The sequence below is a fragment of the Equus asinus genome, chromosome 5 (genome assembly GCF_041296235.1).
Source record: "Equus asinus isolate D_3611 breed Donkey chromosome 5, EquAss-T2T_v2, whole genome shotgun sequence".
NCBI classification, from domain to species: Eukaryota; Metazoa; Chordata; class Mammalia; order Perissodactyla; family Equidae; genus Equus; species Equus asinus.
The window spans coordinates 315,610-387,698 of NC_091794.1; the positions used below are offsets into that span (position 1 = coordinate 315,610).

The 72,089-nt window shown below is 46.3% G+C and overlaps 1 long non-coding RNA gene across 1 annotated transcript; it reads left to right on the forward strand.

Annotated features, from left to right (window-relative positions):
• Window positions 1-9,600: 9,600 nt before the first annotated feature.
• Window positions 9,601-42,347, forward strand: LOC123286136 (uncharacterized). Its single transcript, XR_011503107.1, has 3 exons — window positions 9,601-9,989; window positions 18,204-18,428; window positions 29,516-42,347. It is a non-coding gene; the product is annotated as an uncharacterized lncRNA (long non-coding RNA).
• Window positions 42,348-72,089: the final 29,742 nt, after the last annotated feature.

Sequence of the window (72,089 nt, forward strand, 5' to 3'; positions counted from 1 at the left end):
TTACCTTGAAGCCTGTGCTCTCACCCTGGAGAGACATCATCGTTTCCACCGTGTTTCGAAGTCAGGCCCGTGCGTGATTCCGCGAGCGCCACCTGCCCTTCTGCTCTTCTCCTGTGCATCTTGTCTAGCTCCTGGAAGGAGTCCCAAGTTCACCTCAGATCTGGTTAACTGTAGTGAGTGCTTCCCTGGATGGCCGGTGCTGGACTTTCTCTGGTTCTGGCACGCTGTTGGGTAAACAAATGCCCTGGTATAACTTCCAGCCAGCGACAGGCTTCTGCGAAAGAGCTCTTCTCTGGAGCCAACAAAGGAGTGCAGGACCTGATGGAAGGGCTTCTTTCCTGTCTAGATTGCCCCAGATGACCTGCATATTCGGAGACCTCCTAGTTCCTTCTTGACTCCCTGGCTGCCCGCAGTCTTCTCTGATCAGTAGTTGCCTCTCTTGTTGGCAAGGTGTGAGACTGGGAGGAGGGCAAAGTGATCATCTCCTGTCCTGTGTGAGACTGGGAGGAGGGCACAGTGAGAATCTCCTGTCCTGTGTGAGACTGGGAGGAGGGCACAGTGATCATCTCCTGTCCTGTGTGAGTCTGGGAGGAGGGCACAGTGAGAATCTCCTGTCCTGTGTGAGACTGGGAGGAGGGCACAGTGATCATCTCCTGTGCTGTCTGAGTCTGGGAGGAGGGCACAATGAGAATCTCCTGTCCTCATTCACATGTATCTCCCTTTCTTTTCCGGTTCATTTTAACTCACTGGGTAACTCCGCCACAACCACGGCCTGCTCTCTTTCCTTGTCACTGTTTTTCTCTGTTTTGTTTTTTCTTTGGGTGCTAACTGCTTATCAGCCTCTGGTTGGATTTCCTTCCAAGTTATCAATACGGAGTCTGGCTCTACAATAAATTTGAGCCAATATCTTCTTAAGGAAACTTCACAATGAGAGAAAAGTGCATTCAAGTGCAACGCTTTATGATTCGTCATAACTGGGGTTTCACCGTGTGCCAGATGTAGCAGGCTCTCTGTGTTCCGAATGCACCACTCCATTTCCAGCTCAGAGCAGCTAGATGTCAGGATGTATCTCCTTAGGTGTGAAACCTGGCTCACCCCATGAGGCTTATGGCAAAATATGCTGTTGCTGGCTTACTCGCTCCTCAAGAACTCTTCCCCGACAACCTTTTGCAAAATCCCTGAGAAATTAATCATGGGAGAGTTTCAACTTTGAAGGATCCATGCTCTCCACTTTCCTTCAGTATTTCTAAACCAACATGAGAAAATAAGCAAGAACAGAGGAACCTCTTGACGACTATGAAGATATGTTTGTGTGGGAAGGTCTCGTTGGAGTGTTGGACATAAGAGGTGCTGGTGTATCAAACAGACTGGGATTTGTTTCGAACAGGTGTAGACGCAGAAATGACTGTCATGAAGGAAGATGTTTTTATTCTCCAGATCCTTAGAAACATAAAGCATGATGCTGCACGAAGGGCCACCTGGCAGAATGATAGGGCTGGTCAGGAGGCAGAGGGCGCAGACGGCAATGTTGGCCTTTGTTGTGGTTTCGGAGGGAGGCAACGGGCCAGGCAGGTTTAGTATTGGTTAGTTTGAGTAGTTTTGGTGGCCTCTGGGACATGGGGGCTGTCCTTAGTTGTCTGGCGCCTGGCCCTGGGTAGGTGGATATGGCCCTGATCTAAGAGCTGGAAGCAGGAGGTGGTTATGGGGATGGGCTGGGACTGGCGGGTTTGCATATGACAGGCACACTCCCCGGTGAGTTGTTTGCTGTCTCAAGGAATTAGCTAACCTTGGGAGGAGCAGTCCCTTCCAGTGTCAGCAAGGTCCCAGGATGCCAAAGCATAAGAATAAGAAGACATGCTAATACAGCTGGTAAATGTTAAGAAATGGCTCTTGAAAAAACACCACCAACAAAATACAACTCCATCTGTAGCTTCTGCTGAATTCCATAGGCCCTTGAGCAGGGGTGTGTCTTAACATAATCTGTTTTCAAGGACAACTTCTCTGACATGGCCATTCAGGAAGGCTTAAATAAGGGAGAAATTATGGTTCAGATGACATGCAGGGGGTCATGACAGCATCAGCCCAGGCTCACCTGGGTGTGGGGGATGGACTTCAGGCGGGACTAAAGTTTAGTATTTTCCTCCCTTCCTACAATTACTCATTTTTATCCCCTCTGCAAACCACTAAAGCAGTTAAAGTTGCATTTACAGTGACAAAATGTTGCCTACTATGGATTAGAGAATGGAAGCATGGAATTAAAATTTTCCTTAATTTTAGGAAATAAAGAAAAGTTCGTGGAGAATTTTACTTCTACTAGCTATAAACTAAGATAGTAAAACAAATATTCTATTCTGAAATATCCTTAAACTATGATATTTAGAACTTTTAAAAGAAATTTAAAATAATTTTTCCTCTAATAATTGATTTCATGTTTTTAAAGATATTTGTAAGTGGAAATCTCAATATCTTCACAAACTCATGAGTACCTCCCATAGATGTTTTTAAAAAAATTAAAGAAGAAGAAAAATAGAGAGGAAGGTTAATTTTCTGATAAAAATTTACCTAATGTTGAGAGACAATTCTCCATGGGTTTCTCACACTTCTGTACATCTTTTGGGCAGAGGCACTAACTGCCTTTTTTCTGACTATCTTTTCCAGAATATTTGTGCAGAAAACAGACTTGGAAGATAGAGATAGTCTCCCCACTGGAGCAAAGGTTGGCCAGGCTTTTTGTCTACTATAAAAAGTTGGGGTTCCCTGAGCGTAGGGTTCCTCTTCTGCAATGCAGCCCACTGTGTTTGCAGGCATCTGATGGGAATTAAGCCTCGGGAAACAAGTGCAAATGTGACTCTCTGGCCACTACTCTTGTTGTGAGTAATGTGTTGTCCTTGGCCTCTGACCTGGGGGTCTCACGTCTTCCACCAGCATTTGTGAAGCTGCGGCAGGCTGACTTGTGACCTTGTAGGCAGGGCATCGGCTCAGACCTGCCACAGTTCTTGACATCTGGAGAAACTTGTGCACACTTGTACCAGGAGATATATATATATATTTCTTTTTCTCCCCAAAGCCCTCTAGTACATAGTTGTATATTCTAGCTGTAGGTCCTTCTGGTTGTGCTGTACCAGGATATATTATAAGAACATTCAGCTCAGAATTGCTTGTGATATCCCCAAACGGGAAACAAACAAATTTCCATCAACATTAGATAAATACCTTGTGAACATTTATATGATGAAATTGTACACAACATATACACCAGCAAATAAATTACAACTCTCACAGCAGTGTGGATGAGTTATTTAAGCACAATGTTGAGACAAGAAGCAAGGCATAAAGAAGACATCCTGGAGAAAACAGACACAACCACACTGTGGTTGTAGAGACAATTACATCAGTGATAATAGCATAAAGAAACAAGAGATATCATGACAAAAGCCTTGGTGGTGGCTATCCCAAGTGGGGAGACGGTATATTCAGGAATACACCCGTGGGGACATCTCAGGTTGTCTGTACTCTGTGTCCTGACCTGGGTGGTAGACACATGGGTGTTTGCTTTATATTTATTCACCATACTGTGTATTTGTGTTTAATGCACTTTTTGTGAGGATAATATTTCTCAGCAAGAGTTGTTAAATATTACTTTAGAAAGAATTCCTTAATCTGTTATTCTTTGGATGATATAACCCAACATATCTGTTCTCTGTGGAAAATGTCAATAGAGAAAAAAGGAGACTTTATATTAGAGGTTAATTAAGCCTTTCATTAACCTCCCAGGTTTCTAGTGCTTTGTTGAATAAGCTTCCTTGAAAATGCTTTGCTTTTAAACACACCAGACTATTAAGATGGGAATCAAATTCTGCTCTGGCTCGTGTGTTTGCGACAGATTTGCTTTGAGAGTCAGGATTGTGAGTGCGCATGTGAAGAATGCATCTCTCTGAAGTGCTCCCAGAGGAGCTGGGGTGGTATTACCCATTTCCAAGGATGTACCAGCAAGATCACCCATAACTGCCCATTGTTTATCTACAGTTTGAGGGAAAAACGGTCCATTAACAAAGCAGGTATTTGGAATTATTGATGCTATCTCTGTGTTATGCTTTTGAAAGCACATAAAATATACAGTCACAATAAAATGCATGTAGTGGTTAGGAAAAATTTTGTTTTTCAACTCCCTTGTGTTCATTCCTTTGCATTAAATATTAATATTTCTTTGATCTGCCAATGTATGCATCTCTCATGAATTTTCCTTGTTGATCACAGTATTCCTTTCTGTTTATGAAAAAATACAAGAAATGTACTCTCCTCAATCTTAAATATCTTTAAAGAAAAAAGTTTGCCCTGATTCGTCAGGAGTTAGAACAGTAAAGGTAATAACGATGAGGTCGACTTAGCTGTGTAGCATATTGAGTGGCTGAAACATTAGGGTTTTCTTTACATTTTAAACAGCTTGAAATCCTTCATCTTAGAGCTGCTGAAAACTGTATTACAGTTTCTGAGATCAGTTATAGAAAGTGCTTGAGGAGGGCCGGCCCGGTGGTGCAGCCGTTAAAGTGCACACGTTCCACTTCTTGGCAGCCCGGGGTTCGCTGGTTCTGATCCCAGGTGCGGACATGGCACCGCTTGGCACGCCATGCTGTGGTAGTCGTCCCACATATAAAGTAGAGGAAGATGCGCACGATGTTAGCTCAGGGCCAGGCTTCCTCAGCAAAAAGAGGAGGACTGGTTAGCTCAGGGCTAATCTTCCTCAAAAAAAAAAAAAGTACTTGAGGAATGAGGAAATAAATGCCAAGAAAAGAAGGGAGGGGCATGAGGCCCAGAATCAACAGTAGGATCCTCCCCAAGAAGTCCAGATTCAAAACAAGCTCGAAGCTCTTTTCTCAACTACAGCAAACTGGAGCCCTCAGTACTTAGGAAATTCTCCCATGACCCCTGCTGCCTTCCTTCCTCCTCGGGCCCCATGTGTCTCCTCACACTTGTCTGCTGAGGTTGGGTTCACAATCTCTGATTTCAGCCTCGGGCCCTTTCCAGAGCTGGGATGTGTGTGCAGAAGAGAAGGAGGAAAGGATTCCGGAGCCCTGAGGGCTGATGCTTCAGGGGATAAAGAGAAGCAGCCCAAACAGCAGAGGACTCGGCAGAAGTTGGCCGCTAAGATCCCCTCCTGTTCAATACATTCAGAAACGGAATTAATTTTAACTGCCTGTTAGCCATCTTCTAATGCACACGTACCCTCCTTGCAGCTCCTTCCGGGAAGCATAGGTGCTGCCGATGGAGAAAACAGAGTCAGCCTGACCTGACAGGACATGCTCACAGCTCCCCTTCCCAGGGGTGAGCACTCTGGTCTGACTTTTGCTGGCAATTAGTCCTCAGACCTTCAACAACTGTGAGCTCTCCTGGGGTGTGTTCCAGCGAATGGGTCCTTGTGGAGTGGGGAGAGCTCTGGACTCACACAAGGGGTGTGAGGACAAAGAAATCATGTGCTGTCTTCATTTCTGTTTATTCGTTTGTGTAAACAAACAAGCAGATAAGTGAATCGATGATTTCTAAGATAGTGTTAGCTGGCTCTGCACTTCTCAGACACTGTGAATGGTGAACTCCACTATTTCCCACTATTCAAAGGAAAAAGAGAATAACAGTGTTTTTAATTTAATGGTTTAAAGAGTATATTCTTTAATTTCCAAAGTTCAGTTACCTGACATTTTCATCCCACGGCATAATAACAGGTACAATTTATAGAGCCCTTAGCACATTTCAGGGACCACATCAAGTACTTTACAAACACTATCTCATTTAACCTTTCATGATTTAGTTATTAGTGTCATAATTTTACAGATGGTGGAACTCAGGCTCTGAGAGTTTGAGTAACCTGGCCGAGGCCCAGGAGCTGCTCCTGGTTGTAGGACAGGACCTCGCCTCACGTCCGTGCTGCTCCAGAGGCTGTGCTCGTCACCACTGCCCCTGAAGGAAACTCAACAACACAAGTCATCGGGGCATCTCCGGCTCAGGCTCAGGACAGGGGAGCGTAAAACGGTTTTAACCTTTTAAAAAATATTGTTTTATTTCAAAGGTAATTTACAGTTGTATTCTTGATGTGCAAAATTCAAGTAACGCATGAAAAATGTGAAATTTCCTCTTTACCCCCCTTCACTCCCACTGTCCTCTCCAACAGCACAGTTGCTGTCTACACTCTAGTCTGGGAGGTGGTATTAGTGACCAGAGGACACAGGGGCCCTCTGAGGTCATGGCAGTGTTCTGATTCTCAATCTGGGTGCTTGGTTACCCAGATGTGCTCATTCTGTGGAAATATGTCAGGCTGTACATTGTGGTTTGTATACTTTATGTACATAATATTCCAATAAGAAGTGTATCAAAGGAAAGGCCGCGATGCACACGCTGTGCTGTTGGCGGCCCAGGGCCCCCTGGGGACTATGGGAAACGCCCTGCAACAATCGGGTTGCACATACACTGTGTACTCCTTGGGGATTGATGACCCTGCACTGTAGTCTCTGGAAACCACTTGGGTTCTCCCTTTAGTGGAGCTGCCTCAAACATGGCAAGCTCGATACGATGTTTCTCCACGTCAGGTGGCCCACATTCTCAGAAGAACACCTAACTCAAATTGTGTTAAATTGTGCTTAATTTTTAATCCCAAGTGAACTCAAATCTCAAATTTTCACAGTGGGCCTCACCAGGAGGAACACCTCGTCCCCACTCATCTGGTTTCTGCGAGGAAGGATGGAGGCCTCATCCAGCTCCACTGCCTCTGCTCACCGACATCCAGTCTCTTCTCTGGACACAGGAGCGACATCTCCCGGTGAGGCCATTGTGTTAGTTCTGGCCACTGGGCTGGACAGGCAGTGGCGCGATGCACTCCTGGAGTGGAGAGTGTGACCATGAGAGGACGGAGACACTTTCCAGAGCCTGCTCGCATCTTTCCTCCACAGCAGCCAGTGAAGCTCCAGACGGCGCCTGCTCCTTCAGTCAGAGAGGATCGCGAGGTAGAGCAGAACCTCAGCTGACCGGTGACGGACACGTGAAAAGCGCAAGACACATGCCTCGTGGCTTTAAACCACTGTGATTTTGGTCGTGTGGCGCTGCAGCCGGGGTTAAACCTGGTGGTGGAGGCTGTGCCCGCAGGTGTGAGGACAGTGGATTGGTGTACCTGCACCTGCACCTGTGCTTGGTGGCTCGGCCTTCAGAAATCCCCTTCTAAAGGCTGTACTCTCCAACACCAACATGCTACATGACAGAGGCTTTTTCAAAGTCTCCCATTTACCCTGCTCTTTCACCTAAATAGTTGGTTTAGAAGTCGGTGGCCTCAAGGAGCTGAAGAGTCGGTCAGTTTGTCTTTGATCTGAAGCCCGTTAGGAAGCTGCAGAGGTTTTAAGCAGACATGTGACAAGACAGGATTTGCATTTTTCAAAGAGCAGTCTGCCTAGCGTGTAGAACGTGTTCAAGGGACACGAGAACAGGCACGGGGTACAGTCGGGAGGATGTGGCAGGCAGTCCCGACAGAGGATGACGGCCGCGAAGGTTAAGACGATGAGACGCACACCTTTCCTCTCTGGTCTGGCTGGATCTGGGGGTACATTTGAGAACATTTAGAGGAAGGGAGCACGACACAGCCTTCGGGCGATCCTCCCAGAATGGATTCCCTCTCTCCCTCTCTCTCTCCCTCTTTCATACACCTATAGCGTTTGATAAACATTAAATAGAAGGGATTTCGGATTACATTTCCTGATAATAATTTTAAGTGTCCAGATTCCACATGTGCTTCAGCGATCAGTAGATCATCTTTTCTGACACCCATGTTAACGAGGACCACGTCACCTCTGTACTTCCGAGTGTGTCTGCAGCCACCTGTGCCACCTCTGACCCCAGGCCCCTGGTAACGAGACATCTCTGTGCAGAGCACGGCTGGCTCACCCGGCACCCAGCCACAATCTTCCCTGCGTTGCAAGGAGCTCCTGCACCACACAGGTGCTCCTGTCACAGGAAGCCCACGGCCACAGGAAAAGGAAAAACAGTTTTTAGACAAGGAGACCCCTCATCACAGGGGAAATTGTTTTGGTAACTGCTTGCTCAGGCGAGGGCAGGTCTACAGATGCCAGTTCAAAGGCACCAGCAGCTCGTGGAGGGGAGAGCCGCCGGGCGCTCCCTTCTGCTTGCTGTGTGAAGGCTGGCCATGAAGGGAGTGTCTTCTCCACGCAGCACACCCCTCTGATGCGAAGACCACACACCCTCTGATGGACACATGCCTGACGAGACTCTGCACAAGGCCAGGAGTTTCCCAGCAAGACAACTTGAGTTTACGCCAACACTCAGCTGGGCGATCGATGCACGGAAACGCTCCCTCACAGAACACAGGCACAGTGATGTCAGCCAGAAAGATTTCACAGGTACTTTGCCCATCTTCCATTGCAGCAGTTAAAAACAATTCTCAATAAGACATTCCTAAAACATCTGCTTTTGAGCTAGGTAAATTCCTGGAGATTTCTAATATTAAATATACACTGTACACCAGGTAACTAAATTTTATTTTTGTATAGGAAGAGTTAGAAACGATCCCATTTGATATTGGAGGGTCTGAGTCCATAAAGGGTTAGTTTTGTTTTCGGGTAGCTTCTTTTTTTGGTGAGGAAGGTTGCCTGTGAGCTAACATCTGTGCCCATCTTCCTCTATTTTTTATGTGGGACGCCACCACAGCATGGCTTGATGAGCTGTGCCATGCTCGGACGGACCTGAACCGGGAACCTCGGGACCCCCGAAGTGGAGCCTGTGATCTTGACCACTGTGCCACGGCCGGCCCCTTGGGGTAGCTTTCTAAGAGCAACAAGCTGGTGGACACGATTGTGTGTCGAAGCTGCTCCTGTTACAGAAGAGCGAGGAGAGGAGGCCCCAGCGCGTGCACGCCGAGGTGTCCTCTGCGGGAGCGCGCGGGGCCCTAGAGGCGTCGCGGGCCGTCACCTCCCGGGAGAAGAGCGGCCCCTCCTCGCTGCGCCGCCGCCGACCGGCCGGGAGATGGTGCTGCGCCCTCGGCCCCGGCGGGACGGCGGCGCGGATCGCCGAGCGCGGGCCGGACAGAGCGACGGGCCGGCCTGGCCTCCCCGCTTCCCGCGATGCGAGGCCGGAGCCCGCGGCGCCCGTTGTGCCGGGCTCCCCCGCGGCCGCCGAAGCTGAGGACGGCCTCCGCGTCTTCCTCCGCAAAGGGACGGTTTGGGCTCGCACTGCGGGGTGACAGAGCCCTTCGGGCCGCCGGCTCCAGCAGCAGCGATGACGGTCCTCACGTCTACGGGGTGACGGGGGCCCTGCGCTCGCTCTCGGGGGTCGCGCCCGACCATCCCCGCGCCTCGGCTGCATCGCTGCCCCTGCTCCGGGGGGAGCGGTCGCCGGGCCTGCGGGTCAGGCCGCCTGGTCCGTAGGTTCCGCCCCGTCGCCTGGGCCACATCTGCTGGTCGCAGCAGGTCCAAGGCCAGCTCGACCCAACGGGCGGGGTCATAGGCCCCAGCTCTCCGTGGACCGGGATAAATCACACGCCCGCGAGCATGCTGGGAGGCGGACTTCGGGGCCATCCTATTTGATCCGCAAAAACAGGTAGAGAAAGAAGCGACAGCGGGAGGCACGTGCGTGGGTCCTGCAGTCTCCTCACAGGAGCTGCTCGGGAGAAGCCGGGCTGGCGGCTTTAGGAGGAGGCGGTGTGTCCTTAAAACAAGATGTCTGTGGGCTGACCGTGTCGTTTCGGAGGCGAGGAAAGGGTTCTACGGGTTTGGATTCTCCACCTCGTGTGCTGTGTGGACGCTTTCATCACTTGTCTTCTCCGTTCTTGCTGGGTAGTTATTTTATTTAAAAGTTGTCTGACCTTGTGAGAGTCTGTTAACCCCTGGCCAATACTTGCCCACAGGGCAGGAGGGAGATAACGGAGGGAGACGGTGAAGCAGCTGGGCTACACGGACAAGTTCCTCACTCCAGTACATCGGGGAGTTATTCGTGCTCAGGTAACCAACCTTCCCACAACCATGTTTAGCAAGCACAAGCGTATGCTGTAGAAGTCAGATTTTTTTGTCATTGTTTTATTTGTTCAACCCCTGCTGTGGCATCAGGCCTTTTGCGTGTTGATGTTAAGATGCTGTGATAGTCCTGAGAAGTGAGTGTCAGTTCCTGCTCTTCAGATGGGGACGATGGGTGAATCTCCCACAGCCAAATGTTAAGCACAAGACAGATCTCAGACTTCCAGGGACTGACTCCCCCCTCTCTGAGCAATGGAACCCCAGTTTTGCTGGAGATTGCAATGTGCTCAGCCAAACGACATTTCACAGATTCCTTAGCGTGACTGAAGGAACCTACTAGCTGATGAAATGTAGCTGGAGGTCATCTTGTAGGGCTGGGAAAGTGCCTGAGAAAGGGGCCTGACTTGGTTGACGTGCACATTTCTGCCACTGGTCCTTCCTACTGCATGGAACAGGATATGATGCTTGGAACTCCAGCAACCACAACGTATGCATGAGGACATAGCCAGACTGTTAGGATGGTGCAGCACAGACTATACTGGAAGCTTCTGGAAGAAGCTGGACCCCCGGAAGCTGTAGCTGCTTTAGCAGCCTTCATATGAGAGGAAAATAAAACACCCATCTTGCTTAAGCTGGGGCTGTTTCCTTATATAGGCAGCTGTGCTCAATCCTGACAGTTAAAGACACCAAAGTACACCCTCGCTTCTCTCGATGCTTTGTGTCCAGCACTGGAGCCATGAGAGGAAGAGAGTAACGTTGCAGCCGAGGGACGTCTGAGCTCCGGCACCAGCCTCTTCCTCGGCAGGCGATCAGGAAGGACTATGGTGGTCCAGCGATGCCTGGGCTCCCTGGTCTCAGCCCTGGCAAATCTGCACCTTTCAGGCTTGCTTCTCGCCCTCTGATTTCGGCAGCTCAGTGGCTTCTGAAAGAGTGCTGCTGCTTCTCCCTTTGTGATGGGAGCCGGGCCTTGGCTGGTGCTTGTGCCACAGAGGCCCCTGCAATGCTCCACAGGTCAGGTCTGCTCCCTGAATCATCTATTCAACTTTAAGCCACAGGAGAATCTCATGGGATATTTGTAAATAAAAATCAGATCCTCAGACAGCCCTGGAGATGTTGACTCAGCTGCTCTGGGCAGGACCCAGGGATTCACAGGCAATTCCTAGGTGTGTGATTCCCAAGCTGCTAGCCACCCCCGGCCAGTGCTCCTGTGCAGCGTCCGACCCAGACTCGAAGGGTGCAGGGTAGGGGTGCATCGTGGTGTTCTTAGCAGTTAAAGAGTGAGTGAAGATGCACATGCAGGAAGAAAGAACGCCGGTGTAGACAAGATAGGGTTAGATTCTCCTCTCCATGGGCCCTCTGGGTGTGACCATCAGATGACTCCCCATGTTCTGTAAGCTGGGTCAGGGGACTGCAGTTTATTGTCACCAACTATTGACATTTTCTGGTGAGTCTTAAATTCGTACTAATCCATGTGGCTGGTGCACATTGTACCAGATGGATAGGTAAGTCTCCTCAGTTGCCTTCCCTGTTCTTAATTATTAAAGATCATTTTTATTTTGCAGAACATTCACAGAGAATTGACAATACTTGTCCTCAAAGGACATAATTTAAAACTTTAAAAGATCAAAATTTTAATAAAAGTTTGAAAATGTTGCCAGTATTTTTACAGCAGCCGTCAAGTGGTTTCAGTTCAAGGCTGCATATTAAAGGTGATGATTAGGAGGAGGTGGAACCTGGGCTGTGCCTGGAAAGAGCTTACACGTCTGTCTCCAGAGGGGCCACAGGAGCTGTCTTCTGCTCCCTGGGGGATGTGTTTCTGAAACGTGCCCTGAATGGAATGTGGAAAAGGTAAACGACCGACCTGTAGGTTTTAAGACAGAGCTAGGCGTTTTGCAGTGTTCACGGTTCAACTGACTGTTCCCTTACAGGGTACTGGCGTCCCCTCTATGCTCTTGTGTCCTCTGTTTATTCTTTCCCTCAGCCAGTCTAAGTGGACTTCCTATGTGATGCTGCTGCTGCATCTCCAGCTTCCCCAGCTGTTTAAATGTCCTCTTGCCGCAATGTCAGTGTTGCAGGCCGGCTGTCGATTTCATCTCTTGATGACCATCTCCTGCTTCTGTATGGACTGGTTGGTCTCCAGGCTGGTGCACAGTCACTGTCCTGATGTCTCTGTGCTCCATCTTCCTGAAGATTCTCTTTGTTTCTCTTTCATGCTGAATCTGCTTCTCCTTGCTCCCTGGTCTTTCTTTTCTATTCACCCCCATTCTGATGGAGCACACTTTCTAGCAGCATCTTGAAGGGGGCTGCCTGCAGGGAAACTTTTTGAGGCCTTGCCTGTTCGAAATTGTCTTCATGACTTATGTCTTTATCTCTCTGAATTGCTAGTTTGGCGGGACCTGGAAGTGTAGATTGAAAGTTTTGTCCCTTTGAAATTCTGATCACAAGGCTCCACTCCCTTCTAGCTTCCATGTCAGTGTTGGGAAGCCCAGTGCCGTTCCAATTCTTATCATTGTAGGAATCATGATCTTTTGCTCTGAAAGCTTTTGAAATCTTTTGTTGTCCCAGTGTCTGGAACATTGTGTATCTTGGCATAAGTCTGTTTTATCTACGATGTCAGACCTGTGGTGAGATTTTTCAGCCTGACCTATTTCTCAGTCCTGTGAATTTGTCCTGGATTATTCATTTGATTATTCTTTCCTCTCTTCCCCTGTAGTTTTCCTCCTGGAACCCTTGCTATTTCAGTGTTAGGCTCTGTGGATGGACTTCCAATTATTTTTATGTTTCTGTCCTGTTTTCCATCTCTTTGCCTTTTTGCTACACTTTCTGCAGTGTTTCCTCAATTTTATCTCCTAACTCTTACATTGATTATTTAATAATTGCTATTACACCTTTATTTTCCAAGATCTATTTTTTTGTTTTCTGAATGGCCTTTTTCTTTCTCCCTTCCTCCCTTTCTTTCTCTCTCTTTCTTAACAAAAATATTATATGTTTTTCCAGGCCAAAGAGTTAGGAACTAGGTGTGTCTCCTTTGCCATTTCTTTTATCGTGTGTCAGGTGAGTGGATAGAACTCTAAGGACCAAAGGGATGGAGAAGTTACACTTGGAGGGAGCCTGGACCCGAGTAACCATGTGGAGCAGAGTCCTCCTCCCCAGCCGTGACTGACTGGGCTTTACGTGGGTGAGGAATAAATATCCGGCACGTGAGCATTGCGAAGCCAAGGTTTCTACTGTAGCTGTCGGGATTTCCTTAATTAGCGTGTCATTCTTCTTTAGACTGACTGATGCGATATCTCCTTTTATTTCTCTGAGACTATTAATGCTGTTTTTAAAGTTTACTTTTCTTCTTCCGGTATAGTCTTTTTTCCTTCAGGTTGCTTCTACGGGTGTTTGCCCACTGTCTGCATTAGAATCGCCTCAGATGTCTTTACTGACCATTCGTGTTTAAGGACAGGGCTCCAAAAGATCCCATTTAGAAGCTGTGCACATGCGTGAGGTGGACTGTGGTCTTGGGAGTAGAGTGATTTGATGAGCATCTTTCTGGGGAAATCCTTTGTGAGAGCGCTTTAAGGTTTTTCCCTTGGACTTGCACCATTGCGCAGAAGAGGTGCTTTGACCTCCTGCCTGGAGGTGTGGTCCTCACAGCTGGCATTCTGAGAACAGAGAGGGCCGGGCTGGAGGAGGGAACGCTGGTGTCTCAGCATCGGGCGTGGGAGCTTTCACCGATTCCCTGGCTCACTGGGGCCCTCTGCCTGGCGGCCGTCCACCCAGACGACGACAGTTCCCTCTCTACAGTCACCGTCCGGTCCGACAGAGAGGGGGTGGCAGTCCAGCTTCACAGAGTTGGTGAGTGTCCAGGAGGTCTAACTGCTTCTCAGAAATGACTTTCAAACAATCCTGCTGTTTCTGTCACCACTTTTACTCCCAATTGTTCCGGAGGAATTGGCCCACTATGTCTTGAATCTTTGGGGGCCTCTGTCGCATACGTCGGGTTGCTTCTCAGCTTTTCCTCCTGCTGATTAGCAGCTTGTGCGAGATTCGGTCGGCGAGAGAGGACCAGAAACCCGCCGTGCCTCCTCCTGGCGGTCGGATGCGCCATCGGACACTCGGGCTTCAGCTGATGAGAGTTGCAGGGGCTCTGGCGCTGTCCTGTGAGTGGTCACCTCACTGTGGAGGCAGCTCCGGCCCCTGTTGCGTTTCCGTGGTCGCTGCGAACCTGTGACTCTGTGAGGGTCGTTGTACCCAGAGTGCGAGCCCAGATTTCCTCACCTCCGTCCCTCCCGCGTGCCTGACAGTCCAGCCAGCGCCTACCCCGTGTGGTATTTAATTCTGTTTCTGATGGGCAAGATCAGCCGCTACCCTCCACCCTCTCCCCTGGCTGGTTTTGCTCAGGCTGAGTACCCAGTGATGCGCGTGGGGCCGGGTTCGTGGGCTAGAAGTCAGTTCCACTGGACCAGGCGCCCTGCTCCCCAAGGACCTCTGGGGGACATCCTAGGGTCAATCATGAATTATTTGAGCACTGGCTTTGTTCTCCAAAGGGGTCAGGAAATGTGGTTAGAGAAAGGTTAACTTCTCCAAGTAAACGAGAACTTTTATATTTTATCCAGAAATCAGAGTCACACTGGCAGACACTGTAGATGCTGCAGCACCTGGAGCTGTAATTCAGTGGACCCCGGACTGTCTAACTTAAACTCAGTATTGTCTACACTGTCATCCTATGGAAAAGTTAGAAAACATTTTTGGGCCTCTTTTCCCCCAAAGAACCTTGATTATTGGATTTCTCTCTTTGTTATGGAAAAATACTCTTCTACATTAAATATACTAACAAATTTCTTAGTGACTCAGCCAGTGTTTTCAATTCTGCTTATTTCTGTTCCACTGAAAGTGTATATCAAAAACCTCTGAAAGAAGAGAGTACATAATTCTGAGAGTACAGTGTGCGCCGCTTAAGGATGAGGACACGGCTAGAGAAATGCATCATTAGGGGATCTCATCCTTGTGTGAGCATCACAGAGTGGACTCACACAACCCAGATGGGGTAGCCTACTCCACACCTGGGCTCTCCGGTACAGCCTGCTGCTCCCAGGCTGCACACCTGTACAGCATGATGCTGTACTGAACACTGCAGGAAGTCCTAACAGAGTGGTAAGTGTGTTTGCATCTGATCACATCTAAACATAGAGAAGGTACAGTAAAAATATGGCATAAAAGATGAAAATGGTACACCTGCAAAGGGCACTCACCGTGAACAGACTTGCAGGACTGGAAGCTGCTCTGGGTGAGTCAGTGACTGAGCGGAGAGTGAGTGAAGGCCCAGGGCATCACCGTGCACTGCTGCAGCCTTCGTAAACACTGCACACTTAGGCTAAGCTAAGATTATAAACACTGCACACTTAGGCTAAGCTAAGATTATAAACACTGCACACTTAGGCTAAGCTAAGATTATAAACACTGCACACTTAGGCTAAGCTAAGATTATAAACACTGCACACTTAGGCTAAGCTAAGATTATAAACACTGCACACTTAGGCTAAGCTAACATTATAAACACTGCACACTTAGGCTAAGCTAAGATTATAAACACTGCACACTTAGGCTAAGCTAAGATTATAAACACTGCACACTTAGGCTAAGCTAAGATTATAAACACTGCACACTTAGGCTAAGCTAAGATTATAAACACTGCACACTTAGGCTAAGCTAAGATTATAAACACTGCACACTTAGGCTAAGCTAACATTATAAACACTGCACACTTAGGCTAAGCTAAGATTATAAACACTGCACACTTAGGCTAAGCTAAGATTATAAACAAAGACTTTTCTTTCTTCAGTAATAAGTTAACCTTAGCTTACTGTAACTTTTTTATAAACTTTTTATACTTTTTGCCCCTTTTGTAACAACACTTAGGTTAAAACAAAACCACATTGTACAACTGTACTAAAGTATTTTCTTTCTTCATATCCATATATAAGCTGTTTTGTATTTTAAAAATTTTTTGTTTTACTTTACTTCTTAAACTTTTTGTTAAAAACTGAGACATAAACACACACATTAGCCTAGGCCTACACAGGGTCAGGATCATCAATATCACTGTGTTCCACTCCACATCTTGTCCCACTGGGAGGTCTTCACTGGCAATAACATGCATGGAGCTGTCATCTCCTATGATAACAATGCTTTCTTCTGGAACACCTCCTGAAGGACCTGCCTGAGGCTCTTCTTGAGGAGGGGTCACTCTTCAGAAATATGCCCATGGTGGTTTGCTTGGTTTGTTTCTGTTTTCACCACAGATTTGTCTGTAAGCAGATAACGAACCACAAACATTCCTCTCTACTAATGAAAACCTCTCGCTGCTGGGGTCCATGTTTTCAGACTTTTTAAGGAGCTTGTGGAGGTCTCCCAAAGCTTCTGCTAAATCCTTCCCTGTGAATTTTCTTGGGGGTTCTTCCTTTTCTTCTCCTGCAGTTTCCTTTTCTCTTGCCTCTTCTTCAGCTGTGTGTTCCTGTTCCAAGTCCAACAACTCCTCATGAGTCAGTTCCTCAGGAGCCGCCTCTAGGAGCCCCTCAGTGTCATCCTCATCCTCACCCAGGTTAGAGTTGTTTGCCATCTCAACTACAGCCTTGTTGATTTTTGCAACCTCCTCACCCTCAGCAAATCCTCTGAAGTCATGGACGAAACTCTTGAGTGTCTTCTTCCAGATGTCATTCACACACTCCTTGGTGACATCACCCCAAGCCCAAGCAAGGTTCCTGATGCAGTCACAGACATTGTAATCCTTCCAGAATTGCATCAGTGTCTTATTTTCAGCAATAGCCTGGGCAAAGGTCCTCCTCAGGTAGTAGGCCTTAAAAGCTGTTATAACTCTTTGATCCATTGATTGAAACAAAGAGGTGGTGTTTGGAGGGAGAAACACTGCTTTGATATTGAGATGAAGATCACCAATCTTCAGGAGGATGTCTGGGAGCGTTATCAACAATAAGCAAAATCTTGAAAGATATATTATTCTCCAAACAGTACTTCTCCATTTCATTGGCACAGCAATTTAGGAGGGCATCCTGGAGGAGGAGCTGGGTCATCCATAACTTCTTATTGCTCCTGTACACTGGAAGTGTGTTCTTATTGAGATGCTTCAAGTTCCTGGGGCTCTCATGGTGCCAGATCACAAAGGGTTTCAATTTGTAGCCTGCAGCATTGCCACCAAGAAAGATTGCTATCCTGACCTTAAAAGCCTTGAAACCTGGCACTGACTTGGCCTCTTTAAGGATGAAAGTCCTTTTAGGCGTCCATTCCAGAGTAGGCAGTGCAGTTGGTTTGTTTACACCAGCATCACCACAAACCTGTGAGTAATGCGTTGCGCTCTGACATTAAGACGGCTATGATGTCACTAGGTGATAGGAATTTTTCAGCTCCATTATGGGACCACCATCGTGTGAGTGGTCCATCACTGACCAAAATATCATTTTGTAGCTCATGGATGTATAACCTTTCCACATCAGGTTTCTTTAAAATATGTATAAATTTTTAAATTCACAAGATATATTGGAAGATATTCATCAAAGTAGTTTAAAGTATACAGAGTATTATTTATTTCCTATTATTTTTATGAGACCTGTTGGCAGGTTTGTAAAAGGATCCTCTGGGTGACCCAAATATATTCTGATCTCAGATCATGAAAGTCAGAGAGTAAAGGCTCGTGCAAATGCCAGTTGTCATTTGGAACTTGTAACACATTTTCCCATAGAAATACAATTTATTTTTCTTATGTAATATTTGTACCCTACATACTCCAAAAAAAGATTTGAAGAAGCTTATGTAATTAAGTATAATGTAAAATAAGAAAACTTTAAAATTGAAGGGAGCAGAGGAATAAATGTCTCTGGGTACCCAAGATTTTTTTAAAAGGAGGCAGGTCAGTATAAATGAAAGAAAAGAGAAATTAATATCACATAGATCCATGTCCTAATTTTTGTGCTGGAAAAAAACTGGTTGTTTGAACTTGGTCAAGCTTCTGAATCTCAGTGTCCACATCTAATAAGTGGATGTAGAGTGTACTGACCTGGCCAGCGAATGTGTCCCAAGACAGAGACTCCTTCTCCACCATCTCCTTTGCATTTCCTCCAGGGTGCCTGGCTCAGGAGGAATGAGGGCCATTCTGAAAAGTTTTGCCTGCAGTGCAGCAATCTCTCTACTCCGTTTTTCCAGGACCAGCTGGACCAGTTGCTGGTTCTGCCTGTGCTGGTACTGAGCTCCTCTGATGTGCTGACTGCCGTTACCTCGGAGTAATGTCGACCTCCTCTACCTGCGGACTCTTGCTGAACTTCTGTTCCGCCAGCCAGGAATCACCTTCACCTGCTGTTTTCAGCTCGAAGGCTGTTGCCTCCCTATGGTTGCTGGCTTCCTCTCCATACTGCCCTTCTCCTCCTTCTGGTAAGCTCAGTTAAGGGATGACTTCGCTGGAACTACAGGTCCTCTGCAATCCCGCCCTGTGCCATGTGGACCACTCTTAACTCTCAGTGGGTTTTCTCTGGGTTTCCACTGGTGTTCTCCATTCCAACGCAACTTTGGGGAAAGTTCCAGGCCTTCATACAAGATAGATCCCAACTGGAACACAAGTTCAGCTTTTCTCCCACGATCAGTGGATCCCAAACAGATGCAGGAATGCAGCCTTCCATAGATTTCATGGTCTGCTGAGGCCGATCTTCTCAGAGCACAGAGCAGACCACCAGGCCACAGTGTTGCCTAATTTTGCATTCCATCCTAATGCTCGTGGGGATGCAGCCTGAAACCTTTGTTGAACTCAAGTTTAGCTAAACTGAGAAGCCCAATTGAGATAATATAACAGTTGCAATTACTGTTCTTCAATGCCTCTTAAATGCCAAGTATTTTGTATTTATTTAATCTGGTTCTCATGTATCCCAGATCACGTTTGCGGGTTTCACTGCCCAGTGAGACTTAGATGGCACTGCTTCCAACACCATCATTTCCGTGACTCCTCCCCTCAAGTGCTGTTCATTTTTCTGTTAAATGCTTGCGGTTCCTTCTGCCTGTGGCTCATGAAATTGTCCATGCTGCCTCTGTTTGAACAAATCAACTGAGTTTTCTGTAAGTTTCCATGGTACCTGAGTTCCGTTCACACTGAGTCTTTCAGGGATCCACAGGAGGGGTCTTTTCCCCTCCAGATTCTATTTCCGTCTCCTGTCCCCCCACAGAGTCCGTCACACTCCTCCTTTCTCTCTCCTAACAAGACGACGAGTCCTTTGTTGCTGGAGCTTGTCTCTCACCCAAGTTCCTTATTCCCAGACAGTGGGAGAGAGAGAAATCTGAAAGTGAGATCCTGGTGGAATAGTTAGTAAGTGTGAACTCCTTGTCAGTGGAATTTTATAATTTAGGACCTTTGAACATATGCAAACAGGCTCTTATACTAATCAGAATTTCATAGGGCTCTTCTCCAGCAGTTCCATGTGGAGTGGGTTAATTATGAACCAGTGCCTAAAAAAGTTTAGCACACTGAGAAGGTATCAGAAATATCTCAAATGAATATTAATGGTTTGAAATGTCTATGTAATTGAAATCAATTTAAATGTAAAGATAATTTGAAGAATGCTAATGCAATGGTGGCGTCTCCTACAGATAAATATGTCAAAACACATTGGAATTTCTCTGAGGCTGTGGCAGAAGCCTGCATTGCGAGCAGGCTGTGGGGTAGGTAGATTTGACTTAATTTTTGGTCCTTTAAGCCTACTTTTTTTGGTTTTCATATTTGCATCTTTAGTCAGACGATTTTTGCTTTGGCCTTGTTGATTTTTCTTGGAAATGATACTTCTATTTTTATTGCATTTTCATTTAAAGTTGACTGACTCACCTAAATGGTCAGGTTCTGGTTTGGGAGTGATAAAGTAAACTCCAATTTTGAAGTGATTAATAATTTAAAAAATACGTTGGTCAGACAAATACTGCATGATTCCACTTATATGAAGTATGTAAAATAGTCAAATTCATAGATAGAAGCAGAGGGCAGCTTGGTGGTTGCCGGGGTGGGGAAATGGAGAAACGGGGAGTTGGTTGGATATAAAGTTTCAATTTTGCAAGATGAATGAATTCTAGAGATCTGCTGTGCAACATTGTGCTATAGTTAACAACAGAGGATTATGCACTTAAAAATATTTGCTAAGAGGGCAGCTCTCAGGTAAGTGTTCTTACCGCAAAACAAAGTAACAAAAAGGCATGATGCGTATGTTTATCATCTTGATACTGGTGATGATGTGCAGGTGCATACATATGTCCAAGCTCATCCAAACTTGTGTACATTGAATATGTCCAGCCTTTTTGTACATTAGTTATACCTCAATAATCTGCTTTTTTTAAAAAAAGATCTTTTATTTTTCCTTTTTCTCCCCAAAGCCCCTGGTACCTAGTTGTGTATTTTTAGTTGTGGGTCCTTCTAGCTGTGGCATGCGGGACACCGCCCCAGCATGGCTTGATGAGCTGTGCCATGTCCGTGCCCAGGATTCAAACCAGCGAAACCCTGGGCCTCCAGATGTGGAGCACGTGAACTTAACCACTGGGTCACGGGGCCGGCCCCCTCAATAATCTGTTTTTAAAAGGAAATACATATGGTAACAAAATTTACTAAAAATATGTTGTTGAATTTCTTATTAAGCATCTGGAAGTTGTATGTAGAAGACAGAGGAGGCATGAACTTTCCCATTTTGCAGTTGAGGAACCAAGGCTCAGACACATTGAGTGAGTTGACCAGAGCCCTGAAAATCCTTACGGTTGTATTGTGCTTGACCATTTCAGAATGATCTCAGATCCATTATCTCATTTGAGATAGACTCTTACATTCTTTCTATGCAATGAAGTATGAAGTCTTATCCATTCTTCCTCATGCGCTTTTGCACCTGTCAGAATCTTTCATTTCTTAAGAATCAGAGTATATCCAGCTTTTCCTGACTTCTAACCAGAAGGAATCTACCCCATTTCGAACCTCCAATAGCAAGTAATGTTTCAATCTCATGGCCCTTGCTGCATGCTTCTTTCAGTGTGCTATTTTCTGTATCTGATCTATTGACATTTCTTGATGACAAATCTGGGAAATTATTACTCTTTATATACTTTCAAAGCTTACAACAATGTTTTCCTACAGTAGTTGCCCAAGAAACACTTGTCAAAATAAAAGAATAAGATATTTCCCTTTTCTTTCTATTGTCTGTTGTCGGTCTCATCCTTTCTGCCCAAACGTAGCTCCAGCTGCTTGTTGATGTTTTCCCTCTGCCCAGTCACAGCACTGACACTACACACACTCTCTAGTTTAAAACTAGCAAACACGGGAAACCAAAAGAAAACTTCCCATGGCATTGCTTATATTAATCTCTTCTCTTGGGATTCTCTCTGAAGTTTCCTGAGCTGAACTGACCAAACCCATCCCTCCCTTCCTCAGCCTCTCTTGTTTGGAGCTTCACCTGCAGAGATGTATTTCTATTTCTGATTTTTCATGGCACTTAGAGGGCAGGTCAGAAGTGGTATCTGCCTTCCAAGCTGATTCTTGAGATAAACAAGATGACTGCAGAATGCTGCATTGTTTGTTTTGTTTGGAAATATCCCCCAAGTGCCTGGCATGGGACTGGACAAATGCTAGGACCAAACAACGTGTTGAATGGAATTGATTCACGTAATTCATTTCCTGTGAGTCTGGCTTCAAGATTACATCATACTCCACAGGCATCTTCTTTTATGTGTTGCTCCATCTTATAACATTGCCAAGCAGTTTCCACTCGTTGTTTAGAATATTTAACACAACAGTTTATTGACTTTAGTTTTATTTCCTGACCAAATTGGAACCATTTGGACTATAAATTGGGTTGTAAATCTGGTATTATTAGATTTCCTATTACAAAATTACATTATACTCATGTTCTAAATAGGTTGGATATTTCAACCATTTCTAGTTGTCCTCTGAGAGATTGTGACTGTGCATAATCTGAGGAATTTGCTTTGTAATTCCTAACAAAAATCAAGAAAATAGATTTATTTTTCAATGTTTTAATATGGTCTTAGTATGGTAAAGTGTGATATCAAGCTTCCTGATAGGGATGAAATACTGCGGTATTTTCAGACATTTGTAGTGTTTCTGTGGTCAGTGGAAGACATTGACTTTTGTGTAACACCCTGCTCTACTTTTCCTGCTGAGTTAATGTATTCAGTGCCTTCCACTGTCTGACACACAGTGGGTTTTCATTCAGTGCTGGTGGAAGAAGTACAAGGTTATACAGACACAAGCTTTCATGTGCGCACATTTTCTGTTTGTTCTGTTTGATCCTCTGATTTATAAGTTTATGATGAATTTTCAGGGAAAAGAATATCATTCCAACATTCTCCAGTGAGGTTCATAGAACATCAGTTTTATAAGAAATTGATAGTTGTTGCTAAAAAAAGAGAAGTGGAAAGGTCCATGGCCAATAGTATGAGAAATCACAAGTTAAACAAAATTACACAAATTTTTCATAGGAGGATTTCCCATGACTTTAATATGCCAGTCTGCATAAGAGCTCTCTAGTATAGTAAGCAGATTTACCCAAATTTACTTAATCCCCATATTATGAGGGCTCTTGGTTTTAAGTGACAGAAAAACAAATCAAAATAGCTTGACTTAAACATGGAATGGATCCCCTTGTGATCTGAACACCCAGTCTGGAGTGGCTTTAGGAATGCACGGCTGCATGGAGGTACACCAGGGGCCACCAGGAATCAGTTTCCATCTGCTTTTCTTGGGGTGAGATTATTATCAAGTGGAATCTCCCAGTGAGGAGACAAGAATGAGCACCACAACCTGAGCCTTACATTCCACCACATCAGCAACCACAGCTCAAAGACAGCAGCTCCTTCCTGCTATTTCCAGGAAAGTTCCACTTTTATATAAGCTCTTCCAAATCTCTTCTGTGTGGCTTCCAAACATATTTGCAGCTGCTAGAAGAGTTCCTATTTTGTGGTTGGTGCTCAATAAACTGAGTCTCAATTACCTGGCTTGAGCCACGTTCCTGAACCCATTGTGTGAACGGGAGGATGGACTGCTCCAGATACCCAGGCTGGACCATGTTCCCAGTTCTGGAGTTGAGGAGAAAAGGTGTTGGGCCCCCCTGAACCACGTGAACTGGGAGGAGAGGAAGAAGAAGGGAGGGAGGGACTGTCCCATCCAGAAATCTGTGCTGATATGTCAATGGAAACACTTTTCCTTCCTCCCATCACCCGTGGTCTCTGGACGCCCAGACCGGGCTCAGATAGAGCCTCTTAGTGCAGGCCTGGATCTGATTCTGTCCTACGTATGAGCCGTTATGTTATCCTGTGGCTGTTTTGTGGATGCTGGCAGAAGACATGAGAAGCCATTGTCAGAGACAGAAGACTTTATTTCTCACAGTACAGCAACAGCATGAGCATCTGAGCGTCTGCTTCAGTTTCTCGCCCCGAGTCCCATGTTACGTGGGGAGATGGATGCCCCACATGCAGTGGGTGTGCGTCAGACCCGAGCAATGATGATTTGGGATAATTCACTACTTTTATAGAAGAAGTAAGCAAGCCTGTCCTTTGTCTGGGGACAGACATTACCTCATCTCTTAAGGTTGCTCAATGCAAACACAACCCTGATGAAAGGCACTGTGTAAGAGTTATTGTGGCCTTTCTTTCCTGGTGCACCCAGCGAGATGTGCATGAGAAATCCATGAAGGACTGTCTCCCAGTGCCCAGCTTGAAAATATTACTTAACCCCATTTCAGCAGGTGAGAAGTGGACAGAAGGCTTTGGGGCTGCGGGCTTCGTGGTGTTTCTGGTCATTCACACAGGCGGTCGCCCTCTCTGTGGGGCTGTACTCAGACCAGGAGCACAGATTCAAATGCAGGAGGAATGTGCATGTGCTTTAGGACACCGGGCTTTAGGGGAAAAAGGAGATGATATCTTTACCTTTTATGATTGCAGAACATGATTTCTTTGGTATGAAAATGAGTATAAATGTGATTACCTGGGTTTTGAGGGAGAACACTTAGTTATGCTTTCTTTTAATACATTTGACTTCCAATTATTAAACAATTGCTCGGCACGATCTGTGAAGAGTCTTCATAAAAATGAAGAGCCCGAAAGGTCTTCACGAGCTTTGTTCTAAATCTGGCCTCTGTGGTTGTTTGGCAGTTTATCAAAAGCCACATTAATCCTCATACATAGCGCTTGATTGTCAAAAGACAGCCCCCTTGTTTCAGCCTTGCCCAGTGAGCCAAGCTTATTGTTTTTCTTGACTTCTTGTCCACAGGCTGTATGATTACCAAGTGATTGTGTGTAAACAGGAGGCTGTTTTGTGCGATAAATGGATTCCCAGTGTTGCACGAGCCCCTAGGAGCCTGCATTAAAAGCAAGTTGAGATGCAGAACAGAACACAGCATTTATTTTAACAGCAGGTGCTCATCACGGGTGACATTACCTGATACGGCTGATAATCTAAAGCATTATCACTGGGGAGCAAAATTTGGTTCATGAAGACATACAAGGAGATAAGCCATGGCTGCTAATAGAAATTGCGAGCAATGCTTTGAATGGAATAACTTACCTACACTCATCATCCAGCTCGCTCTCTCCTCCCACTGAAACTAGACGAGAATTCACGACTCCTGTTGATGCTAACGGCAGCTTCAAAGGCAAATCCGTCCTCCCCCCACAGCAGAGGACGGCTGCCCCTCCTGTTTCAATATGCTGCAAACCATGCCAGGCTGAGCTACTTGGTGGGAATTTGGAATGCAAGCAATTTGAAATTAATCTTTTAAAATGGTGGCCAATACAGTTGTTGATGACAGCAGCTGCTGGCTGAAGAGCAGCGCCATTTCTCCTCAGAGCCCTGATTCTGGGCTGGTGCTCAGCCTCACTGTTCTTGGGCCAGCTTATCTGCTTGCACCTGTGTCTGCTTCTGGCACCGGCCTGTGAGGCCACACCTGGGTAAACGAGGCAGGAAGGCTGTGCTGAGGCGTGCTGGCGCGCCGTCACTGTTTCGTGATAGAATGCAGCTCTGAGACATGAAAAGTAGATTTAGCCATTTCTCTACTTTGCAAAGTTGGGCAAGTAGATTAAGATCTCAGCATCCCAATTTCATCATGTATAACATTAACTCTCCTGCTATTTCACTCACAATGTTTTTCCTGGCGGTTAAGTGAGATGACGTAGTTACAGCAGTAAGGAGTGACAATACAATGCTTGTGCAGGCTTCTACCTGATTTTACTGAGTAGTGGCTGCCAGGAAGAAGCTGAGGCTCCAGGACCCTGAGGTCTGCTGGTCCAGCTTCCTGAGGAAGAAGAGAATTACTCGGCATAATAAAGAGGAGACAGATTTGATATTCCCATGGCGGAGTCTGAGGGCCAGGGAGAGGAAGGAGAAGTGGAACCCAGGGTAGTGGAGGAATGATAAAAGATGAGGCCCTCAGTCGACAGAGGTTTTGGGGAAGGGAAGGGCTGAAGGAGGTTTGTGCAATGCACAGAGGCCCTGTGACATCTTCAACAAATCTACTCTCTCCATCAAGGCATCTGCAGAAGAGAATTGTCTTGATGCTGAGTCCTGCTCAGGAGGATGCGGGATTCCCATGGTCACAGGATGTTCAAGTTGAAGTTTCAGCTGTGGCTCCCAGAGAGACAGGAGAGAGGAAAGTCCTAGTGTGACACCAGACCAAGTGCAGACTTTCAAAGAAGACGACACCAGGGAGGAAGGCTCGTAACTTGTAGGAAGTAAGTGAAGGGAAGAAGTGGGCTAAGAGGACAAAGATGTTGAAGCTATTCTTCTTGTGGGCAGGCTCTTTTAGGAGAAAGTTGACCTTTGGGCTCTGCCCTATGGCATCGCTCCTCAGGGGCACGGGGATGGAGCTGTCTCTGCACGCCACGGCCTGGTGAGGAAGAGGTTCAACAGACCAATCGGAGAGCCTGATGTGCGTCCTCCACACTGGCGTACACTGTGCACAGGTGCCAGAGGAAGCCGGCGTGGCCCACAGCGGAGCAGAGAGGCTGCACGGTCACGGAGCTGTATTTGAGAAGCTGTAACATCCCCTTGGCACCGGGGCGAAGAGCAGGGGAGTATCTCCAGGGCTTGGGTCTGGAGAAAGGGTGGGCCTGGGGCTGTTTGAAGCTGCCAGGGACCTGTAGGGAGGGTGAGTGGTGCCCACGGCAGGTGTGAGTGAGGGTCTGAGCGAGAGGCTGAGCTGCCGGAGAGCAGGGCTCAGAGCACACCCGCCAGTGAGAGGAGGGCGGCCCCTGCTCGGGGGCTTCTGTCAGACAGGCTGGGGGTGGGGGCTCTGAAGGACCCTTCAGCGGGCCCAGGAAATGGTCAGTTGAGCACGTCTGCCCGACCTGGGGTGGTGAAGCCAGGCTGTCAGCAAAAGGGAGCAGCTGGTGAAGAACTTCCTATCTTATTAATTTTTCCCTCCTCAGTCTCCCTCCCGGCTAGGAGGGTGTGTGCCAGTTTGCAGGTGGGGAGGAGACGCATGGACTGACTGTCCCCTCTTTGGAGGGCAGACAGCCCACTGGTGAGCAGACTTCAGTGGGGAACACTGGAGAGCTCTTACCTGAACCGGCATTAATATCTGGCTTGATGCTTTTCATATCTGCACTGACAATGTATCTTGTGACTTAAACTGACTGTAGGGTTGTGTGTGATCTTAGAACAAGCAGAAAGGTCATGGGCACTGCAGTGGTTTGCCAAGCCTGATTTCGGGACCAGCAGCATCAGTACGACCTGGGAACATACGGGAAATTCATGTTCTCAGGCTCCACCCCAGACCCCACATCAGAAACTGTGGAGTGGGGCCACCAGGTCCTGCAGGTGATGCTGACGAGCACTGAGGTTGGAGAAACTCTGAGCGGGAGGAGGAGGTCAGCTCTGGCCTTATGATTAGAATGGGACATAGGAAAAGGGTAGGGAAATGCACTGTATGCTTCATGATATAACCATTCAGGGTTATACGAGGAAATGAAAAAGATTTCTCATGATGAACCTGGGCTGTCAAACCCTCTGTCTTGCCAGGACATCGGCCTGAACTGCCCGGGTGGGAACATCCAGGCTGAGGCAGTCGGATAACTGTATGAGCCTGACAGGCTGTGGAGCCACGCTGAAACTGCAGCCACAGTCAGAGTCCTCTCCGGACCCACCCCGCCTGTCCATGGGCCTCAGATCCTCCCCGGACCCACCCCACCTGTCCATGGGCCTCAGATCCTCCCCGGACCCACCCCGCCTGTCCATGGGCCTCAGATCCTCCCTGGACCCGCCCTGCCTGTCCATGGGCCCTCGGAGTCCTCCCCAGACTGCTCCGAATGTCCATCACTCAGACTGTCACACGAGGCCTGGCAGGGTGGCCCAGCATATCCTCGTTTGGCACATTCTGTATATTAATATCTCCATATTGAACATGGAGCAGATGTAAAGAAAAAAATGAATTTAAGAATAGAATCTACGGGCCCCGCCCTGTGGCCAAGTGGTTAAGTTTGCACGCTCCCCTTCAGCTGCCCAGGGTTTCCCTTGTTTGGACCCTCGGTGTGGACATGGCATCACTCGTCAGGCCATGCTGAGGTGGCGTCCCACATAGCACAACTGGAGGCACTCACAACTAGAACCTACAACTATGTACTGGCGGGCTCTGGGGAGAAGAAGAAAAAAGAAAGATTGGCAACAGATGTTAGCTCAGGGCCAATCTTTAAAAGAAAAAAAAAAGAATAGAATCTAAATACTTTTCTGAATTAATAAAAAATCAAGACTAGCTGTTAGTAAGTATGTCAATAAAATACAAATAGGCAGTGAACAGATTCAAGCCTGCACGTTGTGCCAACCTGATGTCATTTGTTAAATAAAAATACGTGGTGCCTTCCAGAGGTGTTATCAGGTGATGTGAGTTTTAATGGTTGTAGAATGTGGAAAGCAAAGCCAAATACTCCCAGGCCCTTAAAACATGAGCTCTAGCACAATATTAAAGAATTTAGAATTAAATGTAAATTCAGAGGTAAAGTCACTCAAGACAAAGAAAAATTTATTCAAGAGCACTAGCATTTTTAGGAATACCGTAAATATAAACAACTTGAGACAAATTGTAATAACACGGTTTTATATGGTGTTCATATGTTCTCTTGTAGTATACTACAGTCCAGTCGTAACGTGTTCACAGAACCTCACAGTATACTATAGTGTACTCATAACATGTTAACAGCACCTCACGGCATACCTGGGTACAGTCATAACGTGTTAACAGAACCTCACAGTATACTATTGAGTACTTGTAACATGTTAACAGTACCTCACAGTACACTATGGTGTACTCATAACACGTTAACAGCACTTCACAGTATACTATGGTGCGCTTGTAATGTGTTCACAGAACCTCATGGTACACTATGGTGCACTCGTAACGTGTTAACAACCTCATGGTACACTATGGCATGGTTGTAACATGTTAACAGAACCTCACGGTACACTATGGTGCACTTGTAATGTGCTCACAGAACCTCACAGTACACTATGGCATGCTTGTAACATGTTCACAGAACCTCACAGTATACTATGATGCACTCGTAACATGTTAAGAGAAACTCACAATACACTATGGTGCGCTCATAACATATTCACAGAACCTCAGAGTACAGTACAGTGTGGTCGTAACGTGTTAACAGAACCTCACAGTATACTATGGTGTGCTCAAAACATGTTCACAGAGCCTCACAGTACACTATGGCATGGTTGTAATGTGTGACAGAACCTCACAGTTCACTACGGTGTGCTCGTAACGTGTTTACAGAATCTCACAGTACCCTACGGTGCACTTGTAATGTGTTAACAGAACCTCACAGTAGACTATGGTGCACTCGTGACGTGTTAACAGAAACTCACAGGACACTATGGTACACTTGTGATGTGTTAATGGAAACTCACAGTACACTATGGTGGGCTCCTAACGTGTTAACAGAACCTCACTGTATACTATGGTGTGCTCATAATGTGTTCACAGAGCCTCACAGTACACTATGGCATGGTTGGAACATGTTAACAGAACCTCACAGTTGACTATGGTGTGCTTGTAACGTGTTCACAGAACCTCACAGTATACTATGGTGCACTCGTGACATGTTAACAGAACCTCACAGTATACTATGATGTGCTTCTAACATGTTAACAGAACCTCACAGTATACTATGGTGCACTCGTGACATGTTAACAGAACCTCACAATATACTACAGTATAGTCATAACATATTAACATAATCCCTGGTTATTAATTTGTTTCAATTTTATTTAGAAACCTGAGTTTTAAGAGGTTTATCTTATTCTTAAAATGGACTTTTTTCAGAGGAACAATTTCTGTATTGCCCTATTGGATCCAAATGTGATTTGTGTGTGGGGGGTTGAGGTAAGGATATCGCTAATTCAAATCCACTTTGTACAAAACTTCTCTGTGAAACACAAGTGCTTTGGACGATTCTCTCATTTCTCTTTGTTGTGCTCTTTCTTGCAGGCTGGTGGCAAGCTTCCCCTTGAGCTCGTCACGTTCTTCAGTGCAGCACAACACAGAGTAAAGGTCCATGGGTGTTTATGCGGCGGCTGGAGCAGCCAGAAGAACCCTCTGCTCACCAACACCTTCCTCTGTCTCCCAAGTCCTTCCTGTCGGCTCCTTGCAGACAGACGGCTAAGTTCACCTGGGGTAGGACAGAAACAGCCTCGTGTCCCGATAAGTGTCCCCAGGCGTAGTCAGAGTAAAGGTCGTTGGGAAGTACAGTTGTTATTACTGCCCGCTCCTTGCACGGTAAGGGCTCTTTCCTCAGAGAAATGATTTTGAAAGTTCCTAAAATTCTCATATGAAAAAGAAACTCTCTAAAATAAAATAAACTTCGCATAAGAATAGTATCAAAATCTTATTCTCTGAGCTGCATGATGTCCAATCATCAAACCTGTATCCAGTCACGTGTTGGATTTGAACTCATCCCGCAAGAGGCTGGGCTTCCTGACAGCACACGCCTGCAGACCCAGTTGACTTCTCAAACTGAGTTAGTAGGCTTGGCAGTTTCTGGTTCCTCACCAGGAGAGGAGGGCGGATGACATCTCGGGACCGCGGAGGAGACAGTGCGGGAAGAGTGGGCCGCTCTTTGGCTTCTGCTCAGGGAAGGCCTGTGACCTGCCATGGCTGCTGTTCTCGAGCTTGCGAATCGAGAGGCTGACCTAGCAACAGTCTGAACAGCAGAGCTGGTTTTTCTCAGTGCCCGTACTCCTGAAAAAGCATGTTTTTATTGGCCAGCAGTTGAAAGCACAATTCAACGTTACAGAGACTCGGAACTTTAACCAGACTCTTTCTCCTTTTTAATTTGACAGCACAAACAAGTCAAAGGCTTCCTTATGCTGGTTCCAGACATCCACCACGAATGTGGATGATGAGCCTATGGGGCTGCCGCACTGCAGAGCCAACACGGGGTGAAAATGAATCGAGCACGTCCTGCAGGTGCCTCTGCTGAGGGATCTTTTCACGCTGAGGACACTGAACAGAGAGAATATGCAGCTGGTCACAGAAAGCCGTTCAGCTATTTCAAAGCTTCTACACAAAACAAAACGTTCCATAAAGTTTGCTTGAAAGTTGAATTGTATAAAATATGGTTATCTCCACTCTTTCATTTTTATTCCAATAATTCCAGGCTCTTTTCAAGGCTGAAAATACTATTTTTAGGAATAAGATAAACTCCAACATTTGGAGTTCTGATGAGAGAAAAACTTTCTGTTTGGCATGTAATTTGGAGGTTGTATTCAAGTTAACAAAAACAACAGAAATGTGATGGTTCTTCTATCTTGTCCATAACTGCAGCTTGCAGCTTGATTATTTTGAAATTTTCAAGATCTCTTACAGCCACGCATTCGCCCCAGAGCCTTTCAAACGACACCTGATGGAGCCGTTTGCTGGCCGGCGTTGCTGTCTGACCTGGCAGGGCTGTAGGGAACTCAGCCTTGAGCTGGAGCTCACTGTCTGGTTTTCTCAGTCGAGGTCTGAGATTTGGGAAGAATCTTGCTGAGTCTAAACCGTCTGCTGAAGTACTTCTGACAGCAGAATTTGGAATCGGGAAAAGCATCTTGTGAGTGTTCCCTCTCCCCTCTCCTCAGAAGCCTTGTGTCTGCCAGGCTCCCCCGTGTGGACTCAGCTGGATTCCTCTCCCCTCAGAAATCCCTGGATTCTAAAATTACCTTCTTTCTTTCTAACTCCCTGCTGACACACCAGCGCTTTCAGCACAGCTGACCACAGCAAGAGGAAAGCAGGCAGATGGAGGTAATTCACGCTAACAGGAGAAAGTCTGCCGGCCTCCATGGGAGTGTTTGTTTCATAAAAGAGGCTGCTTGAGAAGCTAAATTTCTCTCTAATTTGCAGAGCCTAGGAGATAAAGTAAAGAATTTCAGCTGTAGAGGAGAGTCTCGATTTCCGTATTTTTTCAGTGTGTAGACCACATTAGATCAGGAAATAGATATTCACAGTCACCTTATGCTGACCAGAAACAAGCAGATTGAACTGTAATTGAATGATTAACACATTTAAGGAAAAAGGCCTCAATCAGAGATTGGTCCCTCTTGAAAGTATTGGAAAGCACAGCCACAGTGGCACACTTTGGCAAGGCCCATCCCAGCAGAGGGCAGAGAAGAGAGCCTCAGGTAACAGAATCTTTAGTCATCTTTCTCTGCTGCAGGAAGACCCTGTACCAAAACAGATCTAATTAGTGTTAGACACTTGATTCATCTAATTAGCTCTCTGTTCTGTTCTAAGCTTTCTGAGCAAACTTCTGGTTATTATTTCTGCCGAGAAGGAACGTGCTGGTCCCCAGGCATGAAGGACTGAGGGCTCACTGGAGTTATGTTTCATGTAAGTCAGGGTAGGGTCAGAGAAACAGAACTGCTAGGATTTTTACAGAGCTTGCACCTTATGCGGTTGTGGGAAACGGTCAGTCTCCCTAAGGCTGTTGTCTTTGCATCTCTTCTGGAACGTAATGTCTGCAGGATAGGTAGATAAGAGGACAGACGTGAAGGGGAGACGAACAGGGGAAATCTGGGCCCAGCGGCACACGTTGGTGGCCCTGAGGACGAGGACGGCTGCACCGGGTCAGGCACTGCCTCCCACTGTGACAGTGTGGGTGATCTGCGAGGGAAGCATGTCCTTTGTCACAGCGTTAAACACATGCCTGGGCCAGAACCCAGGGAACCTGAAGCACAGTGAGGGGAGAGGAAGCAGCTCACGTAAGTCGAGCGTCAGCAAGTGCCACTGAGCCTGGGATGGATCAGTGGCAGGTCCCCTGAGCCACCCCGAGGGTGAAGGCAGGATGGCGGCAGCTTAAGCTGACCTTCCACACTCAAGCCAAAGGCCTCTGTTGGCCAATGAGGGAAGGCGATCGTGAGAACGCAGTTCCAGCTTAGCTAAATGGATGCTCAAATCCATCACAGCCTTAACACACTGGCATTCTGCTTTGTATGGTTCTCCTCACAAACGTGTTAATAAGCATCTGGCCCTGAGAGATGGTCGCCTTTAGACGTCCTGACAAGACAAGGGGCCCGGCCGAGGGCCAGAGCCTGGGGAGAAGTTCACCCCACAAAGAGATGGCGACGCCCTGTGAGGCCTCCTGTCGTCCCCTGGGCAGAGCAGAGGCAGTCTTACCATTTCCCTCTGGTTGCTGGTAACTCCCTTTTTCTTTTTAAATTTCTACATCTGGAAGGTCTCACATTCCTGCCACAGAGATTACCGTGGGCAGTGACTTTTCTTTGGTGTCAGAAGACAGAAAGTCAGAGTAACAGTTTTTCTGTCTCTCCCTCATCCTTCTGCTCTGCTAATTGTCAGAAGAGTTCATTCATTGTCCACCCGTACACTTCTTTTTCTGTCAAACTTCCAGAGTAACCAAAACAGCCAAACGTTACAAAAATAGTTCTGCTTTGCTAGATAGTTGGCGTACGTTATTTGACCAGCTTCTCACAGCATCCTGCAGGCCTATGTGAAGATCCTGGCTCCATCCTCTGAGCATCTTCTCAGGCTGCTGCAGTTAGATCCAGATCCGACCTTGGTGTGGTGGGTGAGGCTGGGTTGTACTTATGGGTGTGTTGCTCCCCAGTCCACGGTTCCAGGCGGGTCATGGGGTCCAGCCGGGAGGGGAGGAGTACTGATGAACCAGTGCGGACCCATCTTCACTCTCAGAAAAAACTCTGTTCTAGGAGCAGATTATCCAGGAAAAATGGAAATAGCCATTTACTGAGATAGAAATTTTCCCACATTCTCCAGCCTTCATCCCTAGTGGTTTCTAGTAAGGGATTAAAGGTTAGTAAAATGCTAGAAAGAAAATACTTGTGAAGCAGCTTGCTTTTGAAAGGATGAGTTGTATCCATACAGGAGTTATTTTTCTCCTCATATACAATTCTTTTGGCTCATAATTGTCCAAAAGTTCAGAAGCTACATTATCTCGTCAAATGCGGTCTATTTCAGCTCACCTGCTGCTTCAGGTGTCAATGACGTCAGATGAAGGACGTCTGCCAGGGAGGAGGAGGAACCTGGAGTCAGAGGAGGTGCTGGTGAGGACCAGGCGTCAGGACCCACCTGAGTGACCAGGGTCGGGAGTGAGCAGGCCAAATACGAGACGCGGAGGCTGGAGAAAGGACCGCAGGGAAGGCCGGGCAGAGCGAGGTGACGGGAGACCCGGAGCGAGCGAGGGATGGTCCTGATCTGAGCTGCCCTTGGCCTTCATCGGAGAAGCTAGAACCTCCATCTGAACACAGGGACTTCTCTAGGTGGGGCTGGTGGGGGATTTCTGGGCGAAATGCAGTGGGGAGCAGCAGGGAAAGGAGGCCAGCTGCCGACAGGCACCTCTCACAGACTCAGGCTTCTGGAAAGAGGTGGGAACCATGCAACCAGATCAGCAGAGGCCCTCGAACTCTTTCCAAATTTTCATGTGGCTCTGACTGTCTCTTTAAGAACCACCCCCTTCAGATTTCTGGGATTTGGCAGCAAGACACTCAAATCACATCGAGTGAGATTCAGGGAGAGGAAATAATTGGAAAGCTTGCTTGCTTATTAGGCAGTAAATTACATCCTGGGACCCATGCCAGGGTGGTTCTGGAAGGGCCACTATATACTGACCTTTCAACAAACGGATTTATGAGGATCAGCCTTCCTACGAAATCTTCAGTAATGAGGGCTCGTCAGGGCGCTGGCGAGGCCGCGGGTTGGGGGGCTCTGCTGACACCTGTCGGGCAGGGACACTGCGGTCTGAAACCGCCTGCTAGTCAGACGCTTGGCCAGGCTGTTCCTTGCTGAGATGGGTCATCCCTGCTGGACTGTGATGCAGGTTAGCGGAGAGCTGCCCCATGTGAAGGCTTGTCCACCTCGTCTGTGTCTCTAAAGCTGAATACGACGTTTTCAATCGAATACCGCGCTGTAATCAGAGTGACCGTTGAATCAAATGGCAAATGTGACTGTCCCTGGTAGAGGAGCAGAGATGGAGATTATTTGCCTGACCTTGTGAATAAGAAAGGTTAAATGATAACTGTAAATATTGGACGGAAGGTTTATTAGTGTCTACGGTCAGATGAGTTAGAAAAACCCAAAGTGGTTAAACAGAGGAAAGACTGGTTACTTTGTCAATAGTAACATATCTGCAGAGCAATTTATAATCTCATTTAACTTTCTCAGCAACAGGGTGACATGGCTAATAGGATCCCCTCAGCTTACAGAGGAGGAAGCAGACCTGTCCCACAAACTGGGGCAACTCGACCCCCAGCGGACACGTGGCAACATCTGGGGACACGTCTAGTTGTCACGATGGGGGAGGGGAGCCGCTGCATCTGGGGGTGGCGGGCAGATGCTGCTAACCTCCGGCACAGGACGCCCACACGGGGGACACGCTGCAGGGTCAGTGCTGCTGGGTGTGAGCTGGTGCGCGGGCCGCCGGAGCAGGTGCAGGAGCCGCCGCGAGCTGATGTGCGCAGGTCGAGGGCCGGTCTTCGCCCCAGTGCGCTCAGTGCGGTGTGCCCGCTCCCTCAGATGCTGGCAGAGCAGGAGAATGGTTTGCTGCGGAAGGTGTTTCCTGTGCTCCCCTGCGCCATTCGAGGAGAGTGAGCCTGGACGCTGGTGGGGAGAAACCCAGAGCGAAGGCAGCACTGAGTGACCCGAGATCAGGTGTGAGAACCCGAGATCACAGGAGCCAGGACGGTGAATGCTCCGGGAAACCACGTGGGAAGTTGGAGAGCGGGCGTGGGCGGTGGGACAGGCAGGGCTGGTGCTGGAAAGGAATAACCAGTGGAAAGTGGGGAGTTTTGTGGAGTAGAACAGGGTGGTTAATGAAAATTATAGAATGAAACAGAGACCCCGTTTTCCCACCACTGAAACAGGGAAAGTTTACCTTGCTCGTTGGTGCGTGCAGAGTGGAGGTCATACACGGGCGTTGCCCACCTCTGATTACAAATTTATCAATAAATATTCTTGCCAAGAAAAGAAGATAATCTGGAAGTTTCAATTTCTGGGTCTGCAGCCGGTGGTTAGTGTATGTCCTAAACATGGAGGATTAGCAGTTAGCAGGAACGTGGGTGTCAGCACTACTTTTATAACTGTGTGACTTCTGAGACAACTTTCTCAGCTGGAAAATAGGTGTCCTGATACCAGTCCTATACACCTTACAGATGTGTGATAAATTAGATAACGATTTTGTCAACTGTAGAATGATTACAAAGCCTTTAAATATCGTGTATGTGCTGATGACTCTCGAAGTCTGTTTCGAGCCCAGGCCCATGTCACAGTCCCCACTGGCCCCTCTGATCCTGGTGCCCTCAGGGCTGGAGCATGCCGTGAGGTCGGGGGGCCGGCACGCCCTGCGAGATGGTGGCAGCGAGTCTACTGATGCGCTACTGAAGGGACAGTGCACTAGACTGGAGCAGGGGGACAAGCTGGAGCCACCAGGAGCTTCGCCTCTGCCTCTCCCCTCATCCAGTCAGAACGACTCAGAGTCACGGCTGCTCCTTCACTCCCACTGCGATGGTTACCTCTGCCTGTCACCTCAAGTGGGCTCAGGAGGCCAGACAGACAGAACATGGTTTCTGGGTGTGTCTGGATGAGATTCATATTTGAGTGAAGAAGATCTGCTCTCCCCAACACAGGTGGGCACCACCCCGTCCGTCGAGGTCCTGAGCAGAACAAAAAGGAGGAGGAAGGGGAATTTGCTTTTCACTGGGTTTGTTACATGGGCACCATCAATCATTAATTCAGTCTAAAACCTTTCTACCCTTCCTGGAGGATGGGGGTGGGGCAGAAAGGTCCAAGCTTCTGACCATGGTTTGGTCTTCCTGGTGACAGCTGCCATCCTGAAGCCATCCAGGAGCCCACCCAAGGTCACCTTGTTGGAACAAAATACACTTCTATCACCCAGAAAATTCCAAGAGATTCAGGGGCTCTGTGTCAGGAACCAGGAACCAGGGTCAAAGACAAAACGTCAGAATATAAGACGCTCCCAGTGCTCTTGTGACTTGGGAAATTATAAGGGTTTCCTGAGCTCTGTGCCAGGAACCAGGGCCAGAGACCCATACCTACATTTTCTCTTATTTCATTGTGCCCAAGCAGATTTCTTATTTGGCCTCTATCTGGCCATATCCTAATCACTTTGGGGGAAAAAGACCCAGCACATTTCTACATGAAGCCATATAATCCCTTTAGGAATATCTCTCAGCGTTAATTCGTTCAGAAGAGTGAATCTTACAATGTGGTCTGTGGACTCCTGCGGGTCCCTAAAACACTTTTGGGAAGTATCTTCGTAACCACGCTAGGACATTATTTTCCTTTCTCTCCTCACCCTCACGCAGTGCACAGTGGACCTTCCAGAGCGGCCGTGGCGTGAGGTGATGTCATCGCTCTGGCAGCTGATGGAAGATGTACTTGTGGATTCTCCTGTTTTAAACTCTCAGCTTCAGTTTCTGGTAGATACACCCCACATAAATAAAAGCTCTTTGGAATTGTCAGTAATTATTTTAAGGATGTGAAGTAACTCTGGGAATTTGAGAACTGTTGATTTGGGACAGCTGCTTCTAAAATTGGTCAGAATTTGCACAAGATAAAGTTGCTCAGGACTTTGGTTCCATTTCTGCTTATCTCCCTTTCCTATTTCAGAACTCATCAGCTTCGTTTCACAGGAACAGGAAGGGAAGATCTTGTTAGAGTATCTTATACCATTCGAAGACTTTCTCGTCTAAAATCAAATGAGAGGAAATGTAATTTCTTTTGCGGCAGAATCAGCCTTTTTCAACATTAATCTTTTGCATCTTTAATTAGCTATAAAATAGGATGAAGAACTAGCTAAAAAGGCATTAGCTATTTATGCTCACCTTACATGAAGGCAGCAGGAATTCCAATTCTCCAACTAATTAGGGGCAGAATAATTCTCCTGCCTCTAATTGAGTTGTGAAGACTGGACAAAGTTGTAAAGGTCCCATTGGTTGGATCTGTTACCCCAGGAAAACAGTGGTGGCTGGGAAATATGACTCAAAATGACTCAACTCTAAGATGCCACTGCAGAATGTGTGTGCACATCTAGGTTTCTGTATCAGCTGAGAAAACCGTACCCTGTTCACAACAGAAACTGTATCCTGTTCACAACAGAAACTGTATCCTGATTGTATCCTGTTCACAACAGGCAGATAAACAGACACTGAGCAATCGTCTAAAAATGCGTGTGTGACGTCTTTACTTAGAGAGACCCACAAAATTGAATTTTCGTGGATTATAGGTAGACTATCAGCTTACGTTGTTTGGATAATTTAGACAATAGGTCTCTATCCTCCCTGAGAGTAACTGGGACTCTTTGTAGATGAAGGAGCCACAATTTATCCCTAACAATTTATCCCCAACAATTTATCCCCTAACCCTTCTGCGCAATGAACATGCCGTGATTGTGGAAATAGTTGATGCCCACCGGCAAGCAGTGGACTCATTTCGCGTCCCTCTGTTTTATCTGCAGGGAACATGGAAGCCTCTTCTTTGCAACTGTAGTTTTGAACTTGATTTTTGGCCAGTTTCTCACCTTTTTCAAAAGGAAAAACTGAAAACACACGGTCACTTTTTTTATATTTTAGAAGTACATTTATTACAAAGTAACTAAAGTGGAGATATGATATGAAATAGGAAACAATGCCTTTTTTGTCTTGTTTTTGTTTGTTTTTCCTTTTGTTCTTAGAATCTTGAATTCACAGAATTAAGATAACCATGTTCCAAAGTTCTTGGCACACTATTGCCACCGACGTTGGTAAAATCCGCCCTTTGTTTGGTTTTGTTCTTGCTTCCTCTCCGTTCTTGACTCTCTCTCCCATTCTTTCCCTCTCAGTCGCTCGCTCCAGAGGTTTGAGGTGGACGTGTGCAAACCTCGTAGTCTGGATGGCAGTGTTTCGTGGGGGCCGAATTCTTTTTTTACTTTGATGGAATTATGGTTTAGAGTTCATTTATATCTTTCTGTTTTTACTCAATAGTGTGTTTTAAGAAATATACCCGTGTTTCAGTAAAATGAGTTTATTGCTTCTAACTGCTGCACATAGGACACGTCTGCCCATCCTAGTTATTTGTTTCCTTAATGATGAGCACTGAACCCCTCCCCACTGTTATTTTTCTATCCTTTAGTTCAGAATTTAAATTACATGGAGGCAGGGATTTTGTCTGTTCTGTTCACTGCTGTAGCCCCAGCACTCAGAAGAGTACCTGGCACACAGTGGGGGTTTGAGAAATTTTTGTTGCATCCAACACACCCTTCACGTGGTTCTGCCTCAACTCTTGCTGGGCAGTCGCTGCCATAGGTCCCTTCTGGCCGGGGAGGCAGTGGTGGCAAGAACAGTGGCTTGGGGAGCGAGAGAATCCCCAAATCTCCAGCAGCGGCAGCCCTGAGCCTGGCCAAACATAGAGTCAGTCATGATGTGAGTGTAGCCCTGACGTCAGTTCTCCAGTCCTTTCCCACCAGGCTGCTTTCCAAGGTGGGTTCTGTAGGATTCTGGGGCAGCCGCTGACGGCAGTTCCTGAGGCCATCGCTGAGGCATAGTATGGTGCTCTTCTCCGCCCTGTAAATCACGAGCTTGAGTCTTCTTTGTTCTGTGAAAGCTGTGGGACAGAAAGAATGTGGATGAGAGAAAGAGGGGGAAGATCAGGAAAAAAGTGAGCATGATGTTCACAAGAAAGATTTCAGCCATGCTTTCAAATATCAAAGTTATTAAAACACTGGGAAAGTTATATTTGAAAAGAATTATCAGTTGAATTATTTTCAGGTTCCTTATTTGCTGTTGAAAAATGCATGGATTTACGCAGTGGAAGAACCGGTGTCAATTTGTGGCTAGAACCTATCGATATAGTAAAATAGTCAATGAGGCTGACTGTAATCTTCATTTCTCCCATCGAACTGTAATTTATTAAAAATAAATTCAAGATCCCTGTTGCTAAGTATCACCTACTAGAGCAGGGTTATTTATATAAACTTCGAAACACGCCAGCAGTCTTCTTAGGTAAATTAGTAGCTGCATCAAATCTAACAGCAGAAGAAGCGTGCTCACAGGCTGACAATTTCTGGTACATGGAAAATGTCATTTCAACATTCATTCTCTGGTTTAAACACTAATTGCTTAGTAGCTTGATCACAGACGTTGATATTGTTGACCTCATTAACTTCACTGTATCTCGACATGTTAAAAATGCAGGGGAAAAGATACGTGCGTAAGATAGAAATCATGTTGAAGATGTTCTGTTGTCTTGAGAGCTCAGTCAGGAAGGAAACATCAGTTTGTAATGAGAGCGTTTGAGGAGCTGGTTTCGCACTTTCTCACTCCCACCTTCAGGTAGGAATCATGTCATATCTGACGGGAGTTTTCTACTTGGTTCTCTCTTAAATGTTATTAGATCTGTTCTCTTCCTTTTTTTATTTTTTGACTAGACTTGTGGGACCAGGTAGACATGTACTCCAGGTGCTAGTGTTTAGAAGTGTGAGTGTATGTGTGTGACTATTAAGATAAGTATGAAGATACATCACATTTAAAATTTTAACCGCACTTTCTCGTTCCTTCTCTCTTCCTTTCTGTCTGAGCTAATTCACTCGAGGCCAACATTTAAGACCGTTTTTTTAAACTTAAATTTTATGTTCTTAGTGGAAGTTAAAGGAAGAAAAGAGTAATATTCCTTGTCATCTGTGAGAAAGATTCAGGGTTCTACGTGTACTGTCAATTAGCAGGCTTTTGCTGAGCCCAGAGTGGCCACGGCAAGCGGAGTCTGTTGGTTGGTAGTGACTTTGGGAGGTGGCTCTCCTCACCACCCTCTTCCTCCATCATCCAAGGACCCCGGACACCACGCAGCTCCCAACTCACAAAGCTGTGCTGTTCTGTGACAGTCACCCTGTCAGACTCCACGCTTGTCTACAGTCGGACTCTCTTGCCTTTGCCGTACCTGCCCTCCTGCCACGCTCAGAGTTTTAACTTGACTTCACCTGTATAAAATGATACACAGTGGGTACTTTTCCTTCACCTCATAGTTAAGAGAGAAAATTTATTATTTACAAGTGTTGCTCCTTATGGAAGTAAACTTATTTCCTAAATTTCCATTTTCTGTCATGAATATGGAGATGATAATCTTAAATATGAGACCAATTTCAGAGCAGATATTTAACTAACAGGGACTTTAAGATTCTTTATTGAAAAGGGCTGTAACATGGCTTGTTGGAAATTCTGATTTAGGAGTTTAAATGTATTTTTAAACTGAGAAGTTCAGAAATTTTTAAAAGAAGTAGAATTTAAACATTGTGCAGTCTAGCGGTTTTCAGAATTTGGGGAGGGAAGTCGGTACAAATCCTAATTTCAAATAAACTCCTAAGGGAGCGTGAAAGCTGAACTGGCTTGAGGACTGGTGCTGCGTCCTCTCCCCCACCCTCGGGAGCCCCGGGTTCAGGAGGCGCCAGGTGGGAGCCGGGGAATGTGTCCAGATTCATTTCTGTTTCCAGTCTTAGATATTTCCCTTTGTCTAACGTTCCCTCGCCAGGTTGTAGGGTCCTCAAGATGGGGGCTGGCGTTTCCAGGCCCCTCCCCCGCCTCTTCCCTGCCTGCCTCTGGGGCTCTCAGCGAGTCCAACCAAGGCACTGCTGGTAGCTCTTGGACTGGCCCTTCCTTTTCCGCTTTTCCAGCCACTGTCACTGTTAGGACCAGACTTCCTGATTCTGGCCTCTCCCCAGTTGTGTCCTTCCATCTCAGGGACTGAGCTGATCATGACCAAGTAGTAAATGTACAGTCCCGGTTTCCTCAACAGCGAGAGGAACTGTGCTCGGCGGCCATAAGACAAAGGAGCGTGACTGAGTGAGCTTCAGCTGCCACCAAATGTTCTCCGTAAGATGTTGGTCCTCCTTCCACAAATTCCACCACAAAGGGATGCCCAGTTTCCTGAACATGTTTGAGAATACATGAGCTGGGGAGAGAAACAGTGCTCATAGAGGCATAGATTCTGCTGTGAACTGGAGGGAGTCCCCCAGAATTCATACGTCGGAGCTCCAACCTCCAGGGTGCCTCAGACTGGGACTGCCTTTGCAGACGGGGCCTTTACAGAGGTGACACAGGCTGAGGTCACACGGGTGTGCCCTGATCCAGTATGACTGGTGTCCTCACAAGAAGAGGGAAAGACACCAGGATGCTGCACACAGAGGAAAGGCTGAGGCGGACATGGCAAGAAGGCACCGTCTGCAAGCCGAGGAGAGTGGCCTCGGGAGAAATGAAATCCATGACACCTCTATCTGAAGTCCAGCCCCCAGAACCCTGAGAAATACATTTCTGCTGTTTAAGCCACTCAGCCTGCGGTGTTTTGCTATGGCAGCCCTAGCAAACTCATGCAGAATCCAGATGAAGGTTGTATTTCCTTATTGTAAAAAAAACTTCATTAATTTTGAAAAGGTTAAAAATAATTCTAAAATTTGACTTAGAAATAACTAGATGTTAATGTCGAGGCATGACTGCTCAGCCCCAAGACTCCCCTGCATGGTCCCCACCAGGTAGGGGTGATGCCCCTGTGCACTTCCCCACCATCATAAACACAGTGGATCAAACAATTTGCTCTTTCCAAATGAGCCATAATCACCCCTGAGTCCTTTAAGAAATGTTTAGGAGTAAATTGACTATTACAACAGTAGGCAAGTCCTTTTCGTGTCCCAGGCTAAGATATCAGAGCCGTTCCTCATCAGGATGCTTAACCCGACTCTGTTCCAAACCTTTAATTTTTGTTAGCATACAGGGTATAAATATTTAGAAGCAATCCCATACCATTTATTTGGAACATTTTAATCTTGTCTAGTTCTGAATGTCTGAATTCTAGCAGGACATATCTATATATGTTGTGTCAGTTCTTTGACTATGAAAATACATAATTGTATTGCCTTCTTATTTTGCCTCAATCCTCTTTGAGTGTGGTTTCAGTGGACTTACCCTAGCAATATTGCACCATTGCAGAAAACAATATGCCCTGAGTTAGCAACATAGGCCCTTCCAGGAGCATCTGGATGTTTAAACACAGGTGTTTAATGGTTGTAACAATGATGAGCACTGTCTACGAAAGAGAAACTTGGTTGCTAAAGGGAGTCTGTCATTTTTTTTAAAGACTGTTGTTTTTGCAACTGGCCCTGAGCTAACATCCGTTGACAATCTATTTTTTTCTTCTTCCCCCCAAAGCACCCCAGTCCATAGTTGTATATTCTAGTTGTGGGTCTTTCTAGTTCTTCTATGTGGCATGCTGCCTCAGCATGGCCTGAGGAGCGGTGCCATGTCCAAGTCCAGGATCCGAACCGAAACCAGGATTCGGAACCCTGGGCTGCTGAAGTGGAACGCACGAACTTAACCACTCGGCCAAGGGTCCGGCCCCAGGAGTCTGTCATTTTTGAAAACATAAAAAAGAGCAGTTAAACTGTTAAACTGTCTCAAGGTTAATAACTTCATCTGAATGATTTTGATAAATGGCAAATATTTCATTAATGTTATAGAGACACAATAAATTTTAAAACACCTTACAATTACCTTGACTTTTATCCCAAGGAAATCTAGCAGGAACTCCTATTTCAAAAAAATTCTTTAAGATCATTTAGCTGATATTCCCTTATGTATGAAACATATCCATTGTGTAGCTAACTGGTGAATTGATCTAATTTTATCAGCAAAATTAAATTTTCTCTTTTATCTAGGTAGGTGTTTTAAAGATTCCTGTGTGAAAACCTCAGCTAATTAGTGTTCCCATAATAGTTCATTTTCTTAGAAGATTGTTTTCAAGCTAATTCCTGCTTGGAGAGCAAAATATTGTTTCCTTTCTTAGAGAAAATCACTACATTTAAAATGTTTGAGAAAGACACATGAGGTCACCGAGGAGCAACGTAGTCTTAAAGTAAGCATATCTTCCCAACAGAAAAACAAAAACAAAAACCAGCCAATACAGTACAAGAATCTTGAATCTTTAGAGGCCTAAGTATTACTTTTTCCAACTTTTTTACTTGACAGGAAGCTGGTTGGAGGTAGAGCCAAGAGTGGGAGCAGGTTGGTCATTTTTGCACGACTTTGTACTGCGCCTCTTCAACCGTATGGCATCCCTGGCGTCAGACGTTTTCGGGATGGATGGTCTGTTAACGTCTTGCGCTGGTTTCGTCTGCATGCATGCAGAGTCGTAGAGCTTGGAGTTTTAATCCCTCATCATCCAGTGATGTAAGGCAGGGCCACAAAGGGAGAGTAAGCATCGATCCATGCACGGTCCAGGGAGAATGTGGTCTGGAGCCTGTTACAGTTCCCACTGGTTGTATTTCAGTTAAGAAAGGTGTTCAGACACTTTTGAGCGAAGGGAAAGGAAGGCAGAGGAAATTTGGTGGACTGGGGAATTACTGCAATTTCCTTGCAGGGCAGGACTAGCCAGTAGTCGTCTGAATACAAACAGAATTGAAAATTAACGTTGCTGAAACCCGATTGTCTTTGTTTCAGTTAGTGTGGGAAGTTTCGGGAGAAGGCTAACGAGGAGCTGGGACCTGGAAGTGAAGGGGCTGTGGTGGCCACTAAGCAGTTGTGCAGCTTGGAAGTCACTTCACGTCTCTGACGTCACCTCACTGTACGTTAGCGATACTGGTAATAGCTAACTTTTAGTGAGTGGCTATTATGTGCCAGGTGTCATTCTACACTGCCGTGCATGTACTAACTCATTAATCTTCAGAAAAACCCGTGAGGTCGTTATTGTTATAAGGACCGCCTCCTTCTTAAGTGAGTAGACCCAGCAAGGTTAGACGCTGCCTAATGTGGCACAGCGAGTGGGGAGGAGCCGAGAAGCCACTCAAATGCTCCTGCTGTGGTGGGACGTCAGATGAAGTGGAACTTCCGAGGTTCCAGTACGAGGTGCCTCTCACATAATCAGCCTTACGATGGAAAGCACTTTATTATTTCTAACCTGGAAATAAGTTTGGGTCTACACTTTTGAAGTCTGTTCATTGAATTCTCTCGTGTTCCCAGTGCGTGTTTGTGTCCTGACAGCCCAGGGCCCGTTTCCACGCCCCTCTCCAGACAGGACTTCTTCCATTGTAGACACGCATCTCTGTTTGTGAGCCTTTAAGGATCTTTCAAACACTTTTTCTGATTTTTAAAAAATTTCCACCTGTCTTTCAGATGAGGAAAGTTTCCTATACACAAAATTACCTTCTAAAAATCCCCTAAAAGAGTTTTTACCCTGGTTTAAAAAGATCTATCTAACAGCAATTAGTAGTCATGAGGCCCTTGAGGATGGCAAAGAAAGAACATTTTCAACCTCTGCAAAGATTCTCACTTTTCCAGTTTCCTTAATGCTTCTCAGTCTGTACATATTTGGGTCCAGGTTTATGGCTTGTCTGCCTTCAAGCCATAGGATACAAATTCTGTGTGCAGTGCTCCTGATAAATTCAGCAGATATTTGTATAAATGTCATGCTGCATGTAAAGTGACAAGAATCTCACTATAATTTGGCATGAGGTGAAGCATTAATTAAGGGCTATACATACAAAAGAGTTGAGGGAAAACAGTTTGCTGTCAGGTAGTTTGGGATATGACCATAATGAACATTGTTGGCATTTTTGTGACCTATAAATGCTATATAAAGCTTTACAAAAAAATCTACTGAGGTCAGCAACAGCAAAGCATTAACTAGTGGTACTTCAACTACCGGAAAAATGAATCATATTAAAGCTTCAGAAGAATAAATCACTATTTACTGATGCAGAATAGATTGCCTGATTATTGCAGCCACAGCATATAAGAATGTAATATCGTTCATAAAATATGGAATAAAGTAGACCTGTTTACTCCAAGTTGTTATTTTTGATGCACATTCTTTTTTAATTAGTAGAACAAATGTTAATGGCAAAAAGCCTGGTTGGCCAAGTGACAGAAAAGTATCCGTTCTACAGAGAGCTGAACTGGTAATTCAAAACGTTAAAATTTATTTTATATTTGATATGGCTGCCCCCAAATAAAAGTTAGTGCTCTTTGAAATGTGACACCGGCTAATGCTCTTTTGACTGCTCTTGTCAAGCGTCAGAGACTGATTGGAATGCAATGTTTGTAGGTGAACACCCGTGGGGAAATGATGACGTGGGCTGAGCCCACTGGGTTGAGTAATGCCTCCTCAGTCTGTCTTCGCCTTCCAGTGAGTATGAGCTGTCTTCTGAGGACGGCATCACGTCACCCCTGAGTCTTCAGCATCTGTGAGTTCTCAGACATAGGAGGAGGAACTGGAGGACCGGTTCCATCTTCCGTGGATCTTTCTTCCTCTAACACTGTCTCTGATTTTTTTCAGGCTCACTAGTGTGGTGCTTTGGTTTCCGTCTCTATATCCATCCAAATTTGGCAGGTTAAGACCCACATATAGGTTCAGCTGTTCTTCACACCTGAGAACCAATCTTGATCTTAGCAGTGACGTAAGAATGGGATGGGAAATTGGTAATAAATAACCCTACTTAAAATCTGGCATGCCTCAAATCAAAATAGTGTTATTGTGGCTCTGCTCTGACTCTGGTGACCTAGTCTTCTGGGCCGCAAGTCCCCACCCCTAGTTTCCATTCTTCTGGAGGGAGCAGTTTTCTCTTCTGTCTCCATCATGAGGTATCAGGCCTTGAATCCAATCGTAGCCTAGCTCATAGTCTTGAATGTCTGTTCCACAGATGTTTGCTGCTGGTAGTCATTCCCACCCTCTTTCAAGGAGAGTAGTTCTCTTGTCTTATCTCCTTGTCCAGACTGTAATCCCTTTATGAGCAAGAGATGTTTGTGCTCTATCCAGGGAAAATATTGGCCAGAAGCTTACCAAATCTTTTCCTCTGCCTGGGTCCCCAACTAACCATACTTCACAGATCTTCACCTTTAGGTGGGACAGGGAGACTAGTTCCAGATAGAATTTAAGAAAAGGTGATGTGCCATTTTCAGTTTGAGGCGATCAAGAGCAGATGTGCCTTCTCTAAACCCTCCCCAGCCGCTTAGCTGGCTGAAGGATGCTAAATACTGGTTGTGAAAACATGTGTTGAAGTGAGGGGAACTAAAAAACACTTCCTTCACTTCCTGAATGACTACACGCAGCAGAAACCTGTTGTCAGTCTGCGTTGGAGTATATGTTAAGCCACTGAGATTTTGAATTTTTTTTCAGAGCAACTAACCTACTTCAATTTATTGACAAGTGAGCTGTGGCTATAACAAAAATCTAAAATACTTAGCAACAGCTTAGCATTTTGGCAACAGAGTTCAAACAAATGGATATTGAAGGCTGGAAAAATGGGAACTCACACAATGCACTGACAGCACATGGCAAGACTACAGCCTAGCACACTGCAGGGCGGGTGACATCCCTGCTCGGCCAGTAGGCCCAGGGCAAGGGAGTCAAAAGAATAAAACTGTTAGTGTGTGTTGGCTAGTGTTAATTGAGGTTGGCATAGACGAAGGTGACCTCAGGAAACTGATCGACCTGCAAGCATAAATGAATGGAAATAGAGAAAGTCCAGAAAAGGGTTCTTGTAGAGTTGGAAAAGTTGCCTGTTCCTAGCTCTGAAACAATTGATAGAAGATTTGATGCAAATACGACAGAGAAAGCTTGTGAGCAGGAGAAGCTATTGAAAAGAGCTTGTTAGTCTCAAGGAAGCTGCCATGATGAGTGGAGCAGCCTGTTGGCAAAAATAAAAACAAAAAAACACAAATAAAACAGCAGATTTGGGAACTCTGCCCACGAAAAGACTTTGGATATGTTTGCTGTACATCGTACTAATTGGAAACATAATTTGTTTCTAAAAAAGCAATAAGCTCAAACTAGAACTCTTTGAATAAACTTTAAATCAACTATTGGAACTTCAGCCTTTGATAAGCAGAAAGTGGGTTCCCAAAGCTTTTCTGCCTCCAGGGCGGGCAGAATTTTCCAAATGTATTTTAAATATGGCCATGGAAGATTTTGACACAGAAGAACCATCTCCCCCAACTCAGGAGGCCAAGGGATCAAAAGAACAATGGATGAAGATATTCTTTCCGAAGAACAGACTCAAGTTTATACAACTGACCCATAGGGTTTCAGAATTGCTACGTACCCATTGCTGCTTTGTGATTTCCATTCTTCTCCTTTTTGAATGGATGTGCTTACTGCAGTTATACTCACCCTGTCCCACATTATGTCATCAGTGTCTGAGGGAGGCAGATAATTTCTCTTTTTAGTTCATTAGTCACGAGACCGTGAGAAGCAACACGAAGCAAGTTAAAAAGGACTTTGCATCATCAGGAGTCCTGAACTTTCAATTGACTACAGCGAATTCTTAGGGCTTTGAGTTTCCTTGGGGATGGATGGCTGAGTGTGTTCTATATGTGGGGTGAAAAGCAAAATGAACATTTCTTGACCACAAAGGAGAACTGTGGCAGAGACAATGGTATATGTTCACCAAACATATTTCTTTTTCCTTTTGGGCATGTCAGTGGACTAAGTTTCCTAGCTGACTTGCCAGAGATAGACAAAGCCTTGGGACTGGATTCTGGTGAATGGAATGTGGGCGGAACTGTTTTATCCAGCTTCTAGGTCTAGACCACAAAAATCATCCATGAACAGTCATCTACTTTCTTCCTTTTTCAGGGCATCCTTGGAGTCTATGTGTTCAAGATGGTGGCCTCATAAAATGCAAGGAGCCAAACTGGTGAGGCAGAGCCTACTCAACCCCCGTCACTATTTCATCAGATTATGGCATAAGAAATTGATAAACCTTTATTAAATGACTGAAAATTTAAGGTTTTTTTTTTTTTTCTAGGTGTTAGCCTATTCAGACATTTGCAGCTTTTGTTATTTCATGAAGATACTTCTCTTGGGTTCATTTTGTATTTTTTTATATCTCAACCCTTTCTGTTTTTTTAAATCTGTGTTTTAACCAGTATTGTAATCCTTTCTGGTTTCCTTAGATTGATTTCATAAATTACTGAATTGAATATTTGGTTCACTTATTTTTATTTTTTGTTTGTTTGTTTAAAGTAAAAGCATTTAAATGTATTAATTTTACTCTGAGTACATTTTACTCTGGCTCTCTGAGTGCAGCTTTGGCTACATCCCATAACTTTTGACATATTACTTTATTTTATCATGTTTTCTTTGTCATTGTTTTCCATAGGGCTTCCAATCAAGTTTTTATTTCCTCTTTGATACAGGAGTGTGGGAGAACGGTTTTACCTTTCCATGTGGTTAAGCATGCTATTTTTAAACAGTGCTCTTCTGCTTATAACTGAGGAATTTTGGATCAGATTCTTAGTTTTTCTGATCTTCTTTTACAACCTCATGGGGTTGTTGAGTGTATTAAGGGAGAAGTTACAGGCAAAATCATTAACACCATGCCTACTCAGTTATAACCCAGTAAATATTAATGAATGCTATTAGATTGCTTTCGTTGTAATATTCTGCTGAACCGTAAAGATGGTAACTGTGCCCCTGGAGGGAGAGAAATCCAGTTTTCCAGTTGAACCTGGTACTTTGAACAATGAGACCAGCAGTGAGAGATGAACACAGTAGCTCTGATCCAAAATAAGGACAGTAGGATCCTTCTGTTTTACGTGGCAAAGTGTGTGTCAGGGTCTTCTGGCTAACTATTGGTGTGTAACAAACCACCCCAATACTTAGGGGCTTAAGACAGTAACAAGATTTATTTTGCTTACAAGTCTGCAATCTGGGCCTGGCCTGTTGGGTGGCTCATGTCTGCCCCATCAGCATCAGCTGGGGCATCTCCGAGTCTGAGGGCTGGAGTCATTAGATGAATAACCAATTTATAAATCCGGGGGTTGATCTGGGCTGTTTAGACCTCAGCTGGTGCTGTGGGCAGAAGACGTAGTAGCGGCCTCTCCACGTGACCGGGGCTTCCTTACAACATGCAGAGGGACAGAGAGAAAGAGAGCTGGGGGGAGCAAAATAGGCTTTCCTTACGCAGCCACGGAAATCAGGCACTGTCCCTTCCTCTCTATTCTGTTTGTTAAAAGCATGTAACTAAGGAGGCCAGTATGCAAGCCAAGAGGGATAGATCCAGCCCTGGAAGAAGGAGAAGCAGTGTGGTGTTGTGTGAACACATGGGAGGGGCACACTGATGGACGGACCAGTTCCTGAGGAAGGGGCATCAGTGAGGCATTGTGAGAACACGTGGGATGGGGCACACTGATGGACGGACCAGCTCCTGAGGAAGGGGCATCAGTGAGGCATTGTGAGAACACGTGGGATGGGCACACTGATGGATGGACCAGCTCCTGAGGAAGGAGCATCAGTGAGGCATTGTGAGAACACGTGGGATGGGGCACACTGATGGTAGGACCCAGGTCCTGAGGAAGGAGCATCAGTGAGGCATTGTGAGATCACATGGGATGGGGCACACTGATGTATCTGCCTTCTGAACCTGTGTCTGCCACACTGGGCTTTCTGCTGATGGAATTTCATTTGTACGCCCTACTCCGATACAGAGTCAAAAGTCTAGGCAACTTCTACTTTGAGATGGCTCTAAGTCTTTATGTTTGCCTTTATTTTGTTTTCTGAGTCTTCACTGGCATTTTACTGGGAGCACTAGAGAAGTGGATATTGCACCCTCCATCAGAGATGACTTAGACCATAGTGAGCCACTTTCCCTAATTCCAGAACACAGGTCTCATCAGGAAATATCACCAAATCAACTGGGGTTGACCTAGACTTAGTGAAATACCAAATCTACGTCTTTTGGACAATATTCCTTCCCTGCTGTGATTGAGCTGTGTGCCCCTGCTTTGTTTGGGGCCATAACTCTTAAGGATGGCAGCATCTTCGCCCTGGGCATAAAATGCTATGAAAATTCGAGTCGTAATCCATGCTTTGAGCAGCCCAGTCTAAATCAACCTTGGAAAGACGTCTTGGGTTGTTGAGATGAAGCCTGGACCAAGGATGTTCCTGTGAGCCAAAACCTTGGCACAGGAGCCCGAGCTCTGAGGTTCACAGCAGCTGTGGCTTTGATCCAGTCACTTTCCTGCACTTCTGGATATCAGCCTTGACTTTCTGGCCGGACCTGTCACTCCCCTATAAAACAGGAGAGATAGGGAGGGCTGACAGCCAGCTATTTCTTACTAAATGTATCAAAAACTAAGTACAGTACATGATAGTTGGCAGAGCCTGGATCAGCTTAGAACCTAGAGCAAGTTCAACCCAATGAGTCAACCCAATGAAGAAGCCCTTTAACAGCACGAGGTTAGGACCATATTTGCCACTGAGACGTGGTGGAGGTCTGTTCAACCCCCGGGTTCATAAGGAAGTCATTTAGGCCCAGAGGTTGTGTGACCTTCCCAAGGTCACAGATCCGATTAGTTTTGGTCAGGCCTTAGGCGCTGTGTCGAGATGCTTCCTGACTCTCTACACATCATGGCAAGTGTGGGTTTTTAATTCTGTTGAAAGGCTCTACACCCCAAGTAGTTACCAAGCTATAATGTAGATAATTAAATATTTGAGTTATGTTTCTGAATTTATGTTTTGTCAATACTTGAGTTCTCATAAAATTGTTCCTTGGCAGAAGTTCTCTATAATAGATGGTGGCAAAATCTCTACTTGCTTATTTCACAGAGATATTTTCAGAATCAATGAGATAATGTCTGTAAAGTACACAAACCTTATTTAGATAAACTGCAAGACGCCCACATTGCTGATGTATTTGTAACTGAGATCATTTCTTGCCATCAGCTGACCACGGTGCAGAAATCCAACCACCGCAAGACACCACTTCACCTGCCCGAAGTGGTTTTTTCCCTCTCTGGTTAAGCGGCTGGTGGCACAGAGTGCTGTGGTTGTTGGGTTCTACACCGTGGGTAACAGAGAGCAAAGCAGTGATCATAGTCACAATGTCAGTGATAGAATGAGCTTTACTGGCCTGTTTAATCATTTCCTGTGAGACACGACAGCAAAGTGCAGCCTGCATTTCCCAGGGGCCAGCCACAGCACGTCCCTGCCTCACCACAGTCCCTGGGATGAAGTCTAATATGGTGCCATCTGGTGGTTTCCTTCTAATAAAAAAAGATTTGTAAATCCTTTCCCATCTCGCTGTAACTTCTTTGCTTGTTGACTGTGGAAAGCCAGCTTTAACAGTTGTTTTTGATAAAAAGTTCTGCGTGTAACAGAAAATCTCAGAAAGTGGTTGGTTGTTTCATAGTGAAGAAATTCCCCGAGATTTTTTTCAGACTTGAAATACTGATATGCACCCAATCTGGTGTGTGCTCTTGGAGTGGAGAAGGAAACGTGGTCCTTTAACTTTCCTGGGTGAGTCTTGTGTGTTTAGTGTCCTCTCGTACATGGCTTCCCAGGTTGGTTTCACGACTGGGTCCTGGCCGTGTCCTTCTCCAGTGCTCCTGAGAACGGCTTTAATACAAGGCAGCATTTTCCCTCTTTTCCGAGAAAGTAGCATTAATGCTGATTAGCGGGAGCCTATGGGTAACAGTGATTCAGCGGTTGCTGTACAATCACCACTTTCCGTGATTTGCGAGGGGTCGAGGGGCGGCCCCAGCACTGGCTGACCACCAGGGCGTCCTCCTGGTGGCCCCGATCCCGTGAAATCACCTTGGTTCTCATGTCTCAGCCGTCCTGGAATCTACACGGTGCTGCCAAACGCTGTCCACTGGGAGAAAAGGAAGGAAGGGAGCCGGGCCGTTTCCTGCATCACCTCTTCGCTCTTTCTGTAAAGCAGCTGTCTTTCTTGGTCGCTTTCTCTCTCTGTGAACACGCGTGTCCTTTCCTCAGCTCTTTCTCTCCCTGAGCACCATCTCTCGCCTCGTCTTGCTGCTTCTTTCCCTTGGCTGGCAGATTGTCCCTCATGCTCTAGCACGTCCAGTTCTGAACTTGCAGTTACATTAAATATCCAGTTGTAAGCTTTCGTTTCAGCTCTGAATTATGCAACATCAAATGAATTTTAACCTCTTAAAATCCAGTAATAGAAATAGGTAATGCATTTTTTTTGTGTGTGTGAAGAAGACTGGCCCTGAGCTAATACCTGTTGCCAATCCTCCTCTTTTTGCTTGAGGAAGATTGTTGCTGAGCTAACATCTGTGCCAATCCCCCTCTGTTTTATGTGGGATGCTGCCACAGCGTGGCTTGATGAGTGGTGTGTGGGTCTGTGCCCGGGATTTCAATCTGGAAACCCCTGGCTGATGAAGCAGAGTTCCTGTACTTAACAACTACGCCACCGGGCTGGCCCCAGGTAACTCATTCTTAATCTATATTTTCCTGTGATTTAAATTGCTGCTTAGAGGCCTGACAGTTTTGGAAGATTCATTAACCATCTCAGGTCTGTAAGGCTAGTAAGGTATTTCCTACAGCCAATTGTTATCTTAAACACTGTAAAAAGTTGATATTTTAAAATTCATGGCAGTTTTATTGATCTACACATGAGTCAAAGTGACAAAAGTTCAAAAAAATCAAAAGAGGAGATATTCTTTTTAATACTTGCCCTCTAGTCTAACACATAACCCTTTATAAAATCTCAGGGTGGTAATATGTTTATTTTATGACAAGAAGAGCAGGAAGACGAGGCAGACCTCTGCTATAGGTGGTCAGCTGAGAGCGAGCTCCTCACACTGCTGGCTGAGAGGATGGGCTGTGCAGGTGGGGGTGGGGTGGGGAGGGTCCCATAGGCTTCTCCTTAGCTTTCCTACGGGTCCCACATGGCACTGTTTTCTCCCTATGGGAGCCCTGGCCCAGGGGCTCGGATCGGAAGTCTCCTCCCCTGGGAGGAAATGTGTCCCTGCCTTCTGAGCCCAGGCTCCAGTGCGTTCATCCCGGGACAGCAGCCCCAGGGCACAGCACTCTGGGTCACCGCTGGGCTCCTGGAACAGCAGCCCTGAGGGAACAGCACTGTGGGTCTCAGCTGGGCTCCTGGAACAGCAGCCCTGAAGGCACAGCATTCTGGGTCTCTGCTGGGCTCCGGGAACAGCAGCCCCGAGGGCACAGCACTCTGGGTCTCCACTGGGCTTGGGCTGTTTGTCATGTCCAGGAAGACGCAGCCAGCGTCCTCGCTGACAACGCACCTGAGCTCAGAGCCTGTCCCCACGGAAGCTGGAGGCTGCCCTGTGATGGAGCCCCACAGGGTCCTGGCTGCTCTTCTCCAGCGCCAGGATGTCCTGAGCCTTCCGAGGACCCGCGAAGTCCAGTGGGGCCGCAGGTGCACCTTGAACCTCCGAACTCAGTCAGCGTCTATTTTCTTAGCCCTGCTCTTGACTCTTTGGTCTCATCTCACCAGCGAGGACACCCTCACATGTCAGCACTTCTGAAACTGATGTCCTCTGCAGTCCTGGGGCTCAGCCCGGCTCCCCCTCCCGCCCTGAGCTCCGCGCTGCACCCATCCTGGGGTCGCTGAGTGGTCCTCCCTCCCAGGGAGCACCCTGAGTGCGCTCTGGGCAGGGCTGTCTACATTCCATCTCATCCTTGAACGCGAACCTATTTGCAATTTTGTGACTGTCTTTGAAAGCTCACCAGTAAAACTAAAAGGATCAAAAGGAGCAGACACCCCATTACTGTCGACGGCCTGTGAGAGCCGCCTGAGCCATCTGGCCAGAGCCTTATGTTTAGAAAAGGTCTCAGATTTACAACTTTCTCTACAATCTCAAAATGAGGACATAACATGCCGTTACATGCGTACAATAAAGGATGGAAAGATGATCATCCTACACCTCAAACCTCTGTTTGTTAACAAACCACAGCAACGCAGCATCAATGAACTGATATTATTTCACAATACCAATACTGTCATTATTTTTCAAAGAGCAAAATACGTGCCTTGTAATGTTTACTTTAGAGAGCGTTTGAAACCATTATTCTGACGTAAACCTTGCTGGTCTGACACAACAGCGAGCAGTGCTGGCGCCTTCCTGGAGCTCGGTTCCCCCTTCAGGCGCCATGCAGCGGTCTCTGCCCCGTGGCACCGTCTCGTGCTTGGCCTTCAGTCAGCCGTGGCCGCAGCCACCTCGAGCCAGTTGAGGTGTTTCCTTCTCGCAGCCATGGTCGCTGGTCAGGGATGGACACAACCTTGCCGGTGCCTCCTGATGGAGCTCCGTGACTCTTCCTGCGAGAGCCGTTAGAGGCCTTCTCCCAGCGGATGTGCAAAAGGAAACATGCCGCACACCCCGAGAAAAAGGCAGTGAGGAGGTGAGAAAGAAACCAGACCCACTGCACAGATGGCCAAGCGGAGGCAGGAAGAGAGAGAAAGAACAGATGTGCCAGTCCTGATGGTCTGATGGGGGAAATTCCAGTTTTGGGATCAACAATTCTCCCCACTTTTTTTTAATTTAATTTTTTTTTTTGCTGAGGAAGATTAGCCCTGAGCTAACATCTGCCACCAATCCTCCTCTTTTTGCTGAGTAAGACTGGCCCTGAGCTAATATATGTGCCCATTTGGTGTAAATCTAATTTGGCCTGACCTCGTTTTTCCAAAAGGGCCTGACATGGCCGTTGAGCATGCAGTGTATGTCTGCTTAAGAATTTGCTATGTTCCAAAGACGAGAGCAAATGCCCTTAAGATGAAGGTGCAACTTCCCCAACATTGGCATTTCCTTAGGGATGAACATCTCTCCCTAGGCTAGGAACTGATTGCTGTGCTCACCTGTTACCACCCAGCTTGAGACAACAGATCTGCCACCCTGCTGTGTCCACCAGGACACCAGACCTACTACTTGCTGTGTCCATCAATCACTGTGCTGACAGAGCAGTCTCGTGACTATTGTAGAAGGGCATTTCAATCATATGTGAAACATCCTCTTTGAGGGTACATAGCCACTATGTAACCCCACTTGTTTGGTGCCCTTCCTTCCTTGGGGAACGAAGGCCCCGGGCTAAGATATTCCTCAGATCTGGCTCCTAATAAACTCACCCCAATTTTCATTTATAGATTGATTATGGATAGTTTGTGTCAATAGCAATGACTGCTTATGAGGCGCTGCTCATTTTGTTTTGTTTTTTGAAAGATTTGAAGTTGTGTAAGATTTTTCTTGCTTTCCAGGAGCTCACAGTATAACAGTGGAAATGGGAAGAGCAGCCGAACTGCTTTGGTACAAGGGGCAGCTGTCCTACATGCGGGAGGCATCCCCCGGATGCTGTCCAGGTCCTGTGAATGAGGGTCAACTTAGGGTCCCGGTGTAACTTACGTTTAGCTGCTCCAGGGGTAACGCTGCTGGACAAATGTGGCTGCTGTCACCCCCACTTGTCACTTTCCTTGGGTGGCGTCTCTGAGACAGCGGACTCCTCGTGTGCTCTCAGGCGCCCGTGGGCGGCTGCCTGGGGTGAGGCTGCCAGCTCTGATCGCTCTCCGTCCCCTGTGCAAAGACAGCGGGAGAACGCGGCTCAGCAAGGCTGAGAGGGCATGAAATTGTGTTAAGCAACACTCCTGACGATGACTGGGTTTGCTATTTCAGAGTAAGTGACTAAATGTTTTTTTGAAATTGTAATTTTCCTGTGCTGTTAAGTGTAAAGGTGACCGCTCCGGGGGGCCCTCGCACTTGTCCTCAACAGCTAGTCAGGGTGATTCATTTGGCGAGCTGGGCAGTGAGCTCCGTCAGGGCAGAGCTGGTCCTCGCCTCCTGGAGCTATAACACCGTGCTTTTTTCTTTCTTCTTTTTGAAGGGAAGAAATTGCTGTGTAGACTTTTGAGGGAATGTTGTGAAGACATGAGATTTTATATTTGTAGCAGGAAATATAGTCATCCATGGAATAACACCCGTTCCCTGTGGGGCTTGCTGGCAGCCTTTCCATCAATGACGTGCCGGCTGCTGTCACCAAGGGGAGGTGGAGATTTTCTCAGGGACATCCTGAGCTTATTGCAGCCCAGTCCCAGAGCTGGAGGAGGGTAAATGCCGCTTCTCCTGTTGCTCCTGACATCAGCGCTAACCGACGGCCCAGCAAACAGTGGCCCAGCCTTACCAGGTCCCCCCACAGGGTGGCATCCACGGGTTGAAAACAAAATTTACAGTACTAGCAAAACTCACAAACGGAGAGAGGGAGTAAACGTTCTCTTAGGGTTTACAGCGTTTAGGGTCTATTTTGATACACATTTTAACTTGATTACAGTGAGTGAGGATGGTGTGGGTGTCTGCCAGGAGCCGGCACAGACACAGAGACGGAACTTGTGTGCAAAGGGAAAAATGGACTCAGCCGAGGATGGAGTGCTGACAAATGAAGCCTCGCAGTTCAGAGTCCCTGATGGCCAGGGGGCCATTTATGGAATTACGTCTTTCCCTTCCACCAGAAGATTAGCAACTATTGAGAGGCCAAGTCAGGACAAGCAGAGTCTCTGGCAAATTGAGAAGCACGGCGGAGGATGACACGGGGTTTTGGTTTGGTGATAACAGAGGGCTACTATTTTATAGGATGAGAATAGCAAGAGTGTAATAGTTTAGCTGTGTGACCATAGAAGTCACAGGAACCAAGCTTGGGTGTTTCTGATGGACAAAAGCCCCAGAGAGAAAGTTTTCTAAGCCAGGACTGGAACAAAGGCACTGTCACTTGCTGTTCCTGTTGGAAGTGACTTGGCCAGGGAGGAGGAGAGTGGGGGGTTTGTCCCGAAGCTGTGTGCGCCTGGCAAATATATTTTCAAAACTAGATTTGTGTTGCAGATCAAAGAAAATAGCAAAGTTTTCTGAAGATGATTTATTCACTGTTAACTTAGAGAAATGTTGATTGCCCTTATTATGAGAGCACTTCGGGCAGAACTGGGGGCGCTGACCCTCAGGTGGCCCCAGGCCTCTCCAAGACCTGAGTCTTACTCTTCACCAAGTCCCTTCCCACCACAGGACGTCACCCGACCCTTGCGGCCCCTGTGATGACTGTGGCTTTCTCTGGAGAGCACCCCCCTCCCCCTGTGAGGCCCCGGGAGCGCCATCCTGCTGTCCATCACATCTCGCAGCCTTCCAAGGACCCGTCCCCGTGGGAAGGACACTCAGTCCACCTGGGGGGATTATTTCCTCACCAGAGAAGTCAAGTCACAGTCCATTTTCCACCACCAGCCGCCAGTTTCCTTTCGGTTCCCCAGGGTCTTGGAGTTCCATCACTATTTGTGGGCAAATATGCTTTTCAACCTGTTCATTGGTATTAGGGCTGTCCGCTGTGATGCTCATAGAAGGCAAGGAGCTTGTCTTCTCCAGGTCACGCAGCTCTTGCAAACATAAGCATTTCGTTAAAAAAAAATGCAAAACGAACAAACAGGAAGAAGCTACTAATTACAACATCTTGGTGTCTGAAGAAGTCCCAGTTGCAGAAATAGTGAACTGCATCTGTCTTGTTACCTAAGACCCTCTAGGGACCGCATGAAGCTCTGATAACTGTGCTCACCCACGGATGCGCCGGTTGCCCTGTGTCTGAGAACCCACGTTCTTAACCTCCCTCCACTGACGGGCAGAGGTCAGTCGATTCCTACATCATGGCTTGAGTCCTCTCCGCGTCCGGGCACGCATTGGTTCTCGAAGGGCCTAATGAATGAGGGCGATAGAATTTGAACTCAACTCTCCTGTTTCTTGGTTGGAAACTGTCATCATCTCCCATCTGTGCTTGTCCATCCTATTTGTGCATTTCAGTACCGGAATTCAGGGTGTTTTAAATCACTTGGGAGTCCAGTGTTGAAGAAGGTAAAGAAATCGCAGCATCATTATATATCGCAAAAGCAGAGAAACCCCAGATCCCGTCATCTGCCAACATTTCCCGTACTTAAAAAAGAGAATTTTGTTCCTGTGTTTTGAAAACAGGCTACGTAACTCCTGGGTGCATCCAGGACACTCTTGGGGGTGAGTATTTTCAGGGTCAAGTCTCCTCGGCCCATGTCAGCAACGCCATCTTCCCACGTTATAAGTCATGGTTCTTGGGTGACATTCTGTTAGGTACAGAAGAGAAAAAAGTCCCCGTCTGTTTTCTTTTCCTTTTTCCCTGATATAACCAATGTGTAAAACCCAAGGCAAGCAGAAGCCCTTGGTCTCTCTCTTAGTGAACAGCCCAAGCGGTGACTACGCCTTGACGAAAGGGTGTGACAGTGAGCTCCGAGGCCGTCTTGTCTCCCTGACGTCCTCTCCCCCAACCCGACAGGCTGATCTCAGAGGCCCGTGGGGACATCGCGTCTCTTTCTGGGCGAGAGCGTTTGTCTGTCATCTGGGGGTGTCAGGTCCCCGATGGGAGGGGCGGCATCTCGTGCTGCACAGCCCTCGCTCCCCGTGCGGCAGCGCTGACGAGCGAGTGGCCCAATTAGAAACTGAAGAAGATGATCACCGAGGGGCTCGGCTCCCGCCCACCGCTGCATCCCTGGATTGACCAGCAGTGACAGGAGGTGGCGACCGAGGGGATGAGTGATGGGGTTCACGTTTCCTCAGGAGGCGAGAAGTTGGCTGATCTTGAAAATCAGAAACCTCATTTACAGCCCATTTTCCAGACTTTGTCAATGTTTTAAATTATTTTGAGAGACATTATCCAAATTTCATCTCACAACATTTAAATTACCACGGATTTCTCCAGAACTTTCTTCTCCCTTGAGTTTGCTCGCTCAGAGCCCAGGTGCTCAGCCCTCTGCAGCGGGAGCCTCCGGCTCGCTCCTGGCGTCTCCAGCAGGTGGTCCTGTGGCCTCGCTGACAGGCTTCCCGACGCTGGCACCACGGTGTCCACCTTTCCTGCTGAGCCTCCACCTCCGCGGTCAGACTCACTGACAGCCGTGCTGTCCTGCCCCTACGCAGGGGCGCTCACTGCTGGAGAGATCCGCTGTGTCCCATCTGAGGCGGGGCCAGCAGGTCCTGTCTTGCCTTTTGGAAACCATCCTTCGGCCCTGGGCCCATCAGCAGATTGGCCCTGTTTCGCCCTCTCCCTTGGGGTAGCCATGTCCTCATTCCCCTGGGGGAGCCTGCTGCTTCCTTCCACGGCCCTCTTGGCCTCGCCCAGGCCCCTGTTGGGCCAACAGATAATAACGCAGAATTCCAGACCGTGAAAACCCACACGTGGGGAGAACCAGGCCGGCCTCGTAGTTCGTTGTCTTTGTGGGATGCGGGTTTCAGGGGAGCAGAGGGTGCACCAGAGCCTGTCCTCTGGACCCACCTCTGTCCGCACTGACCTGCCGCCCTGGGGTCCTGCCGACTCAAGCTTGAGAGAAGAGGCTGGGAGGGACGAGGACACATGTCCTCCGCTCACTGGGATCAGGCCAGGCCTGCTCGAGGGGCGTGGACAGTAAGTAGGTTCCTGAATTTGTGAACTTTTGCTGCATAACCAACCACCCTGGAATCAGGGCCTTAAACAGCAACTGTTTATTTGGGTTGTAACTCCTCAGGTCGACAGCCTGGGCCGGGCTCAGGCAGGAGGCCTTTCTGTCTCAGCTGGGTGCCGCCCTATGTCTGGTCGCCTTGGGGTGACCCGGCTGGTGTGGCTTTTTCTGCTCCACGTGGCCTCTCACCCCCAGTGGGCTGGCCGGGCTTAGTTCCCTGAGGTCTGCCAGGATTCCAGGGGAAACCGAGGACGAGTGAAGACTTCTTGAGTCTGGGCTGGGAAGTGACACATCGTTGCTTCTGCTGCGTCCTGTTGGCCGAGGCCGACCACAGGCAGGTGCACATCAGAGGGAGGAAACAGGCCTTCCTGACAGAGAAGGTGGGATCTCAGTCATGCGGGAGTGGGCGCTGGGCTGAATCCTCATTCAGACAGCTCTCCACTCCTCTGTCTTTTTTGTTGCGTTCGTTTCTGTAGGTGTAGATCTGGGGGCGCTCTGTACCCCCAGCAGCCTGGGGGAGTTTTGCTGAGACCTCGCCTTGTGATTCACTGTGTAAAGCCACCAGATCATGGAGATGGGGCCAGAAGTAAGGAAGAGAAAAAAGAAAACAAAAGTAACGCATTTCTATCTTGCACAGAGAGGACGTCAGGGAAAGCATTACGTGACGGAGGGAACGTAAGGGGAAGTGAGGGGCTTTCCTGGCTCTTCTGAGCAGATGGCGGGAGGCAGCGTCCAAGGCCGCTTAGGGGACTGTTTGCAGTCCTCCTGGCTGGGCTCTGTGCTCTCACGCCGGGGGCTCGAGCTCCTCACAGCCTCGTTCTTCGGCGATACCTGCCCTCGGACCCTCGGCTCTGAGTGAGACCCGTGTCAGCTGTGTGTGATTTTATACCTGGGTTTCCAGGCGCAGCTGGAGCAGGTGACCTCCCTGGGCAGACTGGTGCCAGAATCCTCCCCGTGGAAGTCCCTCTCTTCTCCCCCTGTCGACAGTCCCACATTCCCGCCAGCATCCGCATTGTCTCATCTCACTTTCCGAAGAGAACCGGTGACACCAGGCAGGATGTTGGCAGCCTCCTGCTCTCCCCTCATAAAATGAGCCCGACATCTTCCAGTCACAGAAGAAATGTCTCCTTTTTCCCAAGAAGCAAACGCCACTGCTGAGGGTGGAGAGGCACAGACGCGGGGAGGGCTGCCCTCATTCGAGCCTCGTCTCCCCCTGGGTCTCAGCTTTGTCTGTCACAGGGTGGAGTGGGCGTGAAACTTTGATGGGCTTTCTGCTCAACGCCACGTGCTTGGCGTCCAACTGGCACGCGGGGCCTGGGCCCCGTCTAGTCACAGTGCTTGGCCCTGAATTCCGCCTCTCGCATTTCCAGAACACACTCTCCGTCCTTGAGACGGGCGCCTTCCAGACGCTTGCTCTCTGTCTTCCTGCTGGGCCTGCGGTCTGTTTTTACTTCTTCTTTCTTTTCATTTTATTTTGGGACTTTAAGTGACAAGTCATCTTCTTGGATAATGCAAGACCGATCCCCTTTTTATAAAAAAAACATGCATTTAAAAATGTTCTTTCATTGCCCTGATCTCTCTAGGCGTTTTTGTCATCTTTCTCTTTTCCTCCACAGCCGTATGTTTGATGGGGCTCATTCATGTCCTTTTTCTGTTTATTCAACTAAGTATACACTTCTAATCTATCAATAATATTAGTGAGCTTTCTTTCAAATAGACAACCCCAAATTTCGGTGGCTCACAGCAGGGCCACGTGGCTGTGTCCATCTGCGGGTGGCCCCTTCTTGTGGCCTAGGGAGGGTCAGAGGCGAAGCTGAAGCACACAAGTGTGTGGGCAGTTTAGTTTGGATGTGACGGGCTGCGTTTCAGCTCACGTTCCCCTGGTCAAACCCGGCACAGGACCAGACTGGAGTGGGACGGGTGGGAAGTGGGTGGGTGCAGGTCAGGGGAGGCAGGGGATGTGCCCTGCGCACAGCACAGCTTCCCTTGTCACCACCAAACCTGGTCTTGATCTGCCCCAAATGGTCACTTATTTACCAACCGCGGGTCTTGGCGCCGAGCACACGGGATCTGATTCCTGGCTGCACCACCACTGACTCTGGAGTTCTGTCCTCAGGAGCCTCAGTTTCCCTCTCACAAATGGGCTATGGTTCCTACTTCCTGGACCGCGTGTCGTGGAGAGTTAGACTCTCACACTGAAAACGCCTGCATGAATGTTACTGTGTGATCAATGTCATCACCACCCCCGCCGTCCTGGAGCAGGGACCGTACGAGCTATTCTGAAATTTTCATGTTCTACCCCAGAGGAGAGGGGGAAATGGGGCCCAAACTCATCCTGTGAGGAGGGGCAGAGACGCTGCTTTGTTCTGAGAAGGACTGCCTTTTGAGTGACGCAGATGCGAGATCCCAGAGACACTGAGATGTTTGACATCAGAATACTGTGAGATGGTACAAAACAAGCTTTTCTTCCTTATGGGCAGAGGGTATCATTGTAGAGATTAATATGATATTAACCGAACACTTTTTATTGCTTCTTTTGATTGTCCATATATGGACTTAGGGGGAGAAGAGAGAAAAAGAAAAATCCTGTTTATTGTTTTATGTATTCACTCACGAATTCTTTCATACATTCATTCATCTGCTCATAGGTGCTCTGTGCCAGGCACTGGGCTGGGTTCTGGGGTTATAATGATGCACTAACCCCAGACTGGGTCCTTGCCCTCTCCGACTCTTCAGCTTACCTCTGTCTGTGCGTGGAGATGGAGCGGATTGGAGCTGACCGGAGCCCAGGCAGTGGCCGCAGCCTTTAGGGGAGAGGCCCCGCGTGATGGGGAGTGGGTTGAGCTGTGCTAGAACCCTCGGAGATTCTCAAAGCAACAGCAACAACGAAAAGAGCAGATTAGGACACAGGACATGGGACAGACAGAGATTTGGGCTATTACCGTGAGCACCTTAGAGGAAGGGCCATCAGACCACGTGTGGTCACTGGTCACTGCTTCCCCTCCCACCCCCACCTCATTATGAGACGTGGGGCGATGTCTTCCATTTCTTTGTTACAAAGTCCGGATGACTGACACAGTCCGCGGACACAGTGTTTAAGCATTGTTTTCTCTAAGAACAAATAAAATTACCGGGGCTAGAGATTTTGTCCAGCTTCTGGATGGCTTTAGCTGGTGGAGGGCTTTGGGAATTTAGAGAACGACATATCGTGAATTTGAGACTTTGGGTATGAATATGCGTAGGAGCTTTTTAGGCCACGTGCTTGTCCTACAAGGGAATCTTTCTCTAACACGAGAGCCAGCGTTACTGAGCGTGACCGGTAGAAGTCGCTATTCCAAATATGTCACATGAATTAGTTCACTGGATCCTCTCAGCAGCACATCCTGGGTTTCGTTCTATTATTCCCGTGTTGTAGATGACAAGACCGAGGCTTGGGAAGTTCTGTGGCTTGTCAAATACGACACGGTGACCAGAGCTGAGCACAGCATCGGGGCCGAGACCAGAGCACAGAGGTCCCACTCTCCGCCACCTCACTATTACCTCCTTCGACCATGCGGTGTGAGTACAAGAAGCCACAAATACTCAAGGGAGAGCCAAGGAGTGGGTCCTCCCACCCTTTGCCTGGAAATCTGTTCTGTGGTTACTATGGGTAGACAGACTTGGTTTCCCGCAGCTTGATTGGGAGGAGCCGAAATATAATCTAAGCCATGTTTAGGTGGAATAGAACTTATCTTGCCCTTGGTGGGGCCCCAAACTGACGGACTGCGGTAATCAACACTTTGGTGACAGATGTGGAAAAACGGTACTCTTTTTCTCTGGGGAGAAGGGGTGGGAGGGAAGAAGGTGCAGAAAGGGACGTTCAGCGACCTCTGGCTTGAAGTGGGTCACGGCGTCCTGTGGGGCCGCCCCTGAGAGGTGCCCTGTTTCTCCGCTGCAGGTCATCCCAGTGGGCCCCTGTGCGCTGGGGTCTGCCCCGGGCTTTCACGTGCGCTGCTAGATGAAGGAGGTTGTGTGCCTTTCTAGTTTTACAATGTGTGTTTATTCTTGGGAGATAGATGGCACACACTGTGTTTCATGCTGACTTTACGGATTTTGGCTGACGCACTGGTTCCGAGGCTTTCTCCTGGACAGAAGCCCTGAGGCTGTGGAGCAGGGCGTAGTGTCACAAGGCAGCATCATCTGCTCAGCTGCGCACGGTTCTCTTCTTGGCAGGCAGCCTCTGTCTCTCGAGGTTTCAGCTCAGGGTCTGGGACCGACTCCAAGTCCAGTGCTCACTGACTGGTGGGTGCTTCAGACTGAGACTCAGACCGGAGATCCCCCGAGGGCGATCCTGATGCTTTGTTTAACAGAAGCAAACTCTGAGTCCAAATTACTCATCACCATATTCGTAGGTAGTCTATTTAGTAAGACGGGATGGAGATGATAATAAGAACAAACTTTGAATAAAGCTCTTTCCACGTTGATCTTTCCAGCACTCACGGTGTGTTGACTCGTGAGTCTGGAATCATGAGTTTAAAATTAATGAGCACATACCCTTGATTGCTAGATGAGAAACTTAACAAATTAGAAGTTTGTAGCCAGGCTACCCACGAGAGCTTTTCCTGTAGGAAAACGCCGGATAAAGAAGAAAGAATATTGAAGTAGGATTCGTTTTAGATGGATCTAAATGTCCAAAATGTATTGTATCTGGTTCTCTTACTTAAATGTCGTAATAGTTCATACTAAATGAAATACCAACAATATTTGTCAGTATTAATTTTTCTTATCCTCTCTCTTTTCTTTCCATTCTCTTTTTTTGTCTCTCCTACTATATGACACTGCAATTAGAGTCTGAAGACAAGTTGCAAGTAACAATCTGGCTGCGCTTGTCTTTATATTCTCAGATTTTTTTTTTTAAAGATTTTATTTTTTTCCTTTTTCTCCCCAAAGCCCCCCAGTACATAGTTGTATATTCTTCGTTGTGGGTCCTTCTAGTTGTGGCATGTGGGACACTGCCTCAGCGTGGTTTGATGAGCAGTGACATGTCCGCGCCCAGGATTCGAACCAACGAAACCCTGGGCCGCCTACAGCGGAGCGCGCAAACTTAACCACTCGGCCACGGGGCCAGCCCCTATATTCTCAGATTTTACACTCTCCTCTGTGTTTCAGATTCCTTGAGTAATTTCTGCGCTCACACTGCTGACGTTTACAGTTACCCAAGTAGAAACAGAACCCCGGTTTCATTTTGCGTCTTGTTTGGGAACAGTGTTTTAACAAGGTACTAAGGTTCCAGATCCTGACGTTGACATGGCAAAACGCCCTTTGCTCGCCTTGTAATCATCTCAGAAATGGCTGGACCAGTTTCTCCTTGCTGGGGAAACCCATGGAAACACTTGATTCACCCTTCCCCTGTGATCTTCATCTTACAAAATTGGGAGAAAGTGATGATATGGTAAGAGGGACTCTCTGTGGCGCAAGGACGTGTCAGTGTGAAGAAAAGTGAATGCGGGATTTGCTCCCTAAAAGCACAAAGCAGAAAGGGGTTCACCAGGCCCCAGCTGGAAAAAATGCCTGGAGGGTAAATAAGATCTGCTGGAAAAGGAAAGTTTCCCTTAGTTCTTCAGAGAGTGCGACGTGCTCCAGCAGAAGAGCGCTCTCTCCCTCCATTATAAAACGCAGAGCAGGGAGAAGCAGGCCTGCCGGCTGGCTAACGATGCCCATGGGAGGGGCGGCAGCAACCACTGTCACAGATGGTGCGTTTTCACCCCTCTTAGAGGGCTCCCTGAGCTGTAGGGGCCACACAAAGCCTGGACTCGCCCAGAAGCCGTGTCTGAATTATCGATATTCTACAAAGATCTCCAATCTGAACAGGTTGGGTTGAGGAGGCTGGACAAACCAGTGGCACGTTCTAAAGAACTGGATATTTGTGCTGTTCAACATCCACAAAGTCTCAAAGTTCTGGTTTTATTAACATCACTTTATCTGTAAAGGGACTTTTATTTTTGTAAATGGATTAAAGGTACTTAAAAAGCTTTCTTCTGAAGTAATTTAAATATTCTCCTTTTTAAATTGTGAATTGGATTGGTCAACCCTTTTATTTATTGAGCTGTCAAGGGAAAGTTTTGTTCTAAATACCAAGAATCTGAGCCCATGGAGTCTGAAGTCTGTTCTACCGCACTCTGAAGGTTGTCTTTGTTGTAGGATTTCCTTTCATGCGTGCATTTTATTTTTGTTTGTTTGTTGTCCGTAGTTATGGAGTACGTGACTGGAATATGGTGGACGTCACATATCTGCATTTGCATCAACTATGGACTAAATCCTAATAAAACAAGACCTAATCAGTGACAAGCTCATTTCTGGCAACTCTTCTTCTTTAACTGTTATCAGAGACTCTCCTTTCTTTAAAGTGAAGGCTCAGGGTGCATCATCATCATCACCATCATCACTGTTGTGGTTATTCCTATTAATTCTATAGTTCCTGCTTTTTTAGTAGTAATTTTTTCCAATGTTTTTATTGTGGGAAAATACATATAAAATAAAATTCACTATCTTAACCATTTTTCAGTATACAATTCGGTGGCATTAAGTACGTTTATGTTGTACAACTGTCACCACCATCCATTGCCAGAGCTCTTCATTTGGCAAAACTGGAACTCAGTCCCCGTTAGACAGCAGCTCCCATGACCCATTGTGTCCAGCCCCAAGCAACCTCCAGTCTACCTCTTTTTCTTCTTTTTTTTTTATCTCCCAAATTCCCCGCACCTCAGCCTCTGGTAACCACCATTCCATCTCTGTTAATATGAGCTTAGGTTTTGTGTGTGTGTGGATTCCACATATAAATGAGGTCATTCAGTATTTGTCTTTCTGTTTCTGACTTATTTCCCTTAGGATAATGTCCTGCAGGTTTACTCACATTGCAAATGGAAGGATTTCCTTCTTTTTTAAGGCTGAATAATATTCTACAGTGTATATACACACCACATTTTCTTTAACATTCACCCATTGATGAACACTTAGGTTGTTTCCATATTTTGGCTACCATGAAGAATGCTGCAGTGAACATGGGGCTGCTGATATCTCTTTGAGAAACTGACTTTATTTCCTTTGGATAAAGACCCTGAAGTGGAATTGATGGATTCTATGATATTCTATTTTTAATTTTTTGAGGATCCTCCATAATGTTTTCCATAGTGGCTGCATCAATTTGCATTCCCACCAACAGTGCTCAAGGGTTCTCTTTTTTCCATATCTTTGCCAGCATTTGTTATCTCTTGTCTTTTGGATAATAGCCATCCTAACAGGTGTGAGGTGATATATCACTGGTTTTGGTTTGCATTTCCCTGATTAGTGATTTTGACTATCTTTTCATATACGTGTTAGCCATTTGTACATCTTCTTTGGAAAAAGGTCTATTTGGGTCCTTTGCCCATTTTTAATCCTAGCTATTTGTGTTTTTTGCTATTTAGTTATAAGAGTTCCTTATATATTTTGGATATTAACTCTTTATTGGATGTGGTTTGCAAATATTTTCTCCCATTCTGCAGGTTGCCTTTTCATTTTGTTGGTGGTTTCCTTTGCTCAGCAGATACTTTTTAGTTTGGTGTAGTCTTACCTCTTTATCTTTGCTTTTGTTTTTTGCACTTCTGGTGTCAAATCCAAAAAATCATTGCCAAGGCTGATATCAAGGGGCTTTTCTCCTATGTTTTCTTCTAGAAGTTTTATGGTTTCAGGTTTTATGTTTAAGTCTCTAATCCATTTTGAGTTGATTTTTATGTATGGTGTAAGGTAGGGTCCAATTTCTTCTTTTGCTTGTGGCTGTCCAGTTTGCCTATTCCTTCAGCCACTCTATGGCTTTTGACTGGAGAATTTAGTCTATTTACATCTAAAGTGATATTGATAGATAAGGGCTTACTATTGCCATCTATTTAATTGTATTTACCTTTCCTGGTGAGTTTTATACTTCTATATTACTCAATAGCACCCTTTCATGTCAGCTTGAAGAACTCCCTTTAGCATGTCCCTTAAGGCAGGTCTAGTGGTGATGAACTCCTCCAGCTTTTTTTTTTTTTTGTCTGGGAATATCTTCATCTTTCCTTAAATCTGAAGGACAACTGTGCTGGATAAAGCATTCTTGGTTGGCAGGTTTTTCCTTTCAACACTTTGAAGTATCTTCCCACTCTGTTCTTGCCCACAAGGTGTCTGCCGCAAAACCTGCTGATGGTCTTATGGAGGTTCGTTTATACGCAACAAATTACTCTTCTCTTGCTGCTTTCAAAACCCTGTTTTTGTCTTTAAATTCTGACTTTTTGATTATAGTGTGTCCTGCTGTGGGCCTCCTTGGATTCATCTTATCAATATTCTTTGGGCTTCCTGGATCTGGATGTTTCTTTCTTTCCCCAGGTTTGGAAGTTTTCAGCCATTATTTCTTTGAATCAGCTTTCTGCCCCTTCCTCTCCCTCCTTCTGGGACTCTCACAGTGGGTATTGTTCCACTGATGATGCCCCATCAGGCCCTTAAGCTACTGTTACTCTGTTCCATCCTTTTTCCTGTTTGTTCCTCTCATTGGATGATTCCCACTGCCCTGTCTTGGAGTTTGGTGAGCCCTTCCTTCTACTTGATCTGGTCTGTTGTTGAATCCTTCTGTTGAATATTTCAGTTCAATTATTGTGTTCTCCAGCTTTATGGTTTCAGTTTGGGACTTTTATATATATATATATATATATATATATATATATATATATTTCTATCTTTTTGTTGGAATTCTCACTTTGTTTGTGCATTGCTCTCCTAATCTCAGTAAACATCTTCATGGCTGTTATTTGAATTCTATCTAGTAAATCTCTTATCTTTCATTTCAATAGTTGCTTGCTATTTTGTTCTTTTGTTTGGAACATATTCTCTTATTTCCTCATTTTTCTTGACTCTCTGTGTTGCTTTCTGTGCATGACATGAAATAGCCACCTCTCCCTGAGACAAGCCCTGAAAATCAGCCCAGGCTGGGATTCTGGGTGCCTCTCAAACCTTTGTGTTTGTCCAAACTGCCATTTTTCTTCTTAGTGGTCCCCAGGAGGTTAGTGTGGGCCAAGTCCTGTTGGTGGCTGGAAGGTGAGGACAATGCCCATGTGCTTGTTCAGGCCCCCAGAGACTACTAATCCCTGCCCTGTCAGCTCCCAGATGCATGTTATGGAAGCCCAATCTTTAGGCAGCAGCTGTGAAAGTCAGGATGGTAGATATGCAGTCCAGCCTCTATTAGGGGAAGCTAGGAGCTGGGTATTTTTTCCTCCTTTCTTTGTGCTAAGCTGGCGGAATAGCCCCTGGGACTGCTGTGCAGCCGTTTAACACTGCCTCTGTGTTCTCTTTGGTCCTGGGGGACTTGTGAATGCCAAGCCGTGTCAGCTCCCGGAGCAGGGTGATTTAGGAGCCAGCCTCTCAGGTGGCAGGTGTATAAGTCGGGGTACTAGATGTGTGGTCCAGACCCTTTGCTCCTCAGGGAGAAGCTGGGCACTGGGGGCTCCCTACTGACTGTGATGGGATTTGTGGTGTGTGCGTCCCAGCTTTTCCCACCCATTTCCATGTGGGTATTTTCTCAGTTGCCTGATGTGCAGAAGTCAGCTAACTAGTTTCTGGGTTTCTTTCAGAGGGAATTGATCCATATGCAGCTGTTTATGTGGTGCGCTCCCAGCAAGGAGGGAAGCTCAGGAGCCTGCTGTTCTGCCATCTTGCTGATGTCTTCCTCTTATAACTCTTAATGCAAGAAACTTTCACTCAAACAAAAGGAGCCAGAGATTCCTTTGGAGTTTTAAAAGGATTTGTTCTGTAGGTTCCACATAAATAGGCAAAATTGAATCTTCTCTTTGCTTCCTGTTTTATTGCAACTTATTACATATTCTAATTAGGAAATAACAATACATGTTCTTTACATAAGAGTTTGATCCTTATGGAGATATGGATTGAAGAAAGAAACGTTCTCATAACCCCATCCCTAGAGGTAACTTTTATTAACTGCTTGGTGCATAACTTTAGTTTTTTCTATATATCATTTTTATCAATATTATTTTGCAAAAAATTAAATTGTAATATAAATGTTGTTTTACAACTTACATTTTAACTTACATTCTATTTCAACATAGCTATATGTGTAGAACTTTATTCTTTCTAATAGCTGTGTTTGTATACCTTTGTGCCTGTCTCTCCCTCTATTTACATACATACATATACATAAAATTACTTATTGCATATGTTGTAATTTTTTTCCCTTTTCCATTTACTTTTTAAATTAACTTGAATTATATTTTATGGATTTAAGTTTCAAATGTTTATGATACCAAATCCATCAATCTATTTTTAAAGATCTCTTTATGGTTACAAACATTAAAAATAAATCTCTTCATTTATCCAAAAATGGATAATTATTTTTACATATTGAAATATGATACTTTTTGTTTTTTATTTTATCTTTTGCATTGACTTTTTATTCATCTGTAACTAAATATTTATGTGATATCCATTTTCAACTCTAGGCATTTCTTATCTTAAACAAGAATGATATTTTAACATTTGTATTTACAAAATAAATAGACTTAGATTTAATAAAAATTTCTTTCAGCATTGAACTCTATAGTTTATCTGAAGTGTAATATAGCAAAGTCTGAGTTATGCTGAGCACTTCAGAAGGGCATCTGTTACATGGTTCAAGCTTTGCAGTCCCACCATTATTTCTTATCCTTCCTTCCTCACATTAGCACTTTTCTTCAATGAAATAGTGCTATTTCACATATTTAAAAAGCATTTTGCCTTTATAAGTTTCAGCAAGAAGGTGGAAATGAAAGACAATTGAGGGTGGAAGGTGGGAGAATAAAATGGAGCCATAAAAAGCTCATTAGCCCTAGGAAGAGCTAAGAATCAGCCAGGCAGCCAAGCACACTGCCAGCATCTGTCGCTGCCTGGTACCACGAAACGGTACTATTCTATACACTTTTCCGCTAGGAGCAAAAGGTTTACTTTTTAAGAGTAATTCTGTAAATTCACTATAAATAAACAAGAGCAAATTGTCTTGCTGCCAATTATCATCAGAAAGCATCGTTTTGCTGTTGGAAGAGCTTGTCTAGGTCATTTTTTTTTTGTTCCAATAGCTGCTGTAAAAAGTTAGGCACATTAAACATGCATTGTGTTTGGGAACTTGCAAAAAATGCTTGTCTTTACCGCAGTCTATTTCAATTCTCTTGATTGTTCAGCATAATTAAAATAAGCCTCAGATACCAACAGCTTGTCAAACACTTCTAGAAGTTTCTCCTGACTCAGGCCTTCAGTGGCAAGAACACATGAAAACACTGTGGGTGCTCTCCACTTCAGGGAATCTGTGCTTTGGAAGGTCAGGGTTAAAGAACCTTTAAACAAACTGAGCCATGCGTTCCCCTTGACTTCACATTTCCATAAATAAAATACGCATTGAAATACACTAAGAAATGTCATGAAATAGTGATGATGATGATGCAAATGATAGTGATTGTGATAATGTTATCCCATCACATTTGAGGAGTACTGACATCATATCATACAATAATTACCGTTTGTCAAGTATTCTGCTGCCTGTGCTGTGTAATAAATAACCCTGATACTTAGTCGTGTAAAACAGTGATTTATTGGGCTCCCGGATTCTGGGTCAGGAATTAGGAAAGGGCACAGTGGTGATGACTGTTTCTACTCGAGGATGTCTGAGGTCTCAACTGAAGACTTGAGGCTGAGAGATAGTGTGACCTCGAGGTTCCTTCGCCGGCGTGTCTGGTGGTTAATGACGGCCGTCAGCTGAGACCTCAGCTGGACTTTCAGCTGGAACGCCACATGGCCTCACCATGTGTCCTGGGCAGCCTCACAACATGCTGCTGGTTCAAAGGGTGAGAGTTTCAGAAGAGACTAAGAGCCAAGTACCAGCCATGTCACCTTCAAGATCTACCTTCAGGAGTCCAGCAGCGTCGCATCTGCTACGTCTCTGTTCTGAGGCAATTACAAAGATCCACCCTGTTTCAAGAGGAAGTAGAATAGACCCCATCTCTTGATAGAGGAGTGCCGATATCACACTATAAGAAGACAGTGTGGGATGGGATAAATATATACGCCAGCCATCTTTAGAAAACATAATATTCTACAACGAGAAATAACATTTCATTAACATTTTATTTAAACTTTACAGCTATGACACTGGTCTCATCCTCCATTTACACATGAGAAACCTGTAAGACCAGAGAGGTTAAATAATTTAGGCACATCACACAGGTAAGTAGAAAAGCCATAGTTCATTGCCATTTGCATGGAGTATCTTTTTCCACCCTTTCACTTCCCGTTTGTAAGTGTCTTTAGGTC